Source organism: Artibeus jamaicensis, unplaced genomic scaffold, assembly GCF_021234435.1.
Source record: "Artibeus jamaicensis isolate MK-2021 breed Jamaican fruit bat unplaced genomic scaffold, CSHL_Jam_final contig_482, whole genome shotgun sequence".
NCBI lineage: Eukaryota > Metazoa > Chordata > Mammalia > Chiroptera > Phyllostomidae > Artibeus > Artibeus jamaicensis.
In genome coordinates this window covers 3,933,533-4,005,621 of record NW_026521857.1, presented here as the reverse complement: position 1 = coordinate 4,005,621, position 72,089 = coordinate 3,933,533, and the positions used below count along the sequence as shown (strand labels likewise).

Genomic DNA, 72,089 nt, shown 5'->3' with positions numbered 1-72,089 from the left:
CTTAGGTGAGGAAAAAAGAAAGGAAGAAAGAAAGAAAGAAAGAAAGAAAGAAAGAAAGAAAGAAAGAAAGAAAGAAAGAAAGAAAGAAAGAAAGAGAGATCTTGCTCTCTCCCTGTGATGTACCTAGGAAAGGCCATCTAAGGACACAGTGAGACAGCAGACATCTAAAAGTTGAGAAGAGAGCTTTTGCCAGAAACCAAATTTGTCAGCACCTTTCTTGGACTTTTCAAGCTCCAGAACTGTGAGAATTAAATGTTTTAATAGCTTGGTTTTAGTGCCCAGTAATGCATTTCTTAGAATGTGTGCCCTTTTCTGAGTGGTACATGACCGTATTTGTCAGTTGACCAAAAATGCTGAAAGATACCATATACATGCTCATCTACCTTCTTGCTTCTTATAAATGGTTGATTGTGAGTATGTAATGGAGATATTTTACATACCTCTATTGCCAAATCAGGTCATGGACTATATCAGTGCTCTCTTTACTACTAAAAATAGAGTCACAGGAATTTAAATCTAATCAGATTAGAGAGTCAATTCCCAGGACCAATTCAGAAAACTCATCCTTAAAATTCTGTTCCTCTAGAACCATTACCAGTAGTGGTGATGGTTATACAACATTGTAAATATATTCAATGCCACCTAATTGTACAGTTAAAAGTAATTTAATGGTGAATTTTATGTTATGTATGTTTACCACAATAAAGAAATATAATTATAAAGAAGGAGAAGAAGGTACCCAGGTCTAAGTCAGGCAGACAGGTAGCAGAAAGGACTTGAATTCAGAGGTCCAATCAATTTGTCAGCTAGATGAAGGTAAAAATTCAGAGCTTTGGAGTTTTAAGAAATCAAGTGTGAGTCTAAGGTTTTTAGTTTTTAATTTTGCATTAATCTTTATTCCCCTTCTCCCCCACTTTTCGGTAGTTTGATTTCTTCTAGGACTCAGTCAAAAGTCTTTTCAGCTTTTGGACCTCTGATTTCCTGCTAATTTGCACCTTTACTTTAACATTTGTAGTATAATTCTGTCCTTGGCAAAATTAACATAAAGATTCAATACTGACCTACCTCTCCAGGTATAGTTGTAGGGCCTAACAAACATGGTTCTCAGGAATTTCACAAGTGTACCCTCGAATGTAAATTCCAAACTCTGCCAAACAATTAGCTTCACCACATGCCCATAAGATTGTGGCTCAGGCTTAAATCTCCCCTCTGCTCCCATCTCACCTATCCTCTTTGCTTACTTTCCCAGAGTTCATAAGGGTAATCCTGGCTGGTAATGTAAGTCCCAAAGTCATTGGTACTTATTAGTCTGCTCTCTGCTGTCTCTTTGGGGCTCAGTATATGTGGCTGGAAAGAGTAAGAAGGCCACTGGCAATTGAAATCCTCTGACCTTTTCTTCTGACATGCAGGAATCTGCAAAGTAAGTTTGCAGGGACTGTCCTGATTTTCCAGATTCATATTAGGTGTGCTGTCTGTCCTATGTACAATGGTTTTCAACTGCTTAAGGGTTGCAATATGGTTTTCCCATCCTGAAAATCTATTGAAAAGAGATTCTTCACCCCACTCCATCCCACCCCCAGGCACTGCAGATGGCAATTAGGACCCAACACCACCCCTCCCCATAACATCATTGATTTTTTTTTGCCTGCATTGCATCTACTTCACAGCTTGAGAGGTGTCAAATCACACATGTCCTAAGTACTTGTTGCCAGCAACAAATCTATCTTTCTAAGTGGCCAAGCACAGGCTATATTTGGAATATCAGAGCACCTCACTCCTCCCTGGTCCACCTCCTTGAGCGGAGACATCCTCAGGCTTTAAATCAACTTCATCTGTGTTTCTTGGTTCTGCTGCTTAAGAGACAACTCTGGATCGACTCCGCAAAACACAAAGTGACACAAAGACAGAGAAACAATGCATTTCTTTCTCATAACTCCTTTGTCCTCTGTACAAATGAATATTGTTAGCAATCCCTCTTTCCGGGGACAACCGTGAATATTCAATGAGATTATAAAATATTAAAAATGGACAGAATATGGTGATTATAGATCTGGCACATGGTCTGCATTCTGTATTTAAATACTGCTATGTATTTCTACTCTTCTCATCTTCTCTCATTTTTTTAAACTGAGGTAGAATTTAAATAATATGATAAATTTCGAAGTAAACAATTCAGTAGTATTTAGTACTTTCACAATGTTGTGCAATCACATCTCTATGTAATTCCAGAACGTTTTCATCATCCAAAAAGGAAAGCCTGTATACTTTTTTCACAGTCAGTCTCCATTCTTCCTTTCCTCAGCTTGCACCAACAGCCACTGTCTCTTGATCGCCATAAATATACCTACTCTGGAAATTTCATATAAATTAAATCATACAATATATAGTATTTTGTGTGTAGCTTCTTTCACTCAGCATAATGTTCTTGAGGTTCATGCATGTTGTATCATGTATCAGTACTTCATTCCTTTTCGTGGCTGAATAATATTCTCTTATATGGATATACCACAATTTGTTTACACATTCATTCAATGATGAAAATTTTAGGCTTTTTTCCCATCTTCTGGCCTTTGTGAAGAATGCTGCTGTGAACATGTATATACATAAATTTGTCTGAGTACCTGTTTTTAATTCTTTTCAGTATATATTTAGGAATGGAATTTCTACCCACTCTTTTATTTCTATTTCTTCTATTAATGATGCATGTCTGCAGGATCCATAAAGATGTCCTGCTTTAAAATTTCTGACATTGTTTACTTGTGCCTCTTCTCTATCTTAACTGACAAGTCTTAACAGTAATTTTAAATTTTATTAGTATTTTAATGAAGCAATCTATTGTTTTGTGGATCTTATCTGTTTAAACATTTGAATTTTTTCAATTATTATATTCCCTTTGGGTTTGTTTGCTGCCCTCTCTCTGACTTCTGGAGGGGTCCGCTAAGCTGATGTGGTTGGGACTTTGCCCACATACCCCAGGATCCTGCTGCTGTTCCCATGCATACCAGCCTGACTTCCAAAGGCCTGTGTGGGCGCCTTTGTCAGATGACTGCCCTCACACTGCCTGAATCCACTTAGTTCATGATTACAGTGGGCTAGATGTGCCTGGGAATTAACATCTCCCTGGGGAAACTCTTAACCAAATACCAAGGGCTGTCAGGGTATGCACAACCCAGTTTCTTGTCCTTTGGCCAAGGTACTTCTGAAGCATGTTTTTGGATAGTTTGCTAGAGTTTCTTTAGCAATCTAACTCCAGTCATCTCTTGTTGTGGTGCCATAATGACATATGTATCCTTTATTGGTTACCTTCCTTTCGCTGTCTCAGTTTCTAGTTATGTTTTTACCTGTTTACCCAGAAATTTCCTGTTACACACTGAATTGTGTCTCCCCCACCCCAATTTTTATGTTGAAGTTTGAACTGCAGTATCTTAGAATGTGACTGTATTTTGAAGATATAATCTTTAAAGGGGAAATTAAGTTAAAATGAGGTCATTGGGGTGGGCCTTAATCCAATAAAACTGGTGTCCTGATAAAAAAAGAGCAGATTAGGATACTGGCACCCACAGAAGAAAGACCATGTATGGACACAGGGAAAGGCAACCATCAAAATGCCAAGGAGAGAGGTCCCAGATGAAACCAATCCCACTAAAATCTTGATCTCAGACTTCTAGTCTTCAGAACCATGAAGAAATAAATTTCTGTTAACTTACCCAGTTTAGGGTACATTGTGTTGCAACCATGGAAAGCTGATTTACTCTTAATAACCTGTTTGCCCTTGAATCCTTGGTTTGGGATCTGCATCTGGGCAATCTAAATATTCAAAGTTTATTGATATTTCAGCTTTTCTTCTTAATACGCATTTGAAGCTATTCATTTCTTTGCAAGCATAGCTATAGTTCTGATATGCCATATTTAATAGTATAATGATATATACTTGTAGCATGATTAAGTTTTGACATATAGTATTGTTATTTTTATTTGAATATTTTTTCTTTTTTTAATATATTTTAGTAATTATGCCATTACAGCTGTTCTATTTCCCCCCCTTCATTCCCCTCCACCCCGCACACTTCCTCCCCCACCATTCCCCCCTTTAGTTTATGACCATGTGTCTCAAGTTCTTTAGATTCTGTATTTCCCATACTATTCTTGCTTATCTATTCCCCCTATCTATTTTCTACCTACCATCCATGCTACTTATTTTCTGTACCTTCTCCCCCCTTCTCCTTTTCCCATTCCCCTGTTGCTAACCCTCCATGTGATCTTCATTTCTATGGTTCTGCTCCTGATCTAGCTGTCCTCTTAGTTTGCTTTTGTTTTAGGTATGGTTCTTAATAACTGTGAGTTTGCTGTCCTTTCACTGTTCATCTTTATCTTCTTTTTTTTAGGTAAGTCCCTTTAACATTTCATATAATAAGGGCCTGCTGATGATGAACTTCTTGAACTTGATCTTATCTGAGAAGCACTTTATCTGTCCTTCCATTCTAAATGAAAGTTTTGCTGGATAGAGCAATCTTGGTTGTAGGCCTTTGGTTTTCATGACTTGGAATACTTCTTTCCAGCCACTTCTTCCCTGTAAGGTCTCTTTTGAGAAATCCGCTGACTGTTCCCTTATCTCGTGCTGCTTCTAGGATTCTCTCCTTCATTTGAATCTTGGCTAATGTAATGATGATGTGCCTTGGTGTCTTCCTTCTTGGGTCCAAATTCTTTGGGACTCTCTGAGCTTCCTGGATTTCCTGGAAGTCTATTCCCTTTGCCAGATTGGGGAAGTTCTCCTTTATTATTTGTTCAAATAAGTTTTCCCACATGGCTGTTCCTCTTCCCCTCCTGACACCCCTATAATTCAGATGTTGGAATGTTTAAAGATGTCCTGGAGGTTCCTAAGCCTCTCCTTATTTTTTTGAATTCTTGTTTCTTCATCCTATTCTGTTTGGTCATTTTTTCCTTTTTCTGGTCCACTCCTTTGATTTGATTCCCAGTTTCCTTTCCATTACTATTGGTTTCTTGTGTATTTCCCTTCATGTCAATTAGTTTAGCCTTCATATGTTCCTCTAATTTGTGACTAAAATCAACCAGTTGTGTGAGCATCCTGATCACCAGTGTTTTGAACTGTGCATCTGAAAGTCTGGCTATTTCTTCATCGCTTAGATTTATTGGCTCTGGGGCTCTGAGTTTTTCTTGAGCCATGTTTTGATCTGTTCATGCCTGTTACGTATGAGGAGCAGAGCCTTAGTTGTTCACCAGGGTGGGGCCACCCAGGTCTCTGGTTGGTGATGCTGTATGTGGGGGTGGGATCAGAGAGGGACAATGGCGGTTCCCTCTGCCGCTTCCTGCCACTGGGGCCATTGGGGTCCATCTCACTGCTAGCTTCTTCACTGGTTTCTCTGCGCATAAATGTGTGACTGCGATCAGCTCTCAGTGGGTCCACCACCTTGCTCCCTCAGTGGGAACAACGCCTTGTGCCCTCAGTGGGTCTGCCCATGGCTGCTGGTGCATCTGGGTCGCTTGCCCGGGGCAGTCCAGTGGATTTTTCCTGCCAGAGCCTGCTCTGCTGCTGGCTCTGCCTTCTTACCGGTTTGGCTGAAGGGTTCTTTGTTGTCAGACTTCCATGTAGTTCAATTTTCAGTGGTTTGGCTGCATTTTTGTTGCTAAAACTTTATTGTTTTTAAACTTAGTTGTGTGAGAAGGTACAGTGCTTCCACCTACGCTTCCATCTTGGTGGAAGTCCTCTTTTATTTGAAGATTTCTAATATTTTGTTGGAATTTCTCCTTTGACTGGTGGATTAGCGTAACTTGGAAGGGTCACATTGGTCTTATATATACTCTAGCCATGATATCTGTCATTTCTGCCCACAGCTCAATAGCCAGAACTAGTGATAGGGCTCTATCCAGCCACAAGGGAGACAAAAGCCCAGGAAGGGATGTATACCTGGAAGGTGTGGAGAACTCATTCTATCTGGCTAAAAGTATCAATGACTAAAATAAACCAGGCTTCATGGGACATTTTTCTACATGTTTCCTTTTTCATATGTGCTAGAAATTCTTCAGAATAGAGGGTAAACCTGGGAATGCAGCTGTGGTCACCTTAAAAATTATCTTTTAATTGCCAAGCTGCTCTCCAAAGTGTTTGTACCAATTTTCATTTCCACAGCAGTGTTCATACATACTGCTCTGCATATTCACAACCTTTTTTTGACAAATTAGTAGGTGTGAAACAGTATCTTTTTCTGGTTATACTTTATGTTTCCCTAATAGTCAAGTTCATCAGCCTCTTTTATACCACTTGTCTCAAGGTCTGTTTTTAGTTTATAAAAACTAATGCAACTCTCCTTAAAATCAACATTGAGGATTGAGACCATGGCTGGATATTTTAAGCCCTTTATTCTCCACTTTCACACCTTACAAGGATTTTCTTAGATGAGTTTCATGAGCATGGCTGGCTCCAATAGTCCCAAAAGACTGATTCTGCATTCTGGCTGCACCACTGCTTCACAGGGCACTATTCTCACAGTCTCTGGATAACCAGACCCTATTCATCTCTCACCAGTGATACAAAACACCCATATTACCCATCATTCGAATACACTTGAGAAGCACTTTACAAAATGACTTGTCCAGGACAGCAAATATTGGGTACCACGTTGTATGGAAGAAGAATAAACTCAATAATGACAACAAATCTTTTGTCAAAAAGAAACAGAAATACTCAAGAAGGCCATGACATTTTTTCTTTGGAAGGTTGTCATGTGTTGAAGGGGATGAAGTGGTTCTATGAGACAAAACGAGTAACTGGGAACATCTGAAAAGGTGGTTTGTGATCTAGTCCCCAGAGCTCAGTTTGGACCCATGCAAGTGATGTAACTATTACACAAACACTCAGACTTATCCCAGGGATGGACCTGGCAAGGCTGATATAATGGTGCCTCAGCATCACTACACTTGGTCTTTTCTGAAATGCTTTGGAGTCTATTCAGTATGTAATTGGACATTTGCCACTTTCTCATTTTGGTCAACAACAACAAAAAAACACATTTAGGTATAATAAGTCTTTAGTTTCTTCTAAACCTGCATTAGCCTCCACTCATTGTTACCTATAAGTATGGAGATTCAGATGAGTACCACTTGGTGCCTGAGCCTTCCATCTCAATAGCACGAAATTTATCCTTGAATAGTTTTGTTTCAGTGCAATGTATTTACTGATATTGCCAACTCAGTTCATTGCAGAATATAAACGCAGGTCCTGCATTTTCCCAAAGGCTGAGCAGAAACTTCTTTCTGTGAACATTTTGAATAGATTATTTTCAAGGCCACAAAGTAGGAAATTCAAGGGAAATAGCATCAAGGCAATTTTTTTCTTTCTTCTTTTACTTTTGTTGGCGGCAACATTTCTATCAAAGAAGGCAGTGTTCTTTCATTTTACCAGATCCAGAGGTGCTATAGTACCTTTGTTATCAATTCTTTATTCATAATTTATTTTAGTAACAAGGGACCTCGTGGTAGCATGTATTGATGAAAACAAAAGCTGGTGGCTTTCTGAAAGAGGTAGCAGGCGCTCTCAAGAGAGTTTGCCTTATAGTCATGCTTACCTGTCTAAAGCTTCTAATTGTCTTTTTAAGAGTTTTTCCTCCTTTTGTGCCTGAATTATATTTACACTTACTGGCCACCAATTGTGAAAGAGGAAAATAACTGAAAGCTGCCTAAGGATTTCTGTGATGGGTCTAGATCCCAATTCACATTTTATAAGGTAAATAGTTTCAGGTTTCAGTAACCCACAAGAGCATGTAATGCCCAGGATGTTAATGAAGTAGAAGTAACTCCTGTGGTAATGGCCAATTGCTGAATTGAATGCACACCAATATCTCTTGAGAGGTGGAGCCAAACAAGTATTTGGAGCCTAGAAGTGAATAAGGAACATTCATTAATTCATGGGGTTCATTCATGTTTATTGAATACCTACTATTTTTAAAACATTGGTTCATCACTCTTGGGGATAAACAAAAAATTAGAAAAGAGAAGATGAATACAACAAATACGGTTACTGATTGGATAGGACTGAAGAGGAGAAGCCAAGGATTCTGTGTTTCACGTGGTTCCAAAGGCAGATAGAATCTTCAGATTACTTCCACAGACATTTATTCTCCCTGTCTCCAATCCAGTGCCACTACGGTTCTACCTTTCCCTTTACAGGTTCAAGTTTCACTTATATTTCAGAGAGGAGACCAAAATTCATTGTTCCCTAGGATCAAAACTGGGAACATGTATCCTACTCGAATTTTTGTTTAGGAAAATGACCTTTTTTGTTTGTTTATTTAGCATTGCCCCCATGCTAAGGGTAAATATTATCTATGGGGCTTTGATTAACACCTCCTGAAGAGCAGAAATCTGTGTGTGTGGGTGTGTGCATGCATGTGTTTATGGGGGAGTATAGGAAACTGGTGTCTAGGATTAAATTAAAAATTTTTTGTAATGTAATAATTCTCACTTTGGCTAAATTCTGAATGAATCTAAACTATTTTGCCTAGCAGTTCATTTTCCTCAGTATTCTTCAGAAGATTTTAACAATAAAGAAGTTTTGAATTAGCCACTAATGACTATACAGCAATAATCTTTTATTTAGAAAATGTAATAATGGCTATTTTCATTCAAATTGACTTAGTCATTAAAATATTCCACGTCTAATCCATTTGCAGTAGAAAATTTTTGCATTGTTTTATTTTATTTGGGGGCATCTCCTATTATGGATTTTGGCCATCTGCATATAGTTATGGAGTCAGTGTCTCTCAGAATATTCTTTCCTCTTTACTGAGCTGGTGAAACCTAGAGGAATCACTAGAATCAAGTCAACTCCATTCATTTGGATCTGTTTCACAGGGAATCCTTTGTATCAACTGAATCACTCACATCAAAATATCCATGGGAAGTTCACATAACCTCATTTCCTTCTGTTAATGTTACTGTGTTAAGCACAAGACAGAAATAGAAGATATATGGCTTCCTCTCAATCAGAGCTGGCCTAGAATACAGAAACAGAGCCTCTGGGGACAAAGTAAGACACTCATGAACTCTGGCCACTAGAAGACAAACAATGGGGGACCTTATTCTCAATTTAGTATCTAAGTAAAGGTTTCTCTGGTGACTTTGTTTCTTTGGAGCAATCACACTGCCCACTGGTGAATTAGCAACTTGCCCTGATACCACAAGTTCCCACTTTGATTTGCCTTCCATTTCTTTCAGGATATCTGGACTTTTCTTCTCATTATACATTTCCTCCATAATTCTTCATAATAGCAACAATAAATAAAACTCCCTTTCTTCCTCTTAAGACCTGATAACCTTTAGAAATAGTCTCAGTGTGATGTCATGCCTAGCAATGACCCAAACTTGATTTGGGAGGATAACCCAAGGACTCTCATGCTTAGGAAACCACCCACCTGTGGTGATGCTTAGCTGGATGTAGCTGGGGTGAAAGTTCCCACCAAAGGCGCACTGCACCAACATTTTCCTTCAATAAAATCTTCACTGCACCATCTCCCATGCTCCATCTGGTGAAATGAATAAAGTTCTTTGATAGGAGAATTAGAAAAGAGGGAAGAAGGAAGGGTGTGCTGAGGATAGAGAGGATGGAAAAGGTGGTTTCCTTAAAGACCCATATTTCTCATCTGCTCTTGACCTAGAAGAGCAGTGTCTGGAAAACACTGACCTAATTCCACAGCTGCCTATGTAAGTCCCAGGGGCATCAGAATATCAGCTTTCTTCAATCAAGAAAGGTCCCCTAAATCATCCACAAATCACAGTATGTATGCTTTGCACACAGTGCACCATCTTCCAGTGGAGCCAGTGCTGACAGTTTTTTTCCCCATCATTGGAGCACATTTCTATTTCTTTCCTCAAGCACCAGGTAAAGTAGTTGGTGTGCCTTTAAGAGCCATGTTGTATGAAAAATATGTTGTGGTAGTTGTTGAATGTGTGTTAAATGTAAGTTGAATGTGAGTGTGATATGTCTCCACTGTAATGCAAAAAGACATGAGAACTCTCTCCTGGTCCTGGAGAACCCTGGCAGAATATTTGTGATATTCTAAATTTTATGGTCACAAGGTTAGTTGACAAACAGAACTATTCTTCCCTCCTTCCCCAAGAAATTCCTGGTATTTACTCTATGTTAAATCTATTTGATTTCAAAGATCTACTGGTGTACTCATAGTTCTCTCTAATTTCTCTTATCCAATTATTCACCCAGGCTAATTATTTGTCCAGAAAAAGTCAACATTTGAGAACCCAGTCAATCAGGTCAAGCTTGGATTTCAATTGCAACCATAGGACTTGCTCTATGACCCCTTCATATCACAGAGAAGGAAGTTTGGAGGACAGGGCAGAGACATCTCAGAGAGGCCTCTGTTGATGTTTACTCAGACTTTATGTGCAAATATTTCAACCTGCTCTCACTTCTTCCCTTTTTAAACACACAGACATTCAGAGAGTTGAGCATCGTTTTCATTGACTATTACCACACACAAACCGGAGAGGGCAGGGCCAATCTATATTTCTCCCACAAAATTTGGGGAGTCATAATATAGGCTAGACAAAAATAAGCACGCAAGTATCATATGTTTTGCATATTGTGATTTGTCAATAATGATTGAACTGAATTAGATAAAAGTCAATATTAATTCATTTTTCTTCTGCCAATATGCGTAGAAGCAAATTTTATTTCATTTCCCCTGTCATCTTGCAGCATCTCCAAATGTGAATTCAAAAATTTTTATAACTCCAATGTATACTTTGTATTAATATAAAGTGATATTGTGTTGAAAAGATTGTCACAGTTTCCTGATCAAGGCTGATATAATTATTGAACCTGAAACAGTAAATACTGATGAGTGACAAAAATAAAAATTGTAGGTTGAGATGCTTTTGCCCAGTTCAAATCCTGTTTTCAATCAAAATTTGGCATATTTTGGGGGGAATTCCCAAACAAGATAGTATAAAATAAAAGCCAGATGAGTGAAACATAAAGAGCTATGGGAAGGCAAAGGAAGAGATGGTCATGTCTGTGAGAAAGTTCTGGGAAAACTTTCACAGACAAGATAATATTGAAGCAAAGGGCATAATTTTGCTTTACATAGTATGTAGAGCCAAGTTTAACAATTAGTAAATTCTCAAACAGTAGTTGTTGAATGTATAATGGAAGAAAATGCAGAGATAAACCAAAGTTATAATCTTGGAAGATACCCAAATTTAGAGGGCAAAAATAGGATATAAAAGATTTCAAATAAGTAAAAAAAGAAAAGAGATAAGAAATCAAGCAAAGTATGAAAACATTGTTACCATAGGTAGTTAACTAGTTAGTAATAAGACAGACAGCAAAGAGAATTAGACATTAAGATTAATAAACTGGGGACCTGCTTGCTTAGCCAGGAAGCTGTAGCGTTTACAGACTCATTCTCAAACTCCAAGGAGACTTAGTCCTCAGAGCACAAGAAATCTCCCCAGGAGCCCTGTCCCCACTCGGGCACCAGATTGTTGGGAGGCACAGGGTGAAATTCTTGACTACAGAGGACTGTCGGTGTAACTAGGGGGTGGACCCATCAGAAGCCCATGAAAGCTTGGGAAGTTGATTGTTTATTTTTAAAAAGTTCCTGATTATAACCCCAGGAAGCTCCTCCTCTTCTCTCCCTGCCTCTCTTTCTTTGTCTCTCTCCCTCTCCAACTTGCACTTGCCCTGTGTACTCCCTTTTGCCCAGGAACATGTGACCATGAGGATCTAGGAGCTACCAAGACCACAGCAAGTTCAAAAGCCTCCACAGGACTAAGCTTTAGTATGGAACAGAAACCTTAGACACTGGCCTTTGTTTTGGCCTTGCTAAAGACATGGTTGGACTCCTTCCATAGCGTGACAGGTAGAAATAGGACACTGGAAATTCAGGGGCAGATTTTTACCCGAATAAACCTTGTCACATCACAATCTCCCACGTGTGGGTCAATGGAATGCTTTTATAATGATTCTGTGGAAGAGCCTGATTTCCACTGGCAACATAGTGTGGTCTTCCACTATCCGTAGTGTGGTCTTCAGACAAGCAGCATAAGCATCACCTGGAAAATTGCTAGAAATGCAAGTTCTTATGCAAATCCCTGATCCACTGAATCAGGATCTTTTGTAGTGGGGGCCCAGAATACACTCTCAAAGAGATATTTATGCAAACTAGAGTTTGAAAAATGACATTATAGCATATTTCTGGAAGATGAGTTGCTATAGGTATAACTAAGTTTTCTGATTCTGAGATTTCAAGATTTTGGTTCTAGAATATTCCCAGAATTAAGTTGCAGAAAATTATTACATTTAATTGCTGAAGTTTAAATTCTATTTAGGCCAAACAAGGTAAATAGTTTATGCCATGCTTTATTTCTTAAAATTATTCTTACAATGCCTCACTTCATTTAGAGAGAGAAGGAAAGTGAGATTAACATTACTCAGTTAACCATACCTAAAGACCATCAGATTTATTATCAGACAACTCAGTTCATGTTGTTAGATAAAGTCTCAGGGAAAATTAGAAAATATTTTCAATTAAAAATAAAAATACATTTCTAAATCTGTTTAATAAACATTAAGCTGAGCTTGGAGAAATACTCATAACATTAAACTATTTATTTGAAAAGAAGAAGGACTTCAATGCAAAAATCTAACTTTTCACAGTAAGAAGCTGGAAGGAGACTTCACTTGGGGTGAACACACAGTATAATATTCAGATGATGTATTACAGAACTGCATACCTGACACCTATACAATTTTATTAACCAATGTCACCCCAATAAATTCAATTAAAAAATAAAAATAAACTAGAAAAAAGCAAAAGAAACCCAAAGGAAGTATACAGAAGATATAATAAAGATAAAGATAAGAATTAAATGGATTAAATTTATTAAAAAAGAAAATTCCTGAAATAAACAACTGACTTTTTGACAAGATCAATAAAATTGATAAACCTCTAGCCAATCTGACAAAGAAAAAAAGATACAAATTATTACTATCAGGAATAATAGAGGACACACAATTATTACTGAACAGACAAGGACCCATCCACATGTTAAACCAATCATTATGCCTTGGTGTAAGACCCAGCAATTCATACTGGAAGGAGCAGGTCTTCACTTCCAACATTCCAATTTTGGGGGCTCTGGGAGCACTCATGCTCTGAGTGAGCCCTCCTTTCCCAAGAGACTCAGCACTTCCAATGCTCCCCACCAGGCAATAAGCCACAGAAGTTTCCCATGTGTCTATCTGGTCTTAATCCAGCTGTGCAAACAGTTCTTCAGTCCCTCTGAAAGGTACCAAAGTCTCCATCCTCACGCAGCAGCCGTCTCCTTCAGGATCTGGAATACAGAGTCATCAGCCTCCATGTAATAGTCCAGAAAAGGTACAAACCCAGAGTTCAAGTAAAATTCAGGTGTAGCAGATCAGTATCTCTTAAGGAAGTCCTTTGAAGCTCTGGAATCAGCTCAAGCAGGCACAATCACAGCAGCAGCATCTCCTTTCTTATTAGACCAGGCTGTGAGGCCTCCTTCGTCACTATAAACTACATAGCTGCTTGCTTACTTCTCCCTTCTCAATGCTCTCTTTCAACCCTCATGGCAAAAATCCCTTACTACAGACAGCATGCCTCCTCCCTCATTACTACTTCCCACGTGGTCAAGAGCATGTGCATGAGAGAGACAGAGAGGGAGAGAGAGAGTGCCTCATGGCAGGCTGGTGGGGCCCTTCTGCACCCTTTCAACCTGCATGGCTGAGAACACAAATGACTGCTGTGCCTAATTTAAATCCTCATGCTGCGCCTCATGCATAACCCTATTTCCAACTCCTCCCACAGTGGGTTATGTCTGCCCATCCCCTGTATCTTCTGCCTTTCTCTAGCTGCCACTGTTAGTCTTTAGTCTGGGCAGGCATGGCCCTGTGACACAGAGTGAACCACCTTCCTGCCTCTTTCCATCATGGGTTATAGCAACACCCATCTTCCCTGTCTCAAGGGGTAGGCTCAGTTATTTAGCATCACTATAAAGCTAGCCAAGTTGTCAAAGATATACAAAATCTCCCAACTGCTGCGCTCAGCTTTTCTATCCCCCAACCCAAGGCTGTGGAGGCTTTTTTTCTGAACCCCCATCTACACCCAGTATCATAATTACAGACCCCAGAGACATTAAAAAGATAAAAAGGATATTACAAAAATTTTACAAACATTAGTTAAACATGTTTCCTGAAATGGACAAAATATTTGAAAGGCACAAACTACCAAACTCATCCAAGAAGAAAAGAAAGCTTGAATGGTAAAGGAACCAAAATTTTGTCACACTGAAGCTGCTTTTTTGGATATTGATTTAAGCTATTTATTAAGAAACAAAATATTCAGAAGAAAAATTTTTGGTCCTCCCCATTTTTCCTGCCCAAAAGATCTTAGGGTGCTGCCTTAGCCTAATTTGAATTAAGTGTGGTAAACAAGAGGGCTTCAGGCAGGTGTCTGTTAGCTAGTTACCCTTGTGTCCCATTGTGTCTGAGTCATCTAGCAAGGATGTACCTGCCTCCTATGCTCCACAGCTCTTCCTCTACTACCTGAAAATTGCCCATTCTCACTTCCAAAGTCTAAGACCCAATTCTCCTTTCTCCAAAATATCTTACACACCCAATGTTGCCTTGCTCTCTTTAGAATTTTCATGGAATGATCATACCTATGTGAATTCCATATGCACATGTATTGTTTTCTCCTATTGATCCATCTCTGTCAATTTGGTATTAACCCAAACCAGAAGAACTTAGAAGGTGGGAGAAAAAATATTAATTTTTTTCAGCCTCCACAATGGCTTCAGACTCATTAAAGTAATTGAGTTCATAGTTTAAAACTTTCCAACAAAAAAATTTCAGACCCATATACTCATTAATTCTATCAAACACTTAAGGATGAAATAGTACCAATTCTGTATGAGCTTTCTCTGAAAATTAAAGAGTGCATACCAATTCCTAAGTCATTCTCTCAGGTCAGTAATACCCTGAAATAAAAGCAAGACAGGTGAAAAAACAAACAAAATGAAAAAGACAACCCTGATGCAGATGAATATATGGACAAAATCCTTAAAATAAGATAGCAAATCATATATATATGTATATATATATATACACACACATACACACATATGCACATATATATGTATATATCTCCAAAATATATATAAAATAATCAAGTGGATTATGCTGTTAATCCAAGATATTAAATACTATAAAGTCAAATAAATGTAATCCATTATATCAATAGGCCAAAAAAAAGGACAGTCTCATTATTATACTGATTGATGTAGAAAAGTTATTTGAAAAAACTCAACATCCGAAAATTCTCAGTAAAGTGGAATAGAAAATGTTAAGGTGGTGGGTGACACAGGCTGTGAAAGAATTCACAATGAAAAGAAAGTACAAAGAGTAAAGTTTTTATTTTTACTTTCTCAAGGGAGGGAAAGGGCTAGGTGCAGAGAAATGCAACATCCCTGAAGGGTAGGGACTGTGAGCTTTTATTGGGTAATGGGTTCATTGTAGACCAGGATGTTTCATTTGGGCTGCAACTTGTTTTGAAGTTATCTTTGGGTGCTGGGTCTGGTCCAGGTCCTCTAGTACTTGTGGTCTGGTATGTCCTGTTTCTTCAGTTCTCAGAACCTGTATGCCTTCAGGGAGCTTCCAGTAATTTTGTAGTCCTAAGGACAAAGGTTCATAAAACAATTAGAGTCAGTCACGCTTTACAGGGCCCAGCTAGCTCTGGACAAGAAGGCCTATAAAAGGGGCTTTTGTCTTATTAGAAAGAGAACTTTCTTAACTTTATAAAGGACTTTTCCCTAATATTAGAAGCAAAATTAAGATATCCACCCTCACCACTCTTATTCAACATCATACAAGAAGTCCTAGCTAGTATATTAAGTCAAGAAAAAGAAATAAATTTTCTACACAGAAAAATTCATAAAATTTACCAAAAAGCTCTTAAAATTAATAAGTACATTTTACAATTTGCAGGTTATAATATCCACATATAATAATCAATTGATTTCTATAGATTAGCGATCAATAATTGGAAACTGAAATTAAAACAATATGACTCATACTAACCTCTGAAAAATAAAATATTTAGGTTAAAATCTAAAAAAATCATGCAATACCCTGGGTACAAGAGGAGGGGCAGCCAAGTGGAGTTAAAGCATATAAAAATTTTGCACAAAATGCTATGGGACTACAAATTTATAATGTACCTTTTGAAGTAGTGTCTTTTAAATTTGCTAATGAAAGTATAGTTTTATCTGACACACAGACGAGAGACACAAGTAAATTTAAGCTCTCTCTTTCTCAATGAGAGGACTTCCAGCCAAGATAAAAGCATAGGTAGATATGTCTCGCTTCCTTGCACAACCAGAAGGACAACAACCAATTTAAAAAATAGAAAACAACCAGAACTGCCAGAAAATCAAACTGTGTGCAACTCCAACAATGAAGTTAAAGAAGAAACATTCATCCAGACTGGCAAAAGGGTGGCGACTGGGAGCCAGGGCAGACAGAACGTGCAGCTAGGCAGTGGCTGGCAGACCAGGTGGCCCCACATTTGCATGTGGACAAACCAGGAGGAAAAGCTGGGGAGAAAGATAGACCATGTAACCCAGGGTTCCAGTACAGGGAAATAAAGCTTCAGGACCTTGGGCTGTAAAAATATGTGGGGGTTTTCACAGGAGAAATGCCCAGTGTCAAAGGAGAGTCTGTTGGAGGGACTCATGGGGTCTTAGAATGTATACAAACCTACCCACCCAGGAATCAGTACTAGAATGGTCCAATTCACTTGTGGGCAGCAGGGTAAATGACTGAAAGTGGGACAAAAACTGAGCAAGCAGCATTGTTTCCTCTCTGACCCCTACCCCACATATAGCATCACAACCAACTGGGTTGCCCCACCCTCATAAGTATCTAAGGCTCCACCCCTTACAACATATCACGTGTTTCAAAACAAAGAAATATGGCCCAAATGAAAGAATAGATCAAAACTCCAGAAAAAAAAAAAACTAAGTGACAAGGAGATTGCCAACTTATCAGATGGAAAATTCAAAACACTGGTAATCGGGATGCTCACAGATATGATTGACTACAGCTGCAAAATAAACAAAAAAGTGAAGGCTATACAAACTGAAATGAAACATATATAGGGAACCAAGAGTGAAGGTAATGAAACCATGACTCAGGTCAACAATTTGGAACAGAAGGAAGAAATAAACATTCAATTGGAACAGAGTAAAGAAACAAGAATTAAAAAAATAATAAAGAGAAGCTTGAGAACCTCTGGGACAACTTTAAACATTCCAATATCTGAATCATAGGGATGTCAGAAGGAGGAGGGGAAGAGCGAGAAATTGAAAACTTATTTGAAAAAATAAGGATGAAAAACTCCCAATCTGGCAAAGGAAATAGACATGCAACTCCAGGAAGCACATAAAGTCCCAAAGTAATTGGACCCAAGAATGAACACACCAAGGTACATCATACTTACATTACCCAAGATTAAAATGAAGAAGAAAATCCTAGAAGCAGCAAGAGATATGGAGACAGTTACCTACAAAGGACTTGCCATCAGATTGTCAGCTGATTTCTCAAAAGTGACTTTGCAGGCAAGAAGGGGCTGGAAAGAAGTATTCCGAGTCATGAAAGGCAAGGACCTACATCCTGGAGTGCTCTATCCAGTGAAGCTTTCATTTAGAATGGAAGGACAGATAAAGTGCTTCTCAGATAAGGTCAAATTCAAGAAGTTCATCATCACCAAGCCCTTATTATATAAAATGTTAAAGGGACTTACCTAAGAAAAAGAAGATGATCAAAAATATAAATAACAAAATGACAACAAACTCACAACTATCAACATCTGAACTTAGAAAAACCAAAACAAACTAAGCAAACAACTAGAACAGGAAGATAATCACAGAAATAGAGATCACATGGAGGGTTATCAGTGGAGAGGGGGAGTGAGGAGAATTGGGGAAAGGGTACAGAGAATAAGATGCATAAATGGTAGGCATAAAACTGATGGGAGGGTGTCAAGCATAGTACAGGAAATGGAGAAGCCAAAGGACTTACATGTACGACTCATGGGTAGGAATTGAGGTAGTAGAATACTAGATGGAACAGGGGTGCAGGGCAGAGGGCATAAAGGGAAGAAAAAAATGGGACAACTGTAATAGGATAATCAATAAAATACACTAAAGAAAACCATATGCAGAATCTCTGTTAAAAACTACAAAATACTAGTGAAAGAAATAACAACAGACATTATTTTCATGAAATAGAAAAACCCAGAATAGCAAAAATGATTCTAAAAAACAGAAAAAAATAGAGCTTGCATACTCACATTATCTGATTTAAAAAATTATAGCATGCCTATTTTTTAATAATATTGTTTGCTATGTGTTGATACTTGAAAAACAGAAAAATGACAATTACCCTAGCTTGAAAGCAGCTGAATTTGGCACATAGTCATCCTCAGTTTCATACTGTGATTCCCTTTCTTTTATGTTCACAAATACTTCTGTGCCTCTGCTAGCCAATAGGCAAAACTAAAAACCATACAGATGTGTATGAAAGTTCTAAAAAGACCCATGCCTTGGTTAGGCACCATTTTATTTGAGCTAATGCTTACCAAGTCTGCCTGCTCTAGGCACTAGAATCTTGATCAATTTTAACCAGATACTCTGAGTTTTGCTTAAACAATGCATTAATGCAGCACTACAGAGCACATTTTACTACTTTTGCATTTGAAGTTGAAAATGATATTATTGTAACAGGGAGCAGTCAGGAGGGGGACCCTAAAAAGGATTTGGAATGGGGTCCAGAACTCAAGGTTTCCAGGAAATATTAAGATGTCCTCCCCCCCTCCAGGGGGAAGGAACAAATGGAACAGGGCCACTGAGAGCTGTTTTGCATAGCAACAGTTTTGCAGCTAACCTCTGAAATGGTCATTTAACATATCTATAACCTCTACCTGGTTTCATAGATGTGTTCAATAGCTGTGGCCATGCTCTGAGCCAGGGGGATGAAGTCACTCCTCCCCAAGATGTAACTGGGGGGCAGGTCCCCCGAGTTACAGTGCCTGCATGGGAACTTGGAGAAGATCGGCTCTAGGACATGGGACGACACCTGCCCAGACTCCCTATGGCAGCCCAGTAAAGCTGGGAGGATATGGGAGTCCTGGCAGGTGTAACCGATTGTAGGAGGAGTCAGAAATGGGGCTGCAAAGGAGGACCGCCGCGGGGATTTAAACGCAGACGCAGCAGCCATTGGGGAGAGAGCCATGCGGTGCTTTGGGGTGCTCCCTTAGGCCATGTGGCCTGGGAAGCAGGAGAGACTTTGCCTGGAAGAAGGGTGAAAACTCTTTGCCAGTGGACCATGACAAGGTACCACATGACTTTGGAGTAATTAGAGATCCTGCCTGGACGGTGACCCAACGGATGATGGCAGCAACCTGAAACACGGACATGTGCTTCTTTTCCTGAGATACGGTACCCTGAATTAGGGCAGGGGAGAAGGAAGCGCTGTGGGCATCTGCGGTTATCCTAAAGAAGTTTTATATTTTAATGGGGACATTGGGTCACTACTTTAAGTCTGTATAGCTTTAAATAAACCTTTCCTTTCCTTTTCACAAATCTCTGGCATTGAGAGATGTCTTTCCTTTGGCAGCAGACAGACAAGCCCAGTAGGTATTAGTATACTGTCCTTGGGAAGGGCCCTGTTTTCTGTAACAGTTTTTGGCATCCCTGGGTGGGCCATATATTGCCCCCCCCCCCGACCTCTGTTCTGTAACATTTTCTCTGCCTTCAGTGAGTTCCCAACTTCATGAAGAAGTCAAACTATAAATAAAGAGATTAGTGAAAAGCATAAGATAGGACTGAAAAACTGGACCAAGACCAGTAATGGAAGCCCTTAACTGTCATATACAAAAGTTATAATTTTATCATACTGGTGATAGTAAACCACTGAAAATTTTAAACAAGAGGGAGCTCTCACTAATGCATTGATGCATTCATTCATTCAATAAATGGTTATTGTCTACTAAACAGTAGGTGCTACACAGGATTCAGAGAATAAAAGGTAATTCAGCCATGACCCTGCCTCCAGCAAGCTCACAGTACCAAGGAACACTCCACTGTGTGACCCTGATTCCTTTACAAGTGAAGCAAGATAGTATTTTGAAGAAATAATCCATGAGATTTTTTAATCTTTTTCTATTACTTATCTCTGTCCCCCCCTTTCATTCAACATGTTCCAAATTAACATCCTCAGGTGAAAAAGGTGGCTGGTTGAAAACAGAAATAGGCTCGTATATTTCATGGCTTTTGTTTTTAAAAGCCTAAGCCCTAGGGTAGGGCTACGGTGAAAGACAAATACTAACAGTCGGATGGAGGTTTGAGCTAAAGGGTAAATGCTTTGTTCTCTTATCCTCTCTACCAGACTACAACCCTCCTCATATTGCAGAAAGGAGAGGATGGGGAGAAACAGATTTGTGAGTCTCAGAGCAGTAGGAAACCAGACCTGACTCCCTGCTGTGACCACGGAAAAACTGTAGCAAAAAATGAATGGATGCATAAATTGTCTAGACAGCAGATGAGACCAAAGGTGAGTTTGCAAAAATGTTTCTATCCCAAGCATGGCACAAAAGCAGCAGATTGCCAGCGCACCCTGAGGGGCTATATGGAGGCAGACAGTGGTACTCAGGGATACACTGTCTGAACATAGGGGCCCCATCCCTATCCCAGGACTGTGCAGCTGCAGACCCATGGCACCATCCAGGGGTGGGGAGAGCTGATCCCAAAGGTGACTGGATTTAAAGTTTTTGGTAGCCTGGCAAAGTGATATTTGCAGTCAGAAAAAAGTGCATTGTTTCCTACTGAACACAGTGATATGTTGTCCTACACAGCTAGGTAGGCAGGCTGAGACTTAGTCCCACTACAAATTATCCTGTGGCAGGAGAGGTAACAATTCTACCAGGTTACAGGCGTGGCTGCATGGGAAAGGTGCCAGGTCTGCTTAGAATGGCCAACTCTGAGCTAAGCTTTGAAGAGTAAGGTGGGAGCGTGTGAACTGGGGAGATTTCAGATAAATTTTTAAAAAAGGTGGATGCAAAAGTACACAGGTGTGGTAAATGTCAGAAAATTTAAGAAGTTTCATTTTATTTTCATATAGGTATATTTCAGAGACATCTGGGAAAATAAGTTGGAAAATCAGGCACAGAAACCAACAGAAAGGACCTTGTTTCTAAAGGTAAGGATTTTGTACTTGATGATTGAAGAGTGTTAAGCAGAAAAGTGATATGATTATAATGTCATAGAAAGACAAGAAAATATTTAAATGATCATGATTTTTGCTATGTGATATAAAACCACATATTATTTATTAACTACTTAACATAAGTGTATATGTCCATATCTAACATTCCATAAAGCAATAATCTATTTTGCTCACTGTTTTAGCTTCTAACAGTTTCTAAAATTACAAGGTACATAACAAATATTTGTTAAAATAAATAGAAAAGATATCAACAGTCTTAGATTCTAAAAGGTATCCTGGTTATTCAACACTGTATTCTAAATGTCAAGTATAGCATTTGGCACATAGGTACTCAGAAATACTTAATTAAAGGAAGAATTTACTCTGTAAATGTGAAAAAGTCCTTAACACATAGGTACATCAATTAATATAATGATACAACCATTGTATATTTCTCATGTGGACCTCATTGCTTATGATAGGGATCAGGTGAAACCCTTAATGAAGCAGAACTAGTATAAACATCTCCCCTTTGGTCAGAGTCCTCAAACCATAGTTCATTTGACTGTGGTCATTTCCTTTACTGAATCCCAGTTCATAGTATTCATTCTCATGGTAGTTCCTAGCAGAGTATTTACTTCCACAACAGGGCTGTGCTCCCAACGGCAAAGAATTCTCTCTCTTTGCTGATGGTTGTTTGAAGATCAGACTTAATGGTCCAGCATCTGCAACAGTCTGATCTGTATGGCTCTAGTAGCCGTTTCTGTTTCAAGGTATTGTCCAGGTCTGCACCGTATATGTGAAGCAATTTAAAGATAGGACCTTCCTTTACTGTGGGGCCTGCAAAACCGCCTGCAGTGACTAGTACCTGGTGTGGCTTCTCCGTGCTGCTGAGCAGGAAGGACTTACAAATCTTTCTGGCTTTGAGAAGAAAGAAAAGACTCTCTAAGAATTAACAAAAAGGCTTTTTCTTAACTCTCCAGTTTCTTGTCCTGTATTGTCCATGAATGCAATAATATTTTACCTTAAAAAAGGAAGAAATTCTGACACATGCTATAACATGGATGATCCTTAAAGACATTGTGTTAAGGGAAAAATATGATTCCATTTATATGAGGTACTTAGAACAGTCAAATTTATAGAGATCAAAAGTAGAGATTACCAGGGACTGAGGGTGTAGGATGGTAGGAGGTTATTGTTTAATAGTGCAGAGTTCCCATCTGGGATGATGAGAAGTTCTGTGGATGGACAATGGTGATGGCCACACAACAATGTGAATGTGCTTAATGCCACTGGAATGTACTCTTAAAAATGTCTAAAATGATAAATTTTATATTATATATATTTCCATAATGGGAAGAATTATAATTTCAAGTTAGTTGGAAGCTCTGAGCTCCTGGGTAAGATTTGTACACTACAGAGTCGGCCATTTCCTTCTGGACCTCTTCTTGTCAGTTTCTTCAAGTATTTCCTCTTGCATTAATTGGATTCTCCAAAGAAAGACTTCCCAACCCCTTGCCCAAAGGATAAACCCAGGCTGCCAGCATTCTGAAGCATAGTGAGAGGAGAGGGCATAGTTCTTGTTAGTCAGTATGTAAATATTTATTTGATAGTCCTTCAACCCTACTTAGTCCTTCTTTCATGTACCCCTGCCCCAAACTGTGTCTGATATAACTCTACCCAGAAACCCTTGTTTTTCAAATCCTATCTCTAAAAAATAGACCCTCAGGCTTCTACTGGGGTAAAGGAGGTCTGCACAGAGAAGAGATTTTTATTTTTAAACCAATTTTTTACTAATCTTCCTGTTTTGACTGTGCACCTTAAGCTCTCCTTCTAGAGATAACTGATAACTGATACCACCAATTTCTAAACATTTTTTGATTCTTCAGTGTCATCCATTATATCAGCTGGTCCTCCTTCTGGTTTAAGATTTTGTATTTCTCTCTCTTGGGTCACCCCCTTGAATGCTTCTTGTGTAGTATATGAACTGGACACAGTCTCTGCCCACCTTGCTCTCTTGTACTTACATCCCTTCACCTTCAAGATGCCTGAGGAAAAACAAGCAAGCATCATTGCTCCCTCTCTGACCCCACCCCCACATACAGCATCACAACCCAGCCACTGGGTTGCCATGCCCTGGTAAACACCTAAGGCTCCGCCCCTCATACTTAACAGGTGCAAACAGGCTGAAACATTATAGCTCAGGCAGAAGAACAGCTCAAAGCCCCAGAGCCAATACTTCTAAGTGACCAAGAGATATGCAACCTATCGGATGCACAGTTCAAAACACTGGTGATCAGGATGCTCACACAACTGGTTGATTTTGGTTGCAAATTAGATTAAAAAAATGAAGGCTACACTAAGTGAAATGAAGGAGAACACACGGGGATCCAATAGTGATGGAAAGAAAACTGGGACTCAAATGAATGTAGTGGACCAGAAGGAAGAAAGAAACAACCAAACGGAAAAGAATTAAGAAACAAGAATTCAAAAAAAATGAGGAGAGGCTTAGGAACCTCCAGGACGTCTTTAAACATTCCAACATCTGAATTATAGGGGTACCAGAAGTGGAAGAGAAACAGCCATGTGTGGAAAACTTATTGGAAGAAATAATAAAGGAGAATTTCCCCAATCAGGCAGAGGCAATAGACTTCCAGAAAATCCAGGAAGCTCAGAGAGTTGCAAAAAAGGTGGTCCCAAGGAGAAACACACCAAAGCACATCATAATTACATTACCCAAGATGAAAATTAAGCAGAGAATCCTAGAATCAGCAAGAAAAAAGGAGACAGTTACCTATGAAGGAGTTTCCATAAGACTGTCAGCTGATTTCTCAAAAGAGACTTTACAGGAAATAAGGGGTTGGAAAGAAGTATTCCAAGTCATGAAATGCAAGGACCTACATCCAAGATTGCTCTATCCAGCAAAGCTTTCATTTAGAATGGAAGGGCAGATAAAGTACTACTCAGATAAGGTCAAGTTAAAGGAATTCATCATCACCAAGCCCTTATTATATGAAATCTTAAAGGGATTTATCTAAGAAAAAGGAGTTAAAAATATGAACAGTGAAAGGATAGCAAACTCACAGTTATTAACAACCACACCTAAAACTAAAGCAAACTAAGCAGACAGCTAGATCAGGAGTGGAGCCACAGAAATGGAGATCACATGGAGGGCTATCAACAGGGGAGGGGCAGGAAGAGAAGTGCAGGAGAAGGTACAAAGAGTAAGTAGCATAGATGGTGGGGAGAAAATAGACAGGGGGAGGGCAAGTGTGGGAAATGTAGAAGCTAAAGAACTTAACAACACGTGGGCATGAACTAAAGGGGGGGAAGGTGGCGGGGAACAGGTGTGCAGAGTGGAGAGGAATGAAAGGGGAAAATGGGACAACTGTGATGGTATAATCAATAAAACATATTTAAAAAAATAAAGGAAATTAAAAAAGAAAACAAAGAAGATTAAGGAGAAGTATATTGATCAGGAAGAACTGAACAAGACCAAATTCATTTGAACCAGAAACCCTGATGACACTGTCCAGGAGGAATATAGAGAATTCTTTAAGAGTCTTACTAATGTCTGGGAAGACCACTTGGCAGTCAAGCACTTTTATGTATAAGATTAGTTGGAATTAAGGGCACTCCTATTTATTCCCATCGGGCTCATTTTGATGTCTTTGGGAACAAGAATAAAAACAACATCAAACTCCATGTCCACCATGTGTTCATCATGGACAGCTGTGATGAGTTGATACCAGAATATCTCAGCTTCATCTGTAATGTAGTTGACTCTGAGGACCTACTCCTGAACATCTCCAGAGAAATGTTCCAGCAGAGCAAAATCTTAAAGGTTATTTGTAAAAACATTAAGAAGTGCCTTAAGCTCTTCTCTAAACTAGGGGAAGATAAGAAACTGTAAGAAATTGTACAAGGCATTCTCTAAAAACCTTAAGCTTAGAATCCATGAGGGCTACTAATTGGTGACCTCTTTCTGAACTTCTATGTTCCCACACCTCCCAATCTGAAGATGAAATTACTTCTCTTTCAGAATATGTCTCTCTCATGAAGGAGGCACAGATGTTCATCTATGGCACCACTGGTGGAATAAAAAGCAAGTTGCCAACTCTGTTTTTGCCCAGTGAGTGTGTAAGCGGGGGTCAAGGTAATCTATATGACAGAGCTTGTCGATGAGTATTGTGTGCATCAGCTCAAGGAGTTTGATGGGAAGAGCTTGGTCTCAGTTCCAAGGAGAGCCTGGAGTTAACCTGAGGATGAAGAGAAGAAGAAAATGGAAGTGAGCAAGGCCAACTTTGAGAACCTCTACAAACTCATGAAAGAAATATTAGATAAAAAGTTGAAAGGGTGACAATCTATAACAGGTTTGTGTCTTCACCCTGCTGCATTGTGACTAGCACCTATGACTGGACAGCTGGCATGGAGCATATCATGAAAACCTGGGAACTTAGGAACAACTCTACAAAGGGAAAGCACCTGAAGATAAACCTCAACCACCCCATTGTGGAGACTCTGGCAGAAGGAGAAGGCAGACAAGAATGACAAAACCATCAAGGACCTTGTGGTGCTGCTGTTTAGTCTCTTTTGGCTTCTCTCTCAAGATTTCCTAGACTCAGTCCAGCTGCATCTATTGTACCATCAAGATAGACCTACGCACTGATGAAAACGAAGTGACAGCAGAAGAGCTCAGTGTTGCTATCCTGATGAGAAACCTCGTATCCCCATCTTTAAGTGTGATGAGGATGCCCCTAGCATGGAGGAAGTAGGAGTTTCTACCTGCAGAACTTGTACCCTTTGTATAGTGTCTCATAGCTCCCCCAGAAGCCCTGAGTGGCCCTAGCCCATCTGGTTTCCTCTGCTGATGACTAGTGATTATTTTCTCTCTTGTCTTTTTGCCTAAGGCAGAATACAAGGGCTTCAAACCTTCCTTTCCTATATTTGACAACAGGTTTGGATTTTGTGTATTGTGGCATTTTTCTTTTGTTTATCTTCTTCTGATATTAAAGCATGCAAAATAAAAAATGCAGATTTTTTAAAGATTATATTTATTTTTAGAGAGAAGGCAAGGGAATAAAAGAGGGGAAAAAACTTCTATTGGTTGCCTCTCCTACGTATCCCAACCAGGGACTGAACCTGCAACCCAGGCACATGCTCTGACTGGGAATAGAACTGGTAACCTTTCGCTTTGTGGGATGATGCCCAAGGAACTGAGTCACACTAGTCAGGGCAAAAAGATACAGTTTTAATTTGAAAAAAAAAGACTTCATGTTTCTTAGGCCTGGTAAGTCAGTTACTATTTGTGCATATGCTTTCCAGCTTTCAAAATGTTATTAATGTTTTCTTCTCTCTCATTATTTTTGTCCTGGGTTTATGCAAGCAAAAAGAAAAAGATATCCTTTACTGTTATTTTAGTGGGGCTTAGGAGAGAGCAAGAGTTAATGTGTATATATGTTCAGTCTAACATCTTTGCCAGTAAGTCTCTTCTGTAGTTTTTACAATGTCATTTAAAAAATTGTTGTGATTTCTTAGGCTCCATTAACAGAAGGGAACCATCTGAAATAGGATAAATGATGGTATTGAGTGAAGTCTGGAGTACTATTTTCAGTTCTGGGCATAACTCTTAAAACTAGAAAAACTGGAATTATTTTAGAAGACAGTGATTAGAATATTAATGGAACAGTTAAAGGGACTAGGAATGTTTTCAACTGAGAATAAAAACTTCCAGAAGATGACTTCAAATATTCAAAAAGCTGATGTTCATTTATTCATTAATCCATTTGAGTTCTGCCATGTGCTAGGAAACATTCTTTTAGCATAGGAACAGAGTAGAAAACATGACGGATTCCTGAATCTCGTGGAGCTCACCTCTACTGGGGGAAAGAGTAATTTCTCCTGGATGGGTCCCCTGTAGAAATAGAACAAATGAATAGAAGCTATCAGGAGATAAATTTCAAATGAATATGATGAATAATTTCAAAGTGTTAGAACTGATCAAGTGTAATAGTTAACAATTTGTTTAAACTCCTCAAAAGGTGATGAGAATTAGGATCTCCAAAAAAAAAAAGTGTTTAACAGAGTGGTTAATTGTATAGACTCTGGTTAGAAACCAGCTACCAACTCTACTCTTTGGTAGCTATTGACCTTAATGTCTCTGAGCTTCTATTGTTTCACAGGTAAAATTCAGCTAATAATAGTATATTTATAGGATGCTGTGAGGATTAAATGAGTTAATGTGTAAAATATTTAGAAGATTATCTGTAGAACATAATATGTGCTTCATAAGCATTAGCTTATGTAGCTCTTCATTTTAACCAATTTTTTTGTATAAATTTTAAACCTATCTAAAAGTTACAAAAATAGTACAGTGCATGTTATATATTCTTTACCTAAATTTCCCAGTTGTTAACATAAGCCACATTTGCTTTATCTCTCTTTGAGAGTGATTTGTTTATTTCTTTTTTGTTGGGCCATTTGATTATTAGTTGTAGCTTCACCCCTGTATATTTCACCCCTACATACTTCTATATATAGTTTCCCATATAGCCATAATCAAGTTACCATACTCATTAAATTTAATATTGATACAATTTTAGTTTTTAATAGGTAGTCCATATTCAGTTCTCCCCAATTGTCTCAATAATGTCCCTTTCTTAAAGATCATAATCTAATCAGGAATCAGGTGTTGTATTATACTTAATTGTCATATCTCTTTAGCCTCTTTAATCTAGAACCATTCAACAAACTTTTTTTGTCTTTTATGACAGTGACATTTTTTTAGGAGTCCAGGACAATTTTTTGTATAATGTCCCCCAATTTAGATTTGTCTGATTTTTCTCATGATTAGATTCAAGTTTAACATTTCTGACAGGAATACTATTCAGATGATGTGGTTCTTCTTCAGAACATCACCTCAGGAGACACATGATGACAGTGTGTCCCATTATTCCCATCTGGATAAGGTAGCGCCTGCTACCTTCCCCCTTGGTTATTAGTAAGTCATCTGTCATGTCACATTCTGAGACCGAATTTTTTAGACAGTCTTTTACCTGGTGCTGTTAGCATCCACTGATGATTTTATTATCTCACAATGGGCATGGCATGGTCAACTAGATGAACAAAGAAGATAAGTCTGGTTCAGGGAAGAGTGCCATAGGGCACAGTGGGAGCTGATAGCAGGAAGTTAGCTCCACTTAGTAAAAAAAAATCATAAGCTTTGGTATAAATGCACATATCTTTGATAATTACTAGCTGAGCAATGCTGAGTAAATTTCCCTAAATTTAATCCTCTATAAAATGGGTATTATAATTTCTGTCTTACAGAGTTCACTTGTGTATTGATACAAAGGGAACCTTGATGATGATGGCTGCACTATTACAGGATGAAGACAATTATATTAATGAAGATGGTACATTTCACCAGATGTTGACTTTAAGATATACAACAGGTCATTGAAACTAAGGCATTGCCTCCTGGGTGTGGACATACTGGGAAGGGTAGGAGTAGCCAGAAGGAAGTAGCATATTTTGAATATGACAAAGTATTGTCATATTCAGACTTTGAATATGACAGCCTTTGAATATGACAAATTGTCATATTCAGCCTTTATCACAATTGGTGGTGGTACATCCAGTCTGAAATGCAATACAGAGGTTGTAAGATTCAATGTTGGACTATTTGCATAACAATCTCCTGAAAACACTAAAAATTATAAGGTTCTGAGCTAAGCTGACCCTTCAGAGATTCTTATTCAGTGTGTCTTTGGTGAGATTTTGGTTCACTGCCAGGGTAAATAAAGTGTTACATCTAATCTAAATCTAATCTAATCTAAAAGGTCAGTTTGGGAGAAGAGTCAATTTGTGTGTATTCAGGTTATAGGCAGTAATTGTATACTTGCGTGTGATAGCATTGGTCCGAACCTTGGTTTATATTAAGAATAAGGCACTAAGGTTTTTTATGGATAGGTTAAGGCGATTCAACATGTACATGGCTGAGAGAGTTGACACAGGAGTAGCTAGAGAGCTTTGTAGCTGACTCTGAGAGTCACAGTTCAGATCTGTGCTGTTCAGTGTGTGGCCACTAGCAACATGTGATTCAGCTAGAATGAAAAAAGCAATAGTTAATGCAATTTTAGGATGTATACTCTCAATGCTCAGAGTAATTTAAAATATTTTAAGGAAAACAACACTTGAATTGAATTCAGACTTAATTTTAAATTGATTAAAATCATGTAAAATGAAAAACTTTGTTCCTCAGTTAAGCCAACTCATTTCAAGTGCTCAACAGCTGCACATGGCTAGTGGCTATTACAGTAGGACAGTGTAGGTATAGAACACTTTCATCTCTGCAGAAAGTTCTATTAGCACTCTTGAGGAAGTGTTGATAACCTGCCAAAAACCCATGCATAGTAGAAAATGGTTGTTACTGGTGTCACTCTAAAGACCAGGAAAGACTTGATGTCTAGTGAATAAAAGACTATTTTAGTTGGTCTTCTTGCCAACTAAAGGGAAAAAGACTGTCGCAAGCCAGGAGATGTTGGATGAAGAAATGGCATCTATTTCTACATATTCCCCCTTTTTGCTGTGGGGAGGGTGAGTTTCTAAACCCTAAGGCTCCCAAAGGCAAGCTACTTAGAATATCCTCTATTAAGGGACTATTTTATGAGCCACTGTTGGATCCTACTCTCCTCCTGGTCCCTGCGTTCCCATTCCCCAGGCAGCCTAACTGCCAAGACGGCTGGCAGTGCCCAGGTGTGATACCTGGTAGCTACATTTCCTCTCTGTGTGTGCTCTGTTGGCTCTAAGTAGAGTTTGCATCCATCTGCTCCTCTCGCCCTTCCACACTACACAGTTAGGTGTTGTTTTGTCCCCTGGAGAGAGCCCATATTGTTCTATTCCTACCACAGAAAAAACAAATCAGGTGCAACAACAAAAAATATGGAGTGTAAGCATGTGTTTCCAGGTCATCAACATGCAAGCAAGCATGCATGAAAATGAGTGTTAATTTACTGCATGATTCAGTGTTTGCGAGACTATCAAGTTGTTTCCCATAGGCAGCCCAACAGCCATCACAAAGTAATGAATTTTTATTATAACCATGTATGATGCTTGAACTAGCAAAGTAATGATCAAAGAAAAGAACAAAATAATAACAAAGGTGATAACAATAATGATGGTGTAATAATTAACTGGCAAAGGCATTTATAACAGGGGTCAATTGGCTAATAGACTTGTTTGGGGCAGTCATAACAAGTCTGATTTTCTCATTTTAACATTTGTGGTTTCTGTTGTCTTCATTTAAAAAAATCTCAGTTATGAAAATAGACTCACATTAATAATCAAAATAGAAACAAATTGAATGGATAGTAGGTCGTGTTTTTATTTATGTTTTTTATATTATGTTTTGATAAATTTGGTTTTTAAAATTTGTCTGGACTGTTTTTCAGAAATTATTAAACCAGAAAAAGACTCCAGCTTTTTGGAATCTTACGTTCCATTTTGAATTACACTCTTCATTACCAATTTTCTCATTCATGCATATGTATCTTTGGATTTGCTTTGGTTATCTGCAAAACTCAGGGTGAATTGTACTTTTACATAGACCAAACCATTTGGAAACAAGACAATTTAAAAAAAAATAGGTATTTTAAAAAATTATTTTATCTTTTTTTTATCCCTCTTTACTATTTGCCTCTACTCATATTTTTTCTTTTAGTTTTTGTTAAGTCTATTTTAATATCTCGTAGGAAGGAGAACTGATGTAATTTTAACAATGTAAAAGTACTGTGCATAAATTCAGGTTGTCCAAAAGAGAATTCTGAGTAATGTGAATAGAGTTTAATGTTTAGTTAGCTTTTTACTTGAAAAGTTGTCTCAGTTCATGCTCATCTTCTTTCCTGGAGTGCTGTTAGTTATCTCACTTTAGACAAGTAAGTATCTTCCAGCAGTTCTCAGCCAGAACAAATATTTACAGTTAAGCCCTTAAACTCCAGAAAATGGCTTTGTATGTGTGCTGGAGGTGGCTGGGGGGGAGGTTAAATGGAAAGGCTGACTTTGTTTTAACTTTAGAAACACAAATGGAGCCACCACAATAAATCATTCAAAGACATTCAAATGGATGTTTATTAGAAGAAGCTTACCTCCCTTAAACTAACACAGGGAGGGTTAAGAGGCTATGGGGGCTGTGATCCCACATAGCTAATGGGCACACTTTTCACAGACAGAAGGGCCATGCTTTAGTCATAGTGGTAAATCTGTAGTGACAGACGTTTGTTCTATATTTGTGAATGACCTGATTTGGCATGCATGCAGCTCGTTCTACTGACAATAATGGTAACATGGTGTGAGGGAGAGGGAGGGAAGAAAGGAGAAAGAATTAGAGGAGGAGGCGCAGTAGAGGGAGGAGAGAAACCCAGGCAGAGGGAGAGGGAGAAGGGGAAAGGACCATTAAACAGTGGACGATTAGGAGCATCTAAGGGTGACTCAAACCCGCCTTTAGTAGATCATTATTTGCATTCGGGAACAATTCTAATTGATTCAGGGAGAATTGCTTTTCTTTTTTCCATGCTCCCTCCTCCTTCCTCTCCCTCATCTCCCCTGCAATCTCTGGGGAAGATAGATATTCAGACAGCTGTCAGCTGGTGCAGAATGCTTCTGCATCAAGGAGTACCTTGTAATTTGCAGAACTTGCCTGGCCAGCCACCCTTTGCTGCTATCCTGAAACCTCTTCAGGTCAGAAGGAGACTGGCTCAAAGTGATGGAAAAACAAAATACAAACAAACAAAGCAAAGGCTGTAATAATTAGAAGAGAAGTAGTGTTCTGCCCTCTGCTACTTTCTCTTCCCTAAAGCCATTCCTCCTTAAAGTAACAGATAAAATCCATGGCAAGAGCAATTAGGACACCCAAACACCTCCACTGAGAGTGAGCTAGGAGTGGTGGGTAGAGCACTGAATGAGAGACAGGAATCCTGCGTGCTGCTACAGACTTGCTACGTGGCCATAGACAAATCCCTGCCCATCTCTGAGCCTATTTCCTAACCTGCAAATGAAACAATGCAAAACAAGGTCTCTAGGGGCCTATTAGCATTCAAATTCACAGTTCTCGTGGTAAGCATGTAGACATGTAAATAAGTAGCTCTAATGCCACCACCTCAGACATCTTTCCTGACCTGCCTATCCAAAATATTTCCCTGCCCCATCATCCTTAAACATAGCACTTGTCATCGTCTGACATGTCTTGTTGATTTCTTTATGGCCATTTGATTAACTAACTAGGGTGCAAGCTCTGTGCAAATGGGAACACAATGTGTCTTATTTACCACTTCTTTTTCAGTGAAGAATATACATATTGTTTATATTTTTATATCCTTATTATAAAATAAATATTTGTGGAGTACTGAATAGCTCTACCCAGCAATATTTCTATGTTGTGATTTTTCAGTTTCAAGCAATAGAGACCTACTGGGGTTACCTCCCTCAGTGAGTGGGTATTTATAAGGAATACACAAACAAGCAAGGAGTTGGGAAACTCTTCAAAGGCCACAGGAAGGCTCTACTGATGGAGTATGGCTATCACCACTTACCATACAGTTCAAATTTTACACTCTAACAGCCCTTTTGATGACCAGCATTTACTCTGTTCCCTCTCTGCTCCGATCAAGTCTCCTTGCTCTCTGTTTCAGCTCTGCCATTTCAGTGGGACCATTGAAGATGGTGCCCACTTCCCTTGTTCTGGGCTCTCCAGCAACACCCAACTTTCTGTGGAGTCTGAAATCAAATTAATCCAGAAAGGCTGGATTGGTTTACCTATTAACTATCCAGTAGAGAGAACCCCTTTTGGACAGAATTGCCCTGATAACAGCATAAAGGGAGCACATAAGAAGCAACTGTATAGCTTTTTTAAAGTATACTTCCTGGGGTCCCGTTGATAGGTAATTAATTAGAACATCCATTTGGTGTTGAACTGGACATCTGGTATTTTGAGAAGTCTCCCCAGACAATTTTTTTGTGCTCCACTAGACAAGACATACTGCCAGGTGCCTATCCTCAGCCCACTCATGTTGCTGGACCAAAGGGGTTCATCTAAAGAAATATAGATAGGAGTTTGCAGCAAAGAAAGTAAAGGTTTAATTAAGCAAATGGCACCAAACCTGCAGTCATAGGTGAGCTGTTGCTCTAAGGCTTGGCTTCCTGATGGCTTCTAGAAGATGGGGGAGAATGATTTGTCATTGTGGAGTTAGAGTCATGGTGTCTGTTGATTGGTTGGCACTAGGGTAGGGGTAGTTGATCCTTGTATCTGGTCCTGATGTCAGCCATGGCATCACTCAGTCTGGTTTCACAAGGGTGTGGTCATTGGGGTTGTTCACTTTTCTGGGTCTGGAGTTGAAACACAACTGAGGCCTAGATGTCATCTTTAGTTTGACTAAAACTTTGTCTCTGTGGTCAACAGACCCAAGGTTTTCCCCTGAGATTATTTGATGCTGACCAAGACCTCACTGTCCAGTGGGCTTAATGATTAATGGAGTGGATGTGCAAGGGAAAAGGACAGTGAGTCAGGGTTCCCCTAGGCCAGACAAGGCCAGTTTGAATAGAAAGAAAAGGTCATTTAAAAAAAATTAAGATTTTACTTCTGGCCAAGATGGAGGCATAGGTGATATACTGTGCCTCCTCACACAACCGAAAGAAGGATAACAATAATTTAAAAACAAAAAAAAAAAACCCCTCACAACTGACAGAAAATCAAATTGTATGGAAGTCCAACAACCAAGGAGTTAAAGAAGACACATTCATCCAGACTGGTAGGAGGGGCAGAGTCAGGCAGCTGGTGTGGAAAGGGCTCGCAGCAAAGTAGCAGCTGGCAGACCAAGTGAGGTGGAGGCTTATGGAAGGGGGTGCAGTGCACAGGGCAGCTGGGGGACTGGGCAGTCCCACATTCATGTGCAGATAAACCAGGTGAAACTAGGTAGTGAGACAGACCACACAACCCAGGGTCCCAGGGAGGGGAAATAAAGCTTCAAACCACAGATTGAAAACATCTGTGGGGGATTGAAGTGCCAAGAGAAACCCCCAGCCTTACAAGAGAGTTCATTAGAGAGACCCACAGGGTCCTAGAACATACACAACCCAACACCCATGGGAATCAGCACCAGAAGGACCCAATTTGCTTGTGGGAAGCAGGGGAAGTGACCAAAATCTGACAGAGAGCAGAGAAAGTGCCATTGTTCCCTCTCAGACCCCTTCCCCATGAACAGTATTACAACCCAGAGATGTAGATTACCTCACCCAAGGCTCCACCCCTCACTGCGTAAGAGGCGCAGCAAGACAAAAAAAGGCCCAAATGGAAGAATAGGTCAAAGCTCCAGAAAAAATACAACTAAGAGATGAAGAGGTAGCCAAACTATCAAATGCACAGTTTAAAATGCTGGCAATCAAGATGCTCACAGAATTGGTTGAATTTGGTCACAAATTAGATGATAAAATGAAGGCTATGCTAAGTAAAATAGAGGAAAATGTACAGGGAACCAAAAATGATGGGAAGGAAATGGACTCAAATCAATGGTGTGGACCAGAAGGAGAAAGAAACAACCAAACAGAAAAGAATGAAGAAACAAGAATTCAAAAAAATGAGGAGAGGCTTAGGAACCTCCAGGACATCTTTAAATGTTCCAACATCAAATTACAGGGGTACCAGAAGGAGAAGAGAAAAAGGAACAAGTGGAAAGGTATTTGAACAAATAATAAAGAAGGACTTCCCTGATCTGGCAAAGGAAATAGACTTCCAGGAAGTCCAGGAAGCTCAGAGAGTCCTAAAGAAGGTGGACCCAAGGAGGAACACAACAAAAGCACATCATAATTACATTCCCTAAGATAAAAATTAAGCAGAAAATACTGGAAGCAAGAGAATAGGAGACAGTTACCTTAAAAAAAGTTTTCATCAGACTATCAGGTGATTTCTCAAAAAAAGACTTTACAGGCAAGAAGGGGCTAGAAAGAAGGATTCCAAGTCATGAAAACCAAAGACCTACATCCAAGATTGCTCTATCCAGTAAAGCTTTCAGTTAGAATGGAAGTGCAGATAAAGTGCTTCTGAGATAAGGTCAAGTTAAAAGAGTTCATCATCACCAAGCCCTTATTATATGAAATGTTAAAGGGACTTATCTGAGAAAAAGGAGATAAGAAATATGTGTAGTGAAATGACAGCAAACTCACCATTATTAACAGCCACACCTAAAACAAAAACAAAAACAAACCAAGCAAACAGCTAGAACAGGAACAGAACCACAGAAATGGAGATCACATAAAGAGTTATCAACAAGGGAATGGGAAGGGGGGAGAGGCGGTAAAGGTACAGAGACTAAGTAGCATAGATGGTAGGTACAAAATAGACAGGGGGAGGGTAAGAATAGTATGGGAAAATAGTAGAAGCTAAAGAACTTATAAGTATGACAAATGGACATGAAATAAAGTGGGGAATGTGGGCCGGAGGGGTGTGTAGGGTGAAGGGGAGTGAAGGGGGAAAATGGGACAACTGTAATAGCATAATCAATAAAATACATTTTTTTTAAAAATCAAGTTTTCATCTGGTTACAATCTGCTATGCCCAGAGAGGTAGAATCCTGGGTACAAAGCATGGCAAACACAGAGAACTTTACAGAATCTTTTCATATAACCTGTCTATGTTTCCATCAATCTGTGCTTCCTTTTTGCCATCTATCTGTATACTAACATTCCTAGGTATGATATTTAGATACTAAATTTTGATTCTACTATCTCTTTCCTTTTTCTTCAGAAACACTTATGAGAAATGATTAAGACAAGTTAGAGTGCTTCAAAAAACCCGGAAACAGAAGAAGGTACATTCTAGCCATGGTAAGAGAGAACATAAAGCATATAACTCTGGATTCCATTTCAGGATTAGAATTTAGCTCCTTAAAATAATAATTCTTTATTCCGTATCCTTTCTTAGTCATACTACATCCAATGCAGGAGTACCCAGAAAGGAATTTATATTTTCTGGGTCACATGAGGGCAGCCCACAGAAGGACTTATGAAATAAAACTATTAATTATTTATCAAAAAAAAAAGGCCAAGAAAAACAAAGGTGAAGAAAGAGGAGGAGTAAAAGACAAAAAAGGAGGAAAAAGAGAAAAACACCATCAAACAGGCCAATTTTAATGGATGACATTAGGAGGTTTTGGGGAAAGAATGAGCTATCACGAGGTGAGGAAGAGTGGGCAGTAACTAATCCAATATAATGTTTCCTGATCTCCAATTTGTATGATGTGCCCAAAACATACAAGACACAATCTTTCATTGAGCTGAAAATTCAATAGGGGAAACACATGGAAAGGATCTACAATATTAAATAAGATAACATATATTATGAATATTCTGAGTGCCAAAACTACTGTATGTTTTCAATAGATGCAAGTTCCCTTTCATCTGAAACAAAGAAGTTGATCAAACACTATTTGTATCATACTTACCTAACCTGTGGTCCAGCTTCCTTCTCTTTTGCCTGCCTCCACTTGATTTTCCAGGTTTCCTTGCAGCTAGGATGGCCACAAGAAATAGAAGTCTGCTGGTATTTTCTCTACCCTATTGTGCTATGTTGAATAATATCCCAAAATAATTCATGTCTACTTGTAAATGTGAACTTATTTGGAAATAGGAACTTTGAAGATATTATTAAATTAAAATGGGGTCTTACTAGGTTAGGATGGGCCCCAAATCTAATATCATTGTGTCCTTATAAGAAGAGGTATAGACACAGAGAAAAGATGGCCATTTGAAGATGGAGGCAGAGACTGGAGTAATGTATCTACTCCAGAAATGCCAAGGATTGCTGGTAACACCAGAAACTAGAAGAGAAAAGAAAGTGTTCTTCCCTAGAAGCTTCAGAGGGAGGACAGCCCTGCCCACACCTTGATTTAGACATCCAGGCATCCAGGACTGTGAGAAAGCAAATCAATATTATTTTAAGCCACCCAGTTTGTGGTACTTTTTTATGGCATCCCTAGAAAAACCCTCTTTCTTCTTTCTAGAATGAGAATAGCTTGTTTTGAGGAATGGTAGACAACTTACAATGACAGAAGCAATATTCTTAAGTAAGGATGATAGACTAGGAAGACACTAGAATCTGCTTCCGTGGGGCAAGTACCCCAGACTTTAGATAAATAAATCATAGGTGTTTCAGTTAGTGTCGCTCAACTTTCCTGCTAAAGATGGCACATTTCTGACTAATGCCCTCTGGTGAAGAGGAAATAACTCAAGAGTAACCTGAGTTCATATCTCAGCCATGTTATTATGTAGATGGGTAGCCCCGGACAAGTCATAAAGACTTTTTAAACTTCATTTTGTTCCTCTGTAAATTAGAAACAATAAAATCTATTTGAATTTAAATGAGATAGTTTCAGAGAGAGCCAGGGGTCATCAACAGGGGAGGGGAAGCTAATTCAAGTTACTAAGACTAGAATCCCTAGGACCAGGATCCTGTCTGTGTTGATTATCAATACATATGCAATATAACAAGTGTTTTCTACACCTCTATCCTTGCTGGGAGAATGTCAATTTAATTTCTTTCTTTATTTTTTTTCAACAGTAAGCAGCTCTTGGCAACCCAGGTAAATGTACTTTATATAATATAAAGAATCATACCAGCACTGGGGGTTAATTACAAATTAAATAGCTCTACCACAAAGATTACATAAAAAATGGTACTAGGATGAAGGGCTCCACATTCTCTCATCCAATAAAAAAGAGCAGAGGCAATTTTTTCAAGTTCTTTCTGGGATTGTCCCACCCCCAGCTTCCTGAACCTTGCCTTTTTTGCCCTCAGCATATTCCCTGACCCCAGAACCCTTCCTCTGGTTATAAGCAAATTTAACACATGAGCTAGTAGACTATGGTGTCAATGCTTCCTATTCAGAATAAACAGCAGAACAACAAGCATGGAAACTTGTTACAAAAGGCCATGGGTCCTGATATAATTTAAAGACAAACTTCAGGGGACACCATGGAAACATGCCAAAGCTCCATGGAAATCTGAGTGGCAGCTGGACATTCTCAGAAGAACAGTTTCGACAGACCTCACCTTTACCCACTTCCCACTTTGCCTCTTCATGAGGAAGGTCAATTGTTTGAAGGGCTAGAGCTTCTCAATGTTCACTGCATACAGTTCCATGCTTTGTGGGGTATCCTAGCTGCATTGTGTCTTGTTTCTCTCAGAATTCAATTCAAAGCACCTGTTTATAGACTCAAGTCTAAACATAGCAGGCCCTGGTCTGTCTTTTCCTCTCCCTTCCACCCTTTCACACCCTCTCATCACTTTAGAGCTAAGTGAATATGGTTTTCCAAATATAGTTTTGCAGCCAGTGTGTTAGGCTTTCTAATGAGCAACAGTAATTGCTTCAGCTATTTTCCAAAATGAAAATCAACCTCTGAAAAGCAGCTGGTTTTTTGTAATGTTCTGCTCCCTCCAATTGCATCCACCATTCCTACAAGTCAGTCAAAGCCTGGCCTTGACTGCTTCATCTAGGAGCAGGCCTGTGGGATCGGGCAGGAGGAATGTGCTGATGGCAGGGAAACGGAATAGGTGGGCTATTGTGTACTTTATTATATTTAAGGAAACAGGGAAGGGGGAAGAGGATAGAAGAAGACCTGCTTGTACTTTTGATTTCTAAGATATCCTATTATGTGTTGTGCTTATTGATCTATTTGAAAAGATAACCAGGTTTTTGGATGACAGAGCAAAGACATTTCTACCCTCCTTCTTTTTTCAAGAGTCACCCCCAAAACAACAAAGACTACGCAAAGCAAAAACACAAACCCCATGTTCTTTAAAGAGAGGAGATATCTGGAATCTGGAATCAAAATATATGAAGATGAGAAACAGATGGAGGAATGGTAAGGCACTTAAAAGATTACAGAAAGTCAAACCTAATGGCCTGAGGATGATATCATATCAAATCAAGCCAGTTCACTCTGCACAACACAGGAGTGTCCAGGAGTTGAGAGATCCATAGGGTGCAGTGGATGGGAGGAAGCATAGCACTGAAAACAACCCCCTTGGGGAAAGGGTAATAATACCAGCTACCATTTGTGAAGCACTTGTTGGCATCAGGCCCTTTACACACATTCTCTACTGCTATCCTCATAATCACAGCAAAAGGTACTGTTTCTTCCATTTTATAGATGCAAAAACTGAGACCCAGAGGGATCATTTGTCCCAGATAATAGGAGAAAGATACTAAGTCAATGTACAGCTGACCTTTGAGCAATATGGGCTTAACTACATGGAACCATTTATATGCAGAATTTTTTCAGTCAACAATTTGAAATAACTTGCAGACAAATCACTTAGCCTAAAACAGATTATGTAAGCTTATGGCATTGATAAATACAGTGCAGTACCATAAATGTATTTTCTCTTCCTTATGATTTTCTTAATAACATTTTTTACTTTACCTTACTTTATTAAAAAATACAGCACATAATACATATAAAGTACAAAATATGTATTAATCAACTATTTATGTTATTGGTAAGGCTTCTGGTCAACAGCAAGCTATTAGTAGTTAAGTTTTGGGGGCATTCCAAACCTCTAAGTGGATTTTCAACTGTGCAGAAGTTGGTGCCCTTAACTCCTTGTGTTGTTCAAGGGTCAACTGTATTTTTAGTTCCAAAGCCTTGCCACCAGCCTCCACCAGCCCTCTATGTGAAACCAACCTGTGAGTGCCAGCTGACTAGGTGGCCAGGTTGTCATATGGTTGGTACATATGATAGCAAGTGCTGGACAGGGCTGATGCTATCTGAGGCCAGGTGTCACTGTTTGGTTCAAGCTACTTGTCACTTTGAAAATCTCTAGAGAAATAAAAGTGTAACCACCTCCCCCTTGCCTTCCTGAATAGGACCTCATCTAAAGGAGCTTTCCTGCTGGGATGGAGGCATACCTAGAAAGTGAATCCTGAGGTCCACAGTAGCTGAGGGTCCACCAAATACACCGGCCTATGTCCTGAGAAAGGGGGAAGGGGTATCAAGGGATTTGCAAATCCTTTCCCACACTTGCCTATTTACTGCTGCCCTGCTACCTGCCCTGTACCACCCAGAACAGGTTCACACCCCACCGTTGTTTCCTGTCTCTATAGATCACCAACCACACAAAAATTTGTGCACATCTAGGTCATGAAGAAATAAAGCATCCAGTGTCAAAACGGCAAAATAAAGCCTGCAGTGTTTATTCTCTAGTTTATTTATAATTTCTGTCAATGGCTCAAAAATTATTCATTGGATACTTGATGGGAATCTACTATGTACATAGTCACCATGTTAGGTGCTTTAGAGGTGAAAAAGATTAAGGGCATCATGCCTGCTGTCAAGAATCTGTAACCAGTCAGAGAGATATAGCATCAGTTCCTGAAAAGGGAGCTGAAAGTATGAGGTGTGGGTGACTGAGAGCTAGTGGGGAGATTCTCAATGTTATTGAAGTCCTTCTCATTGTCTGTTTGTGTTTCTGGCTCTTCCACTAAATTGTGAACTCTTTTTTGTCACAGGATTTATTTGTGTTATTTCTGAAACTAGTTGCCAAAAACTACAGCAGTGTTACAGTATAGTGAAGTAAGACTTTTTCTACCCAGATTGGGTAGAAGTCTGGGTAGAAAAAGTGAAGCCCCCTTCATAGTGAAGCCCCCTCCTCTTAAGCATATTGCGATTGTTGTCAAGGTCTCCAGTTCAATTTCAGCTAACAAATTAACCATTTAATATCTGCCTGTCACATTTGAAGACTTTCCATATGCACCCTGAATTGAAAACCCATGGGAGAAGATCTGAATCCTTTAGCTGTCGAGTCCCTTTGACAAGCAGCTCCTCCTGATGTATACGATAACCACACATTGATTCACCCACACATGTGTATAAAGGGGCTCAGAAGGAGCCTGGGATGGGTCATCTGAGGTTCAGGCCTGCTGGGACACATCCAGACAACTGAAGTTTATTTGCACAGGGGCTGAGAAGCCGCCAGGGAGAGCATTAAGGAAGAAATAAACCAGGCACAGTGAATTTGTCCCAGTAAAAAGTCTTAATCATTCTAGGGAAGGGGCAGTTCTCTCAATAGTGTGATCTCTGTCACGTACATATGTTTCTGGTCCAATACCCACTGGCCATCTGTTTGTGTCCTATGAGAAGGTGGCAATGGCAGGGAGGGGGGTATAAATAAAAATGAAATGAACTGTTTCTTGAAATTCTTGAAATCTTAAGGCCTGAGCGACACTGTTACCAAACAGAAGAAGGCATTCTTTCTGCCATGTTTCAAGGCATAGGTCCAGCAAGTGCTCATGATGCTGGGCATGCTGCTGCCCAGGCACTGAGGCTGAGTAGTAGCATGAACTCTATGAGATGTTGTTGGCAATTGAGTGGCCATGCTACCCACCTGCTCAGCAGAACAGTGATGGTGTGGAAACAACCACCAGCAAGAGACAACCTTGCCTCTTGGAGCAGCAGACATGATGGGCAATGTCCAGCAGGAGCCAAAAGAAGCAGCAGGGGAAGTACAGTGGTAACTGCCAGAGTATAAATGAGACCATCTACTGATGCTCCTGGGGAGGGGTGGTGCAGATGTGGAGGCTGGGAAGAGGTGGAGAGGGGTTAGGGAGGGGTGAGGAGAGAATCCTTGGGAGTAGTGTGCATGGGACTGCCATTCTGTATTAGTCTTGTGACTGAAAGAGCTAGGGACATTTGATCTCATTCCTAATCATGGATTTGAAGGCACTTGGGGAGGTTTGGGTTTCTTTTGTATACTCATATAAACACATAGATGCATAACCTTACATGTATATTTATTCTATCAAAGACATGTACTATGGTTGTAAATACACATATGTACCAAAGCTGTTCTTGTATATAAATTGTAAGTTGTTAAAACAAGGTGGGGGTGGGTAACAGTTGGGCAATGGGGTCAAAGTGGGTGAGTCTTAGGGTCTTGACATTTGGCTTCAACCAGAGAGGTCTGCTTTTACTATTATACACTTTGTGCTTCTGCCTAAGATTTCTTTTAAGAAATGTTATCATGGCCAAAAAGAAAGAAAGAGGAAGGAAGCCAGAGAGGGAGGGAGGAAGAGAGGAAGGAAGGAAGGAAGGAAGGAAGGAAGGAAGGAAGGAAGGAAGGAAGGAAGGAAGGAAGGAAATGTTTGCAAACTCACTTGATATAATCCAACCACATCATTTTATAAATGAGAAAGTGGGGTCACAGAGATGTTAAATGACTCACCTGAGGCTGTGAAGACAAAAGTAATGGGTTAAGGGCTCAAGTCTAACGTCTTTGGTTTATTTTATTTTCCAATTACACCATACAGAGAAAGAAAGTACATACATTAAAATAAGGAAGTCTGGATATTGTACAGAACTCTGAGTGTTTCCCAGTTTTAAATGGTTAAAGGTTTGAGAACTGGCTTATTAGATCTTTGATTTTTTTATTTGTAATTTTATACCAAAAAATACTAGCTATGGGAGACAGTAATATAGATTAAATTAATACACTTTTGTATAAAATGACAACAGTTAATACAATTTTATATTCAACTTTAAAGTCTACTAGACATGTTGTATTAATCAGAAATGTAGAATAAAATGAGGTTATTTTGTTTTAGGATGAGCTTTGAAAAACATTGGCTTAACTTTCTAAGCACAGGACATAAAAAAAGTTGACAAGAAAGTTTGCAAGTTCATGAGTAAATATTAAGAGAATAGAAGTATTCACTGAAGAAGAAAAAGCAAAAGAGGCTAACCATTTCCAGGAATGTAAAGAGTGTCATGACTAAGCTGAACTATTGTCCACCACAAGGAGGATAGAATAAGAGCAGACCTGTGGAAACACTATGAGAGACTAAGGTGGTAGAGTCAGTAAAACTGAGATGCTGATGCATACCTGGTTCTCTATGGCTTGCAGAGCTGTAAAGCTCAGAGGTAGATGTTAAGTGATCAGTCCAGGGAAATAATGGTGGCTAGATGACTGACTCCTGATCTCTGTTATTATTTCAGAAAATATCAAGTGTTACCACACGATTAGGTAATTCACCAAGGAGGCATATGGTTAGGGAGGAAGAGGCTAGAGGCACCACTTTCCATATGTATGCTAAGATGATCACTCAGAATGGCCACTCACTAAGCAGGGCTGGCTCCCTGACCAAGTCTGAGTGCTCTTCTGTACTCTGCCCCTGCATCTTCTATTACCCAATTAGAGATTCCCAGATGCCAAAGGGACCTATGAGTAAAGTCCATGACATTAGAAATAAGGCAAAACACTAAAAAACCAAATAAATAACTCTGAGACTTCTACTCAAGATGGCAGAGCAAGAGGGTAAGTGCTGTGCTTTCCTCCTGTAACCACACCAAAATTACAACTAAATTATAGAAAACCACCATTAAGGACCACTCGGTGAACAGAACTCCTATAACTAAAGATATAAAGAAGAAGCCATGTCAAGAATGGTGGTAGGGACAGAGACATAAAACATTCTGGTCACATGCTGACTTGTGGCGGTTAATAATTGGGAGGGATATCTCACATGGGGGTCCCCACTGAGGAGCAAAGGGACCCAGTCCTGAGCTCCCCAACCCAGGCACCAGTGCCAGAAAGAGGAATCCCCACAACAGCTGGCTGTGAAAAATCAGCAGGAGCTCACTCTGGATGAAACGGAGAGCTTCTGTAGTCCCATACGTCCTCTTAAAGGGCTCAAGCATAGATTCACTTGCTCACAGTTTCCATGAGCTCCAGAGAAGGGACATCAGCTGGAAAAGGGACATTGGGGGAGGAACTAGATTTTCTGGCCTCCAGGCAAAGGCTGGAAAAATAGCTTTTATTGGGACTAAAGTGCTGATGGGTGTCATTATTCATTTGTTGGGCCTTCTCTCTATTCTATTCTGATAGGTGCCATTGTTTCTTTGCTGAGCCTATCTCCCCACAGCCTGCTGGCACAGTTGGACACCAAATCTATGTCTCCATTAATGTGGATAACTTAGTTCTTGCCCCACCCAGGTGATGCTCTGAGTCTCTGCCCCACACAAGTCACTCACCCAACCTGGTGTCCCAAACCTGATGAAGAAAAAAGACACACAAGTCAAGGAAGTGTAGAAAGTCCCAAAAAAGATGAACCCAAAGAGGCCCACATCAAAACACATCATAACTAAAATGCTAAAAGTTAAAGACAGAGAGAATCTTAAAAGCAGCAAAAGAAAAGCAGTTAGTTTTCTACAAGGGAATCAGTTAGTCAGCTGATTTCTCCACAGGAACATTGCAGGCCAGAAGGAAGTAGCACAAAATATTAAGTGATGAAAACCCAGGACCTATGATCAAGATTGTTCTACCCAATAAGGCTATTATTTAGGATCAAAAGGGTAATAAAGTGCTTCCCAGACAAGAAAAGGATGAAAGAGTTTACCTCCAAACCAATATTACATGAAATGTTAAAGAGTCTTCTTTACAAGAAGAAAATAAATATGAATAAGAAAATATAACAAAGAAAAAATTCTCACTTACAGAAGCAAACACGTAATAGAAGTAGATCATCCCTCACTAAAGTTAGTATAAAGGTTAAAAAGCAAGAGTAGGAAGATTATGTGTAATTATAACAGTAAATTAAGGGACATACACATTCATACACACAAGAATTAAAAAATAATGACAAAAACCCAATGTGGTGGGGATGAGTAAAAAATGGTAGGGATTTTAGAATGTGTTCAAACTTAAGTGACATCATCTTAAATAAATTGTTATAAACATAGCTTGGTATATATGAAACACTTGGTAACCACAAACCAAAAATCTACAAGAGATATATAAAAATAAAGAGAAAAGATTTCAAACACAACACTACAGAGAGTCATCAACATACAAGAGAGGAAAGCAAGATAATAAGAAAGAAACAGAGAACTACAAAAAGAGTCAGGAAACAAGTAATATAGTAAAATAACTATATACCTTTCAATAATTACTTTAAATGGATATAGATTAAATGCTCAAATAAAAAATGAATGAATAAAGAGAATGTGCTCAATATAAAACATTACTCAGCCATTAAAAGAAATAAAATCTTACCCTTTGCAACAACATGGATGGACCTAGAGGGTATTATGCTAAATGAAATGAGTCAGACAGAGAAAGACAAATACTAAGTGATTTCACATGTATGTCAAACCTGAGAAACAAAATTAATAAACAAATAAAATAGAAACAAGCTTACACATACAGAGAACAAACTCATGGTTCCCAGATGGGGGGAGGGGAGTAGGGGATGCATGAAAAAGATGAAGACAAGAAGTACATATTGGCAGTTATGAAATGGTCACCAGGATGTAAACTACAGCATAAGAAATTTAGTCAATAATATTGCAATAACTATATATGACAGAATGTGGGTACTAGACTTACCAGGGGGATCACTTCATAAGTTAAATAAATGTCTAATCACTATACTGTATACCTGAAATTAATGTAACATTGAATGTCAACTCTAACTTAAAAAGTTTTAATTAAAAATTTAAAAAATAAAGAGACTTTGGATATCCAACTTATTTCACTTAGCATAACATCTCATGCTAACTGAAATAAGTCAGAGAAAAATACTGTATGATTTTACTCACATGTGGAATCTGAAAGATGAAATAGGCAAAACAAAATAAAATAACAACAAACTCATAGATAGAGACAAATTGATGGTTGCCAGAGGGAAGGGGTTGGAGATTAGGGAGAAAAGGTAAAGGAGAATGAGAGGTACAACCTGCCAGTTATAAAATAAGTCACAGGGATGTAATGAACAGCACAGGGAGTAGAGTCAATAATATCATAATAGCTTTGTAAGGTGACAGATGGTCACTAGAATTATCGTGGTGATCATAGGTATATAAATGTCATAATACTCTGTTGTACACCTGAAACTAATCTAATATTGTATGTTAACTATAACTTAAAAACTGAGGGGCTTGGGACAGTGGAAGTCATGGTGCCACCTCTGAGGAGCTGTGTCCCCAGCCACCAGCTGTGTAACTCGAAGTGTAGCCCAGGCAGCCGCACCTGCACCCTGCATGGCTACATCTTTCTGATGCGTGCTGGCCACATGATGAAGAGCAGCGAGAACATGTTCTTCCTATTGTGTCTGTGTTGAGAGAAACAAAGTCCCAATTATTGCTGGGGTGGTGGTGGTGGGGCATCATAACCTGTAAGGTCTCTAGCATCAGTGCACACTTGGCCAACATACACATCCTACCTGTGGGGTCCACACCACTTAAGAACTCTTTCTGAGGAACTATCTGCAAGGAAGATGTCTGAGCTACTGAACAAAACAAGGTGGAAATTTATAAGCATTGTTGCCCAGGTGACATTGTTTTGGCCAAAATGACCTCCCAAGGTGATACACAGTCCAGTTACCTCCTGACCACTGCCAAAAATGCAGTAGGGGTGGCAGTGGCCCACAGATATCCCGATCGTTCTTGTCAGCTGCTGTGTGATGTGGTACTTATGACCTACAGTAAAGAATTCTGGAAAGTGGCCCAAGTACAGCCTGAATTCTTGCAGACTTAAGAAGCTACATTTTACCCCATGGAGTGGGTAAGCTGTTTCCAAGAGTACATGTATGAAAGTAACAGTAAGAAACCATTGTCTTTATTCAACACCTGAGGTCAGCCAGCAACCAACCTTAGAAAAGTCTGCCAGAATATACTCTGTAGGTGGAATATTTTTCTTGTGAACCTTTCAGTGGACTCCATTCTCTTGAGCGAGAAATTTCTCTTCTGGAGTTTTCATAAACAAACTGTATAATGTTGGGAATACCCTATTCCTTCTGACAGCCTTATAAATATGTTTTTTTTAGCTGTGACAAAGAAAATATTTTTATTTTTTTCAAAAACACTTTTATTAAAAGGGCTGTCTGATAAAAAGCAATTAATTAATAAAAAACTTTGGGTTCATCTAATGTCCTAATTTCTTAATAAGCTGCGAGAAACATCTGAAACGTGATAGAGTCCCGGACACATATAACAAGCACAAGGGCCACTCCCTGTGTCACCTTTTTGTCTTTCCCATCAGAGGAGCAACTGGAAACCAGTGAGACAAAAGCAGCTGGCAGTGGATACAGGAAGTGGGTACTCCTGAGATGGGGCAGGGACAACACACATATGTGCAAAGTGGCTGAGTACTGACAGGAATTCCTAGCCTAACCGTTAGTACCTGGGCAGTGTCTCTAACAGGAGAGCAGGACACAGTCAATTGTTTGCTTGTCCATCTTCCAAGTTCCCTTTTCCTCTGAGTCCAGGTGTATTGTTGATGTATCACATCTGTGTCCAGCTTTGCAGCCCCCGGTCCCAGTGGTAGTAGAATTTTGTAAAGAGGAAAAACATCAGAAATGCAGTCATTATTCACTTTACTTTTAATGGACCCAGAAGATGTATTAAAATTCTATAAAATAGAAGGGCTGTTTATGATTGGCGAAAGATTTTCATTCACTCAATTAAACTGAAGATATTGGCATAATTAGAAAGTTAAATCTAAGATTTCAGAAAGGTGCATTTGCAAGATTTTAATTATGAAAACAACCAAACAAGCTGACTCAACAATAAAATTTCAACTCACTAGCTTGCCAGATGCCCTAAGATTCTGGGATGACTTGGTGTCAGGTGTCACATTCACTTTCAGAAAGAAGGAAATGAGCAGCTGAGGTTGTCTCCCCTGGACAGACCCTGACTAATTCTCTTCTTGTTCACACCTTTTTCAGTACTGGCAAAGTCATTAGCTGGAAAACTCAGCTTCAGCTGGTGAGGCAGTGCCTCACAAATTCCAAGGATGTAGCAGGAGTGGGTATTAATAATTTGCAATGCCTGGTGGTGACTCAGGTCTCTGCAGACCGGCTGTTTAATTTGCAGCCAAGCCCCATTTCTCTGACTGCACCCTGGTCCCACATGTCCCTTCCAGGATCTGATGCTTCTTCAGGGCTGGTAGACACACCTCTGTCTTCACACCTCTGGAAGTATGAGACACCCAGGGGGCAGCACAAGCCCCTTTGAGCTGTAAGTTGTTGAATCAGCCTGCTTTGACTGATTTTCTGTCACAAGTTCACTGTTGAGAGCAGCTGTGCCCAAAATAACTCAGGCTGGGAGAATGACAACTTCTACAGATTTACTCAGGAAAGTCATCAGATAGCAGCCCCATGTTATCCCACTTTGGTGCATGGAAAGGGCTTAAGAGATATTTCGTACATTGCTAAATTTGGAGGGTCTGGTTAATTACAGCAATTTTCTATGACTTTTTAAAAATTGACATTTTAGAGAATGACCTGAGCAGTCATTTGACTGATTATTAGTGTGAAATGAAAAGGGAGAAAATGGTGACAAGATCTTGGGTTAAAGATGGAGCAGAAATTGTGACAGTGAACAAAAGAATTATAACAGTACAAAAATTTTTTAAGTTGCCAAAATAAGAAAAAAATTGTTTAACTTACTAAAATAAGGAAGAATGCTGGTTACTAAAATTTATTTAAAAGCTAATGAAAACTTTATTCCTTTCAAATGTGACTTTCTATCCTAGTATGCAGCAAACTCCTTTTGAACTTTTTTCCCCTCTTTCTAAGGGTCTCCCATGTTCTCCACAGCTCTTCTCTTTTCCCAAAGTCCTCAAATAGCCTGAGCTCACATCACTGCTCAACCTAGGCTTCCTACCCCATTCCTTTTTTCACCTCCTTACTGAATTCTATTCCACTGGAAATGCCTTTTCTTTTTAAAAAAATATATTTTATTGATTATGTCATTATAGTTTTCCCATTCTGCCCCCTTCATTCCCCTCCACCCTGCACACCCCCTTCTACCCATATTCCCCCCCTTTAGTTCATGTCCATGTGTCATAAGTTCTTTAGCTTCTACATTTCCCACACTACTCTTGCCTTCCCCCTATTTTCTCCCCACCGTCTATGCTACTTATTTCCTGTACATTCTCCCCCTCTCTCCTCCTCCCACTCCCCTGTTGCTAACCTTCCATGTGATCCTTCCTAACACACATCGCTTTAGCCAGTCATGTTTTTCTCACTTCTACCCCCCCCCATCCCAATTCTGCAAAGAATTGTAAACCAGAAGAGCAGCACAGAATCCTTTTGGACAGATGGAAAAGGGATGAGGCTATGAATAATTGTTGATTATTTTTTCTGTCCTACACAAAAAGGCTTAGTACAGTGCCTGGTTCATAGTAAAGGAAATGATCCATTTAAAAATGCCTTAATGTTAGCTGACAGACACATAGAATCAATCTGTAAATCTGCCCAGCTATGCTGGCCATCAATGTCATCATTACTGAAACCCTCTCCACTGACATATTCTTCAGTTGTCTCCTTTTTACTTTCTTTGCTCCCTCCTTCCCTCTTTTTTAACTTATTGTCATTGTCTTGATCCTTTCAGATTTCTACAATAAACTACCATAGACTGGGTGGCTTTTAATCAACAGAAATTTATTTCTCGCAGCTCTGGAGACTGGGAAGTCCAACATTAAGGCACCAACAGTTCCCTTGTCTGTAAGAGCCCACATCCTGGTTCATGAACAGCAGTCTTTTCACTGTGTCCTCATGTGAAGGATGAGATGAGGGAGCGCTCTGAAGTCTCTTTCACAAGGGCACTAATCTCATTCATAAGGGTTCCACCCTTATGACTTAATTGCCTCCCAAAAGCCCCATCCCCTAATATCCACACTTTGGAGTTAAGATTTCAACATGCAAATTCTGGAAGGACACAAACAATCAGTGTATAGAAATCATTTACAAAGATATTCAAGGATATTGAATGGATGAAGGTAGGGTTTCCAAATGGTGTAATTTGTCAGATTCTTCTTAAAAAATAGTGATAAGTTGGGCTTTTTCAAATGTGAGGAAGGAAAATAGTGTTTTGTATTGATTGCATGCATACCAAGTCTCATCCCCGGGCCTAGAGAAGCATGAACCCTCTTACTCCTTCCAACAACCATGTGAGGTATGTATGCAGTTACAATGGAGTTGCATGGTGCATACATCTGACTTATTCAAACTAGACAAATTCAACTGTGTGTACTTCTCAGAGAGGGAAGGATACAGGAGAAAGAGACAGAGGATACATTTAATATAATTGGTATAAATGATTTTTGCTCCCAATTCCACCCAGAGTGCACAGGAGTGGTGAGCTCCCTCAAACTATCTCTGCTTCTGTGGTGCCTCTCCTCACGCTGGCGTGTAAATTTAATCACGCTGATTCTGGTGATTAAATTTACAACAGTTTTTTTTTCATCCAAAATGATCCATAAACTGAGGCCAAGAATTTCATCTGTTTTACTGTTGGAGAAAAATCTGGCTATGTTAGATTGTCTGAGACCAAATTTGGGAGAGAAACTTTACAGGCATTTTGAAGCAATATCAAGAATAAATTTGGATATGTGCTATATTCTGCCTCATGTGTTTAGTTTTGTCTCATATGTGAGACTCTATCTCCAATTTACAGATGAGAAAACTGAGGCTTGGAGAAGTTAAGGAACTTGCCTCTGGGGCCGAGATAAGATCTGAGCCCAGTCGGCCTTGGTTCTGGAGTACATGCTCCTCTGACTCTGCCCAAATCCAGCTAGGTTCTCTCCTTGCATCTGTTTCAAATGGTCATCTCCTGGCTGTCTGCACCATCTCTCTTTTCCCTTGTCTCTAAAGCCTCTCAGTTCAGAACTGTTTTTGCAATCACCAGGGACCTGGGTGGATGTTTAGCAAACCCACACAGGTACTGCCATACTGGTTATGTTGGGCTGCCACTTATTCTATGATCTCATCGCCATTCCAATTTGCCAGACACCCATCCTAATACCCATACCTCACTGACTGTTATGTAGTTTGAATATTACTCTGGCCATACCTCTTACTAGACTATAGAGGGATTCATATATGAGCAAGTTATAGTCTAAGCAATTTTACAATGTTTTTGCCACATGAGTCTCTGGCAGTCACTGACATCTTCATTTTCCAGAGCCAAGAATTGAGCTCCAAAGAGCATGCCTTGTCCAAGGCCATAAGGAGGTCAGGTGGAATTCTCCTGACTTTGTCATCTCATGCTGGCTGTTGTGCATAGCTAGGCAGTACCCACAGCTAGCTGCCTCTGTCTTGGCTCAGAATTTAGGGTGACAACTGATGAAACCCTTTATCAAAACGACCAGTCACGGTTGAGTCCTGTGAGAACAAATGAGAATTTTATGGTCTTTATTCACAAATATGTACATAGTAATAAAGCCACGTTAGGGTCCAGAGTCACCGATGGCACCAGGACCCTTTGGGAGCCGCGTATCTGCCTTGTTTTGATCCATCCTACTGCCCTTGCTAATTACACTGGCACGTGGGTGGCAAAATCCTTCAATGGCAGAAGGACTTCCCAGAGAGGAGCAAGGTCGCCTGCTTTCATGTCCGATGTCACCCTGTAGGATATTAAAACTGACTCAAGATGGTGTTGAAAAATGTTTTCCTTTCCAGTATGCTAACAAGAACAAGATCATATCAATGCATGTGCATCATGGCAGGATTTTTCTTGGCTGAATCTTTTAATGAGCTCTTCCATAATGAGGGCTCGGTCTGCACACAGTGTCTGTGTGCTAGTCAAAGTTTAAAGACCTTTATTTCCCCCTCCTCTCACCCTCCTTGAAGCCTTGGCTTTAATTCTTTTAAACAGTAACATTAATTGGCTGTTAAGTAAAACAGGAGAGAGCACAATAGATTTATGATATTTTGAGAAGCTCTACCAGTTCTCAAGCGTTCAGAAAAAACAGGCTTGGCTTTATGAGGTAATTATGATTTACTGTTTTCTCTCGCCCTGTTGAGTCTGCGGCCTGTCTCTAAAATGGATCTGGGATGAATGTCAAAGTCGGGATTTACAGTCAAATCTTTTCAACATATAAAACACAGGAGAAGTTTATTGTTTTATTTTTTCCTAAGCAATATTTCCATCCACATTTCTGTGCTGTTAGGTTTTGTTGGTTTTGCCACAACCCCCTCCCCTGTCTCCCCACCCCCGGCCCTTGAAATGACATCTGTGAATTACTTCTCCTGATAAGGCTGCTGTATCATCAAAAAGTGATTGTTTTTGCAAGCAATCACAGGGGAGCATGTCAATTTAAATAATTTCTTTCTTTTCCTCTCATCTATTTTCCTCCTCTCATCCTTTACAGGAGAACTGCTATCCTCTCAGATTTTCTGTCCCTTCAGAAATGAGCAGCAACCGACGAAGTTTGATGAACTTTAGAAGTAAGAGATCTTTATGCTTCTTTTTCCTGGATTCCTTTTTTCCTGGTCTCCCTTTGAAATGAGAAATGTGTTCAGTGTTTGCCTTCAGGAAGAGCAGACCCAGGGGATCTCTGGGCTCCAAGAGTTTCAGACTTGGCTTCTTACTAAACTAACATGAGACCTTAGGCAGTTACTTTTCCTCTGGGAGCCCCCTTCACTCTCTTAATTTATAAAATAAGACAGAAGATGGTTCCTAAGGCCTCTTCCTACTCTAAAATATTAATATTACCTGTATATGGCCCAATATTAGCGTATTAGGTCACCTTGGTGTTTGCTGCTGAAGGGGAGATGCCATTCCCAAAATGTACCACTTTGGCATAAGAATTACGTGGGAGGCATCTCAGTTTCTCCCAAAGGAACTTGGTTGTCATAAACCCCCTTGCTGGGAGTGATTCCAATCTCCTCTACTGGAAGATGAGAAGTGCGCACCACACCCAGGTGGATATGGCCTCAAAACTATCATATATCCCACCTATTTTCCTAAGGGCCCATTTACTTGTCAAAAAAAATCATTTGTTTTCTCCTAATTTCCCCCTTTCTCTCCCTTTTTTCCTGTTAAAATAGCATATAACTTCCAACTTCAAAGCACCTCTTTGAGTCACGTTTTTCTATAAACTCCCATGTATGTATGTGAATAAAAGTCTATCTTTTCTGTTGTCGATCTGTCTTTAGTTGGTTTTATTGGCAGGACTGTAATAACAGAACATAAGAGGGCAGAGGAAAACTTTTTTTCTCCCTGAAATTTGTGTGTACATGCATGCACATGCGTGTGTGTGTGTGTGTAGAGGTTACAGAGGTGGGAAAGGGGATTATGCCAGGAGTAGTATTTTTCTTCAAAAAATAGCTTTTATGACGAAGCTTAGTGACAGAAGGCTCATTCACCATGGTTGTTATCTCCATCGGGAATCTCTCCACAGCTTCCTTGAAAGCACAGCCCTTCCTTCCCGAGGTAAGGGTGGAAGCATGACATGCGCTAGTTTGTTTTTTGGTGGGAGTAGAGGGTTGGGGGAGGGAGAGAAGGGACAAATGCCAATGCAAGGTCAGCAGTTTTTCCAATTGGCAAATGCCAATGCAAGGTCAGCAAGGTCAGCAGTATGGGCTTAGACCACAGCCACTTAATTACAAAGGATTTTTTTTTGGCTTTGCTTTATTTTGTTTTCTACACTGAACAATTCTCGGTGGTTGTGCCTGGCAAGTTGGGAGGAGGACAGTTGTAACTCTGACGTATTCCCTGGATGGCTTCATGAGGGAGACCATCCAGCGACTCAGACAAGTCTAGAAATATCCCCAAACATTTGATTAGATTGCACATTCTGCGCAATATATTATGTATTATACACAGCACCATTGACTGTGTAATGCACCTAAGTGTCATCATATATTATATACAGCTTTATAATATGACATAGTTTATTGCAGCTATAATTTATTGAATATTAACTATGTGCCGGGCACACTATTAAGCATTTTTCTTATGTTTTCTCATTTAGTTTAGATGATGCAGTTTACATAAATGATAATTCCAAATAACATTTAGTGTTAATACTTTCTTCCAAGCTTTCTCCTGTCTTCACGACAAAGAAGACACGTGGAAAAGAGCCCAACAACAAGGATGTCCTCGCAAATAGATAAGAATAATGACATGGGAATCATAAGATGCCCTACTCCTTCCTCCCTCCACCCCTACACCCCTGACCATATCCACACATACCCCCACATCTTTAAAGGTCTAGAATAATTCGAGGGTCCCATTATATTCTAAAATCTTCCTAGCTGGGATAATTGGCTTTGGAATCTCCTTCATTCCCATGACTCTCTCATGTGCCAATATCTCTAACACATAGATAATTTATGAAAACAGAATACATACTTTTTAATAATTAAGGAATAGATAATAGAAACTTTTTTTAAAAAAAGCTGTAAGACCTTGGAAAAGGGATGGAGACTAAGATGGTTAGTCACCCACGTATTTGTTTGAAACAACTCAAAAAGACTCTTCATCTTGTACCCCATTACTCATGACTGGAGGCCCCTCAAAGTTTGCTTTGTTTGCTAGCCAGGGTCTTTCCCAGCAGGCATTTGGTAGTCGCAGTCATTCGGAAGGAGCACCAGATGCCTGCCCCAATCTCAATCACCCACCATCACCCACTCCATTCTCTCCAAATTGCAGTGCAAACAATAACACAGGTACAATTAGCCAAGGCACTAATTATGGAGCGCAAATGTGTAAAGGATATAGAATGATAAATGGCAAACGCAGAACATGTTGTGTCATATCAAGTAATCTCTCTGGCTGCTGAGCCCAGGAACAAAGGGAGAATTGTGCCCTGTTTGTCTAACACGCTCTATATCACAAATTGGAAATCCTTCCTAATTAAGATATTGTTGAATGTCCTTTGTTAGCAGATTTTAACAATGTTAATTAGGAGGTTAGAGTGATCATTGTTCATCTAGCAAACAATTAGGGTGATTTGCACTAGCTTTGGAGAGACTTCTGAGCAAACCAGAACTTTCCTTTCTACAGGGAGGGAAGCTGTGGAGAGAAGGAGGGAACAGGTCCTGGACGAAAGGGCAACATTACTCTTAACATTGCTAGGCTGCGGGCCAAAGCAAAGCATGAGGAAATGTTTGCTATGGGCCGGGCAACTGTTAGAAAGCAGTGTTGGCCTTGACCTTGTGGAGAAACAGTATTTGTAGATGTAAAGTCTATCTCCACAATGGTTCTGGTTTTGATAATTCAAGAGAGTGTGGTCAGAGAAAACAAAGTTGTCAGGTCTTTTACTCATCTGGTGAAATAAGGGTGTAGACGGGGTTCAGGTCATGCTATCTCAAATGATCACACCTTGGCATATGGAATATTTTAAACTGAAGGAGTTCCAGGAAACAACAGAGGCAGAAAGGTCGCTCTGACTTTCTCACACCCTTCTCCCCTGAAATAGGGACCCTCATGTGAGAAATGTCCTTCCCATACCCAGAGGAACAGATCATCCTGGTCTTCAAGAGGGTCGCTGAGAAGAAGAATCCATATACACAGGCCTCGCTAGCTCTCCCCCAGGTCACTGCACTGACCTCATGCCCTCAGTCCTATCACGCTTCCCCATGCAGCAGACCTCACGTAGCAGCACGTGCTTCACGTTTTCATTTCTTTATAGAAATTTATATAAATACATTTCTATGCTTTTCTCCTATTAATTTCTCTTTGCCAGTTTAATTCACAGGCCCAGCCAAGGACCCTAAGAGAGTGAAGAAAACTTTTCTCTCCCCTACAGTGTCTTCCTAAAGAAAGGTAAAAAAGGCCCTGCCATCATTTATTACAGTTTTCTATTATTTTAGCACCAGATGAGTCTGCATCCCTCTGCTATAGTCCCCAACCCCTTCCACCTTTGTGTACCATATATTTATATGAAACAGTTGGCAGGTTTTCCCCTTTTCTTTTGAAGGATAGCAGAAGATGCCACCCCAAAATACGACTGTGGGAATTCAGGGCAAGCCACCCCAGAATGTACTGTTTTGGTATATTGATGATTTTGAGCTATAAGCGCTTGAAAAAATAGCAAATTTAGGGGAGCAAATTTCTCTGAACTCCCCTTATCTTCTTAAAGACGGATCCTCCAAACGGAATCAGCTGTCCTAAGTCCCCATTCCTCCTCTTCACACTGGTTCCATCAACAGGGAAAGCTGACTCAGACCACAGGAGAGGAGACTGGAGGTCAACGCCACACCCAGACAAACTGCCACAAACTATCCTCCCTTGTACGTATTCTTCTCAGGACCCTCTCATCTCCCTAAAAATCATTTCCTCTCCTCTCAGAGACCTACATTCCTCCTCCTCTCTCCCTATTTAGATAGTATTTAGGCCTGAATTCTAAGCCATTCAGAGAGTTACTAATTTTCTCCTGATGTAGCTGAGAAACATCAGATGTGTATCTGAAGTAATTCTCAGGTATATAATAAACTTCTGTTTGTTTGTTTTTTGTTAAACTTTTATTACAGGGGTCTCAGCTGGAATTCAGAATGGTAGAGAAAAATTTTTTTCTCCTCTACACTGTCTTTCCTTTATTACCCCTGGCCTGAGAGTGGAAGTGACAGACTTAAAGAAGAAGGAAGGAAGGAAGGAAGGAAGGAAGGAAGGAAGGAAGGAAGGAAGGAAGGAAGGAAGGAAGGAAGGAAGGAAGGAAGAGAGGGAGGAGGGATCTATGTTTTGCTACTTGGACACTGCGAATATGAAAGCAAAGTATATTTGGAGAGGAGGCAAGGACTGGCTGTTTGAAAACTACCAGAGTACATGGGCTGCTTTCAGAAAATCATTCTCTCTTGGCAGAGGTGCTTGCAGAGAAGGAGGGCAGGTGTCACAGCAAGAGAGGTATTGGTTGGAAATTGAACACAAAGGTACTGGATTCTTTTCTTAGCTTCATCAATGAATTCGTCAATGATATACACTCAGGAAGAGTCACTTAATAAAAAAGTCACACCCACTTGGAGATGGTACCAGGTATCGTAGTGTGGTGATTTTCTAACTACACACACCCAACTCTCAGGGATAAAGCATCTAACAGATTTCTGGCAACTACTCTGGGCCAAGCATTGTGTTAGATACTTTGCATAAATTTAATCACAGCTAGCACTTAGCTTCAATCTAAAAGGCCCTGAGGCCCATTTAAGTGGCTCTCAAGTCTCTTTTATCCTTGGGGGACCCCATCTGCTGGGGGGATAAAAAGCCCTTTTATGTTCTATAACCTCACAGACCACCCACCCCAACAATTTATGCTTTGTCAAAAAACCCTCCATCCAATTAACAGGACACAATTTTGATGAAATACTGATGAAATAAATTATTCATGCATGTCAGAAATCAAATATAGATCAGGACATCTTATAAACTGTTATGATGTCTATAATTTGCTTTAAAATATTTTAGCATACATAATGCAGCGTCATGTACATGTTAGCTTAATTCATAGACTAAGTGTAAGAGTTGCTGTGATAGGAATCTACCTTTTAGGAATAGAAAGGCAGAGTCCTCACTGGGAAGTTCAGCCAGAGCAGTCCCCCCTTATCTGCCAGAGACAGGTTCCAAGGCTGCTGGTAGGTGTCTGAAACTGTGGGTAGTACTGAATCCTACACATACTGTGTTTGTTCCTATACACACATACCTATGATAAAGTTTAATTTATGAATTAGGCACAGTAAGAGATTAACAGTAATTAATAATAAAATAGAACAATTATAACAATATACTGTAATAAAAGTTATGTGAATGTGGGCTCTCTGATAACTGAGACAGCTACTAAATGTCGAATGGGTAAGGAGCGGAACAGAGTGGAGACACAGGACAAAGGGATGATGATTCACATCCAGGGCAGGATTTTATCGCTCTACTCAAAATGGCATGCAATTAAAACTTATGAACTGTTTATTTATGGAGTTTTCCATTTTATATTTTCAGACTGTGGTCAACCATGGATAGCTGAAAGTTTGGAAGGTACAACTCTGGATATAGAGAGACTACTGTAATACAAAGTCTACAAAGTCACTCCCATGATCTCATCTTGATCAATACCACACAGTTTTTGAAAGAGCAAAGCTGAGGTCAGAAATGGGTCTTTGTTGGTCAAGTTAGTGGCTTTTAAAATCACAGATTGGCTATTCCAAATGGGCTGTCATTGGTAAAGTGTGATCAGAGAGTCACATAACAGTTAAGTGTAGGGGTGGACCCAGTTTTCTGTCCCTTGGCACTGGCACATATACAAATTCACGTGTGCCTTTGTTCTTCCAGCCTGCCAGGTCTGTTTGTTCCCCATTAATGTATCTAGGACCTGACACAGAGCAGGTACTCAACACACATCCCTTGAATGAATCATGAAAACTGCTCTTTCACAATTGGGGAAAATTCATCTAGGGTAGAAAACCTGTCCACCTTTCTCAAGATCCAATGAAAAAACTTGACAGGTGTATATTTTATTTTTCAAATTTCCAGACAGTGCTTTCATGAGTTGTTATGTATTGTAGTTTGAACCCTTCAAAAACACCAGAAAACCATGCACTTCCTCTTACAATTCTTGGTCATCCTAAGCGGGTCAACTTTACTGGCTGTCTTTATCCAGGAGCAACAAAGGAGACCATAAACTCATCCAAATTTAGGCACCCAATACACAAAGGGAGTGGAGAGAATATTCAGACTATGAAATTCTGATGGCTCATTACCATAACAAAGGTTGTAACAACTTGGACAGGAAGCTGAACAAAAGGCATCTGTCCACCATTCTATATGCATTTCTAGGATTGTATTTGTAATCTCTCTTTGCAGGAGAAAGAGACTGCCAGTAAAAGGCTGAAGCACAATAGGAAGGGAGAATCCACAATGCTGAGAGAGACCAAAGGGATCAGTGAATGTGCTCACGCACAAGCCCGCTATGTGTGTCTATCTTCCCTGTGTATGTACACATTTGATAAAACTAAATCATTGTCATGGGTAAGAGTTTAACATTATTGACCTGTAAGATGGCTTTTAAAAATATATGCAACATGGCTGGAATGCCAATTTGAAGTGAAGAAGCATTTCAGGAAAATAAATAGGCTGAACAGCAGTATTTTCATGGAACAGAGCAAGCCTGTTTAATTTGTTACCGCAGAGCCTGAGAGTAAGCTAACATAGTAACCTGCTAAGGAAGGCACCATGAATGTGATTAATAATGTAGAGTGGGGAGCCTCAAGAATTATTGTGCTTTGAAGGTTTTGGTGTCAGGGAAACATTAATTGTTCCATAAGTCACCAACAATTTTGGTTAACAAATGATACAAATAGAACAGGTCAGTCTGCTCTTCTTTGGGGCCCTCCTTTGCCTGCTAAACTCTGCAAATTTTATTGCCATTCTATTTCTTGCCATTGCCATTTGGCAAGTCATTGCCATTTTATTTCTTTTTGTTAGCTATCTAGTCAGTAACTTTTGTTGGAAAGTGTGTGGTGGCAGGGACCATTCAAAAAAGGTTCACTGTCCCTGAAGTTCCAGGAGTAAAGCCACTGCTTTTGTTCCGCTGGAAGAGAATAAAACCCACGATCTATTCTATTATCTGACTGCAGACCAGGCTTTTTTATTGGTGCTTTGGCATCAGTATTTAAAGGTGTGCAAAGACAACTTAAAAGTAAGGCATCATAGGACAGAAGTGACTTCACCTCCAGGTCAGTCTTGCCTTGAAATTTTTCTGTGTGCTGGGACTCTTCCTAACTCATAGGAAATGTGTGTGGTTGCTGTCAGTGGAGAGCAGACAGGGCTGCTCTTAGATTGCAGGGCTGCAGTTAATATGCTACACTAACCATATTCCCTGATGCATTGATCTTCTTCCTTCCACCCCTCTGGCCCCCGACGGACATTAACAAAGTTGGCTCCTAACCACACTTACTCTGCTTCCTTCTGTTTCCATCTTATTAGGTGCACATTAATACAAGGGTCAGTTTGTCAATCCCATTTATGCTTATAAAGTGAACAACTGAGGATGAGACTGACAATTAACATTGAGCAAATTCAATGCAACAAACATTTATTGAACCTCTGACTGTAATTGATCAAAAGTGCTGAGTCATTAACAAAAGCACTTCCGTGCTTTTCACTACAAAGTCAAGGTGATTACAAAGTCAGCCACATGATTGTGTGTTTATATTTGTCAGTGGAGTCTGGAAGGTTCCGTGTTGATGATATCTAGCTGGGAGAATTAAAAGTCCTGTAGTTCATGTCAGCTTAGGGGAGTGCCAGCCTGCAGTCTCTTTACCTTGCATTAAGACTGACTCTGGAGTTTATATGATCAGAATTGATGGATGCTATAATATGGATAATCGTGAAGAGTATTTCTCTACTACAAAAGTACTGAATGCATGGATTCCTGAACTGGGGTATTTATTCTATCTCTATTCTTCATTCATCCAGCCTGCCAGTTCTCAAACCCTAAGCATCATCACATGTAAGAAAGGGAAAAAATATTTTTCTCCTATCCTCCAAAGCTCTCTAGCTGGAATCTTGTAAATTAGACTAACAAAAGACAGATCAATAGCAGAAAAGCATACAAACTTGTTTTAATATAAGTTTTATGTGACACAGTAGCCTTCATAAGGGGATGAATACCCCCCAAAATGGTTAAACCTGGGTATTTTTATACTAGGTTTGATGAAGAGCAGATAATTGTGGAAAAGCTTCAAGAATTAATGCCAACACGTCTTCAAATATTTCACATTTTTTATGTGAAAAATTGCACATAAAAAGTCAATAACAGGACAAGAATATGAGCTACAGGTTGCAAATTGAGGGAGACAGTAAGGCCTTCTTATTTGGCTTATTCTCAGGATGCCTCCATCTTTGGGGATAAAGGTATTATTTTCCTCTAGGTGTAGGAAGGGCACCTATCCCATGAGGGTCTGATGACTTGCTTCAGGGTAGAAGGAAGAGGTCAAACACTCCTTCTAGATGCTGTTTCTATGAGCTTCAGCTTAAAATGCTCAATATTCCAAGTTTCCGTAATTTGGTACCATGTGTTCTGAACCCCATCTCTCTCTCTAGATATAGATATAGATGTAGATGATATAGATATAGATATAGTTATAGACATAGATTTTTAAAGAAATCATCTGCCTCTTAAATCTCTTTACTCTTAGGTAAGACAGTATCTGTGTTATAGGAGAATGGTGCATTAATGAAGAGAGATATACTTAATTTTTAAAAATGTCTATAGAGAGAATATTCTTCAAAGCCAAAAGAATAGGATTGAGTTCGGTCTTTTTTTCTTATTATTAATATCCCAGGATTAACAACATTTTTCTTGCAAGCTTAATTCTGGAAATAGAGGATTCAGAGGTGTTTATTAACATATGAAACCAATATAAGCTGATAAACATGTGCTTTTAAAATATTAGCACTTGTGTTAATTGGTGTATTTGTCTGAAAAGCAGCTTATAAATGAACATCAAAGGCCTTTTAAAAATGTGCACACCTATTTACCTAGTAATTCCCTTCCTAAAAGTTTATCAGAGGCAAATAATTGGACAAACAGACAAAGACATATGACTAAAGACATCAGTGTAGACCTGTTTACAGTGGTGACACACTAGGAAACTCTTTTAATGTCCATCAGTAGAGGACTGGTTGAATAAACAGTAGTATATTCATGTAATACAATATTGTAATTAAGAATGCTGTTATAGTGGATGTATATATATTATATTGGAATAATTCACATTGTACAATATGTAAATTCTCTATAGCATAACTCCATTGTTGTAAGAAAAACATTGAAAAATTGCACATAAAAAGTTAATAACAATACTCCTGAAAACCAATGAGTTAAAAAAGAAATGTTTTAAAATTTTTGAAATGAATGAAACTGGAACTACTACTTGCCGAAATGTATGAATTACAACCAAAGCAGTTCTAAGAGCAAACTTTATAATAATAAATGTTTATGTTAAGAAAAAAGAAAGATCTTAAATAAACAACCTAACTTTATACTTCAAGGAACTGAAAAAAGAACAAACCAACCCAAAATTAGTAGAAAAAAAGAGACAACAAAGCTTAGAGCAGTAATAAGTGAAGAATGGAAAACAAAGAGAAAAGAGCAACAAAACTAAGCATTTATTTTTGAAAGATAAAGAAAATTCATAAATTTTTAGCTGTACTTACCAAGAAAAGAGAGGACTCAAATAAGTAAAATTATAAATCAAAGAGGAGACATTACAGCTGACATTACAGAAATACAAATTATTCTAAGAGGTTAGTATGAACAATTATATGCTAACAAATTGGAAAACCTAGAAGAAATGGATACATTTTTAAAAAACATACAACCTATCAAGATGGAGTCTTGAAGAAATAGAAAATATGAGTAGCCCAATAACAAATAAAGAGACTGAATCAGTAATCAAAATTTTTTCAACAAAGGAAAGCCCAGGGTCAGACAGCTTTACTGGTAAGTTCTACCAAACATTTAAAGGAGAATTAATGCCAATACTTCTTCAACTCTTAAAAAAACTCAAGAAAAGAGGACACTCTCAAATTTGTTTTACATAGCCAGCATTACCCAGACACCAAAACCAGATAAGGATACTACAAGAAAAGAAAACTACAGGCCAATATCTCTGATGAACATAGATGCAAAATTCTCAACAGAATACTAACAAACTGAATTCAACAGCACATTAAAGTGATTGTATACTATGGCCCAATGGGATTTATCCCTGGAATGCAACGATGGGTCAACACTGCAAATCAGTAAAGGTGATACACCACATTAATAGGATGAAAAATAAATAGAATGAGAGGATCAGATGATCATCTCAATAGAAGCAGAAAAAGTATTTGACAAAATTCAAAATCCTTTCATATAAAAACTTTCAACATACTGAGTGTAGGAGGAACATACCTCAACATAAGAAAAGCCATATACAACAAGCCCATTGCTAACATCAGTGGTCAAAGATTGAAAGGTTTCCTGCTAAGATCAGGAATAAGCAAAAGCACCCACTCTTACCACTGCTATACAACCTAGTACTGGAAGTCCTAGCCAGAACAATGAGGCAAAACAAATAAGTAACATCTAAATCAGAAAGGAAGAAGTACAACTATTTTTGCCTGCAGGTAACATAATCTTATACACAGAAAATCCTAAACACTTCACCAAAAAACTGTTAGAACTAATATTTGAGTTGAGTTAAGTTTCAGGATACAAAATCAACATACAAAAAAATGCAGTTGCATTTTATACACTAAACATAACTATTTGAAAATGAAATAAAGAAAGTAATTCCATTTATAATAGCATCAAAAACAATAAAATACTTTGGAATAAGTTTAACCAAGAAGGTTAAAGATCTATACACTGAAAACTGTAAGATGCGCATAAATGGAAAGATGATTTCATAAGAAAATGTGGTAAGAAAACTGAAAACTGTAAGACACACATACATGGAAAGATCATTTCATAAGAAAATGTGGTGCTCTAGGGAAAATACTTCAGTGACCAGATTGTTGCAGAAGTGGCATTGGTTGATGGAACAGCAATATACCCTGCTCCATCCCTGCATTTAAGGAGAGATCGGCTGCCCGGCTATATGTACTTGGTGGTCTGGCTATTGAACATGGTTAATGGGCCCAAATGAGAGCTGACTCTGACAGATGCTAACTGGCTTTCAACAATAAAAACCTTAGTGCCAACAAGGCCTATGGTTTCTTCTTTGTAGTGTAGATCAAGAGATATCCTTAATGTGCCTTCTGTGCATGGCTGCCTCCCATCAACCCTTGGGAAAGAACACAAAAGCTTTTAAAGCTACCCTTAGCTCCACCTTTGTTAGAGGAGATAGTTGTGAGAGCCAGAAGTGTGATCAGGCTAGTAAGCATTCACCAAGCTGAAGAAACTGAAGCCTTGTGAGGTCAAAGATGGCATTTCACTCTCCAACACTTCCCCAGCATCTAGCACCAACTGAGTTAACTATTATTGAAGAAATGGATGAAAGAATGAATGAATGGAAGCTCCCCAGATTTAAGAGAAGTCAGCACATGTTCAGAAATGAAAACCCAACTTCAGAGGCTGTCAGGTAATGTCATGCATGGATATAGGTACAGCTGCTTTAATTAGCACTTACCCTTCTATTCCCAGCCCTGAGCAGCAGACAGCTACAGCCAAGCTGTGTTCCCATCATTGTTGTACTACACACATCACCTCAGATGGTCACTGGTTTCTACCCATCCGAGTCACTCTCCTTATAAACCACAAGTAAAGAAATAAGAGGAAATCATTAGCAGCAAAATAATAGCAGACTCTTCTACATTTTCATTTTATTTTGTTAAGCAGTGGGTGAGGAATGTATGAAGGCAGGGGAGTTGAAGCAGATGTGATAAGTACTGTGTGAGTGTGTGCATGCACATGCACACGTGTTCTTAAATAAGATAATTTAAGGAATGGCAAATGGCAAAGGGGGAAATACACATTTTTAATGGATTCTCCAATAAGCAAAAGCAAACATGAGATAAAACTAATGTGTGCTCATCTGTTCGTCTGATGTCCTGCCTGGTATCTTCCCAATCCACTGTCTGCAAAAAGCCCTTGAGAAATAGTCTATTTAACAAAACATGCGACTCTGACTTTGCTGGAAAGGCAATTTCCTTTATGAGTCTCCTAACTGAGACCCCCATTTCCCTTGGCCACCCACTTCCCTTTCATTTCTCTTTTGATGCTATATTTCTTCAACTTATTTTCCTCCCCCTCAAGTGTTACAAGATCCTGTGGCTATTGTCAATCATGCTCAAATTTTCTAAAATAAAAATAAGGACATAGTCTGAAAGGTGTAGTGCTGCCATGGGACTGTGTGGTTGGCTCCTTCAGGCAGTAGAGGGCCAGATGAAGTTAGAATGCAAGCAATTTATTAGGGTAAATTGTAAAAGATAAAGCAGGGAGGGGGTAAGTAGTCGGGGAGAGCCTTCACAGTGCAGGTCTGATATTTGTGAAAGAAGACTTAAGAGTTCTACAGGAACCAAGAAATGTGTGTGTTTGTGTGTGTGTTACATTGAAAGAGAAATATATTTCAAGAACATGGCCCATACAATGTGCGATTTGGGGACTTACAAGTTTAAAATCTGTTGGACAGGCTGGCAGGCTAGATACTCAGGCACAGGAGTTGATGTTTCAGTCTGAGGCAGAATTCTTTTCTGGGAAACCTGTTGCTGCTCTTAAGGCCATCAACTGATTAGATGAGGCCCATCACATTGTAGAAGATAATCTCCTTTACTTAAAGTGAACTCATTGTAGATTGTGAACCACACCTACAAAGTACCTTCACAGCACCACCTAGGATAGTGTTTGATTATATAACTAGGTACCACGGCCTAGCCAGGTTGACATCATGAGGGGGAAGGAAGGAAGACTGGTTAGGAAGAGTCTCTGTGTAAATGTCAGCTCTGAGAAAGACCTGACTAGCCCAAAGTGGACCAGTGAGGCAGAGTCCACATTAGATGAAACCCTAGACCCTACCATGCTCAGCCATTGACTGGACACTGCCCAGGAAGAGCACGGCCTCAACTTAAACATTGTGGCAGGTGCCAAAGGTTCTGCAGCTGGAGACTATCATCTGACTACATTCTTGACCACAGAAGAAAAAGAGATCTGGAACATATAGTCATTATATATTTCCATCTTCCATCCTCTTCTCATAATGTATTCTGATGCCTAACTTCTCCGTTTCATGCTGTCAATAAAACAGCATTTACAATCATAGTCTTTGCTTCTTCCTCTTCATTGAATTCCAATGTTTTCTCTAGGTCTCTTCTCTTCTTCTACTCTCTATTTCTCTCCAATTCTCTCCCAGCTTCCTTTTGTTGTTTGTAAAGTCTGCTGTGCCACCTCCCCTTCCGGACTGTTCAGGAGGAGCGGGGTTCCTGGACCTGCTGGTGTGTGCTGCAGGAAGCTTCTCAGAACCCCTTTTAAGCTGCGGTGAAGAGGGGCAGGCTGGCACCGACCCAAATGCATGCTTAAATAATGGGCACACTAGTGCCAGAAAATTAAAACACAGCATGGAATTGCTGAATTCGCAATTTTATTGTCACTGATTGCCTGATGCCTCTGCATATTGAGAAAATCTTCACAGCTTCTTCCATTTTCTATGGCTTGGTTAATGTGCAGATAATTCTAGTGGTAAACTTTTTATTCCCCCTCAACCTATTTGTCCCCTCCTTCCCCTCCAAACCAAGCAAAATGGAAAAAATAAATAAATTCACAATCATTACAAAAAGGGCTTCATATTTCAGCTCATTGTTTACCTTTAAGAGAATAATAATATTTTATAACTAAAACAGTCTTACAAATCATCTATCCCAGCCTCATTCATACTTTGCAGATAAGGAAAGTGATTTGTTAAAGGTCACATAGGGAAGTTGTGGGAAGGAGACCAAAAGTCTAGTTCTTGACCCCCCAGCTCAGTGGGTGTTCACTCCCTTCTGTGGGGTTAAACGAAGAGGTAGACAATGTAGATGTCACTGTTTCCCATTTACAGATAAGGAAACTGAGTCTCAGGCCTCCCCAGGAAGAAAAGGACATAATTAGGTCTCCTGACACATTTATTACTATTTCAACACATGATTCTGTCTTCTGCTAATATCAGAGTAGTTAGCTTCTTTGTTAGAATTAGAGGTGGAGCCTGATAACTTACACACAGAAATATAGCGCTTGTGAATTCTATAATAAATAACATCTGTCTTCTGTCTGATTCAGTTTCTAAAATAAGCCCATTTTGGTTATTCCAGTTGGTCAACACAATCACTTTAGGAGGTCGTTAGTCCATGTTTCGATAGCTCCATTTTTATGGTTAAGGAAACAAAGGCTCAGAAAGTAAATGATTTGTCCAAATCACTTATTCAGTGAGAAAATCAGGATTGGAAGTCTGGATCTTCTGATACGTAGTGCTCTTTCTACCCATTAACTACCTCCTGGCTGCTGGAGGTGTTTGATAGAAAGGTCTTCTGCACAAAGCGTGAAATGACGGCAACAGCCTGCTTCATAGCCAGCCACGTTCTAGCCTCAATGCCATTTTTCTGGTTCATGCCTCTGTCATTTCTACCTCAGTCCTCATGACGGCTTCCTAACTAGCCTCCTTGCCTCCACCCTGGCTGCTTGCCAGTCCACATTCCATGCTATTACATGCTGTAGCCAAGTGACCTTCTTAAAGCAATCATCCCTGCGCTCTCAGTATGCATATGTTAATAAAGTATATGCACACACTATTGTTACCATATTAAGTGCAGGTGTAAAACATATATAGAACTAGAACAATTTTAAATGTGCATTTTGGACAATATGATTTAAAAATCTAATATTTTCTACTTATTATTATTATTATGTTTTGGAGGAATTACTCAGAAGTGTAGGTCTGATCCCTCCCTTGCTAAATATTAACACTGACCTAAGATTAAAACCCAAAATGAGTATGTTCTTCAGGATGTGACCCAGCCCTGGCTGGTGTAGCTCAGTGGATTGAGCGCGGGCCTGGGAACCAACCAAGGATGTGACCCTGCCCTTGTCTCAATCCTAATTTCTGGCTATTTCTCACTGAATTCCATACTCTAAGCGATACACAATGCCAATTTCCCTGCTCCTACTCATCTGTTGGTGGGCTTCCTTCTCTGCCATCACTTCTGCCTGGAACATGACTCTCCTTCTTCTGCCTTACTCCTCCTCTTCCTCTTCCTGCCAGCTAATACCTACTGGTCCCTCAAGTCTTGAATTAAGCTTAAATTCCTGTGGAAGGCTATCCTGCATCCTCTGACTGAGGTCAGGGGCTTCTGGGAGGCCTTTGGTAGCACTTGCTGCACTGAAAAGTCACTTTCGTTACTACTTACTTGCCTTTATTTCCCTGTAGACCCAGAGCTTCTTGAGGGCAAAGCATGGGGTTTGCCAACCATTTACTCTTTGGTGCTACCAAAATGCCAAGTGTGTCACAACTATTTGTTAAAGAAATCAATGAATATCTGCCCTCAGCCCTGGAGTTTTTGTTTAGTGAAAAATAGAGAAGGACACCAGCCTGCCCATCACATAGTTCTTTACTCAGGGTGTAATATTTTTGACACCCACCTTTTCTTTTAAACTGCCCAGTGGGGACTCTTTCCCTCATCTGGAAATAAAACCCAGATAGTTCATACCCTGTGACATTCTGTTCACTCTTAGGCAATAGAAAAATCACATATTCCTTTTAAGTCTCAATCATGTCTCAAATAACCTAGTAATTGATAGTGTGCATCCCAGTACACCAAGCCACTTCAGGATTCACAGGAAGGTCGTAGGGGAGAAAAAAGTTTTCATCCACCCCATAGGTCCCTGGCTAGGTATGAAATTGATCTGACAAAGACAAATTGGCAGGACAAAAGTGTACAAATTTATTTAATATAAGTTTTACATGACACAGAGACTTCATGAGGGAATGAAGACCCAAAGAAACAGTTAAACCTGAGTGTTTTGGGTAGGTTTGGTGAAAAGTGAACAGAGAGTATGAGGTCAGTGCAGTGGAGCTGGGGGAAACTTGGCAGGGTCTGTGTGTCCAGTTTTTTCAGTGTCCCTGCATACCTGGAGACAAGGTTGGTCCTCTCCTTCAAGATTGGGGAGGGCACCTCTCACATGAGGATTTTACGACTTGTTTCAGGGATGAAAGCTGGGTAAATGGTCACACTAACCTTCCTGCCTCTGCCTTTTCTCAAATTCCTTCAGTTTAATACATATCCAGGTGCCATATCCAGGTAATATGTCCTGAACTCCATAAAGATACCACATTTCCTTTTCCACCAACTGTACTGCTTTTCTCTGAGAAGATGGTGTGGTTGGCTTTTTACCTTTTGATCAACCTTCTTTCATCTACTGGCTACAAATTATAAACCTTTGTGATAAAAGAAAAGGAAAGGAAGACAGTAAAGTCCTTCATAAACTGCTACTGCTATACAATTATTACCTCAGGACTGTACAGATATTTCTAGTTGACTTTCTCTTGTGGGCACTTTTTAAAAATTATACTTAATTGATTATACTATCACAGCTGTCCCAATTTTTCTCCCTCTGCCTGCCTTCACCCTGCACCCCTCATTCCCTCAGGCGATTCTCCCACCATGTTCATGTCCATGGGTCATGCATATAAGTTCTTTGGCTACTCCATTTTCTACACTGTCCTTTACATCCCCATGGCTATTCTGTAACTACCTATTTGTACTTCTTAATCCCCTCACATCTTCACCAATTTCCCCACAACCCCTCCCATCTAGCACCATCAAAACACTCTTTGGATCCATGATTCTGTCTCTGTTCTTGTTTGCTTAGTTTCTTTTTTAGATTCAATTGTTGATATGTAGGTGTTTATTGTCATTTTATTGTTCATAGTTTTTATCTTTTTTTCTTAAATAAGCCCCTTTAATGTTTCATATAGTAATGCTTGGTGATGATGAACTTCTTTAGTTTTTTTCTTGCCTGGGAAGCTCTATCTGCCCTTCGACTCTAAATGATAACTTTGCTGGATTAGAGCAAACTTGGCTGTAGGTCCCTACTTTCCATGACTTTGAATTTCTTGCCAATCCCTTCTAACTCGCAAAGTTTCTTTTGAGAAATCAGCTGACAGTCTTATGGGAATTCCCCTGTAAGTGATTAACTGCTTTTCTCTTGCTGCATTTAAGATCCCCTCTTTATCTTCAAACTTTGGCATTTTAATTATGTGTCTTAGCAGGGCCCCCTTTGCATCCATCTTGTTTGGGACTCTTGGTGCTTCCTGGACTGACACGTCTATTTCCTTCACCAAATTACGGAAGTTTTCTTTCATTACTTTTTTTCAAATAGATTTCCAGTTTCTTGCTCTTTCTCTTCTCCTTCTGGTATTCCTATGACGTGAATGTTGGAACCCTTTCAGTTGTCCCAAAAGCTACTTACACTATCTTCATTTTCTTCTTCTTGTTATGATTGGTTGGTTTTTTTCCCTTATGTTCCAAATCATTGATTTGATTTTTGGCTTCATCCACTCTACTGTTGTTTCCCTGTAAATTGTTCTTTATTTTAATTAGTGTATCCTTTGTTTCTGACTGGATCTTTTTTATGCTGTTGAGAGGTCCTCCCTATATTCCTTGAGAATCCTTATAAGCAGTGTTTTGAACTTTGCATCCGATAGGTTGCTTATATCCATTTTGTTTTGTTATTTTTCTGGATTTTTGATCTGTTCTTTCATTCAGACCATGTTTCTTTGTCTCCTCATTTTGGAAGCCTCCCTGTGTTTGTTTCTATGTGTTACATAGAGCTGCTATGCCTCCCTGTCTTGGTAGCATGGCCTAATGTAGTAGGTGTCTTGTAGGGTCCAGTGGCACAGCCTCTCCTATCACCCAAGCTGGGTACTCAAGGTGTGCCCTTAATGTGGGCTAAATACGTCATCTTCTTATAGTTGAGCCTTAATTGCTGTTGATAAATCAATGAGATTTACCCAGGCAATTCAGCTGCAAGGACTGGCTATGGCCACTGACCACCAACCTCTGCCCTCTATGCAGGATCAACTGTACAAAGGCAGGGTAATGGTGCTGTAGCTGTCCACAGGGTGCATAGACTCTGGGAATTTCTGGGTGGTGCAGGCCAAGAAATCCCAGGAAATCCCAAGAAAATCTCAGATTTTCTGGATGTCCCCTACCTGTTTGCTGTCCAGGGCCAGGCAGCCTAGGCCATGCTGGGAATCTAGGCTGGCTGCTGCTAGTGCCAGTCCTAGGGGTGCTTAGCAAGAAGTATGAGGACTGGGGTCTCACTGAGGCTGGCTGTTGCTTGTTTGAAAGGATTTAGAAAGTTGTGAAACATGAACCAAGACCAGTCATTCATATGGAAAAGTCACGGTTACCAGTTTGAGTGGGTTCATATTTAGGTGGGATGGAGTCTCAGGAGATCTTCAGGGTGGGGCAAACAGTTTTAGCCAGGTTGATTGTGTCTCAGATATGGCACTAGCCTGCCAGCTCTGTGGTGGGAGGGTTCAGAAGAGACAATGGCCTCTGCCCACATTTCTGTCTGAGAGAAAACTATCCCTATATGCCACTGGGGCCTTTCAAGCTGCAAACCTAGTGCTGGAGCTCATAGGGAAAGAGTAAATAAGTCTGTGTGTGGATTAAAAGGTACTGCTTGGGACTCCAGAAGTTCCTTCCACTGACTGAATCTCACTGGTTTTTGTAGCCAGAAGTTATGGGGACTGATCTTCCTGGCAATGGAACACTGGGCTGGGAGGCCTGGTGTGGGGCTGAAATTCTTTGCTCCTGAGATATCCCTCCTGAATTTTTATCTAATATGTGTGATTGCGGGACCAGCCTGTTCCATGTCTTTGCCTCTCCCACCAGTCTGGATAGATCATACTTCCATTCAGCTTGATTTCCGATGGTTCCAAGTGATGGTTATTCAATATTTTAGTTGTAATTTTGATGTGGTTGTGCAAGAAGGTGAACTGAGTTTACCTATGCTGCCATCTTGACTGGAAGTTGTGGGCACTTTTATTGTTTGTTCTTCTTGATTCTTAAATGCTCTCAGGATGCTTTCCAAAATAACCCCCAGCCGATATTACCAAACTGGGAGCACCTCAGGTCTCTAGGATGCAAACAGCCTTGAGAACAATTACATAGGCCCTCTTCTGGTGACTATTGGACACTAAAGCTTTTCCCGTGATGAATGTGGCATAAATATTATACAAGTTCCCAGTTGCAGAGGTTATGTGTCCCATTATCTGAGAAGTTAGTCAAAGCCCCTCTCACTGGGTATAAAGGAAGGGTCAGATATCTAGCTAGAAGTTCAGTTATAGAAAGGTAGTCACTCTATAGCAAGGGTGTACCTTTGACTCTTTAGATCTTTCATGGGGAATAGTTACAAGTCCTGCACTTGCCCAGGTGCTGGTGATGAAGAGATGAAATCCAGGAGTTGGAGCCCCCAGAGGCTCATTAGACAGGGGGC

General features: G+C 39.6%; 2 pseudogenes; both read left to right on the top strand.

Annotated features, from left to right (window-relative positions):
• Positions 1-22,029: 22,029 nt before the first annotated feature.
• LOC119051279 (heat shock protein HSP 90-beta-like) lies at positions 22,030-26,165 on the top strand (annotated as a pseudogene).
• Positions 26,166-46,311: 20,146 nt separating this feature from the next.
• On the top strand, positions 46,312-46,892 carry LOC119051274 (exosome complex component CSL4-like; annotated as a pseudogene).
• Positions 46,893-72,089: the final 25,197 nt, after the last annotated feature.